The sequence below is a fragment of the Prunus dulcis genome, chromosome 3 (assembly GCF_902201215.1).
Source record: "Prunus dulcis chromosome 3, ALMONDv2, whole genome shotgun sequence".
NCBI classification, from domain to species: Eukaryota; Viridiplantae; Streptophyta; class Magnoliopsida; order Rosales; family Rosaceae; genus Prunus; species Prunus dulcis.
The window spans coordinates 17,226,143-17,293,433 of record NC_047652.1 but is presented as its reverse complement, the minus strand read 5'-3'; the positions used below and the strand labels follow the sequence as shown (position 1 = coordinate 17,293,433).

At 36.2% G+C, this 67,291-nt stretch overlaps 10 protein-coding genes and 1 pseudogene across 16 annotated transcripts in view; 7 read left to right on the top strand and 4 right to left on the bottom strand.

Moving 5' to 3' along the window:
* LOC117620607 (coiled-coil domain-containing protein 18) overlaps nucleotides 1-5,258 on the bottom strand; it is a 7,965-nt gene extending 2,707 nt beyond the window's left edge. The window contains exons 1-3 of one of the 2 annotated variants that reach the window (XM_034350726.1): nucleotides 5,128-5,258; nucleotides 2,550-2,665; nucleotides 1-2,385 (exon numbers count right to left, since the gene is read on the bottom strand). The exon at nucleotides 1-2,385 is cut by the window's left edge and continues 867 nt beyond it. In XM_034350726.1, coding sequence (XP_034206617.1) covers nucleotides 1-2,385; nucleotides 2,550-2,630 — 2,466 coding nt within the window. In that variant the 5' untranslated portion in view covers nucleotides 2,631-2,665; nucleotides 5,128-5,258. Of the gene's footprint in view, nucleotides 2,386-2,549; nucleotides 2,666-4,447; nucleotides 4,520-5,127 lie in introns of those variants that run through there. The other variant, XM_034350728.1, reaches the window with a different exon arrangement.
* A 6,816-nt stretch (nucleotides 5,259-12,074) lies between these two features.
* Nucleotides 12,075-13,130, top strand: LOC117620793 (annotated as a pseudogene).
* A 578-nt stretch (nucleotides 13,131-13,708) lies between these two features.
* On the top strand, nucleotides 13,709-14,357 carry LOC117620794. The gene is made up of 2 exons (XM_034351018.1): nucleotides 13,709-13,883; nucleotides 14,056-14,357. Exons 1-2 carry the CDS (start codon nucleotides 13,788-13,790, stop codon nucleotides 14,167-14,169), a joined length of 210 nt encoding a protein of 69 aa, XP_034206909.1. The 5' UTR covers nucleotides 13,709-13,787; the 3' UTR covers nucleotides 14,170-14,357.
* A 151-nt stretch (nucleotides 14,358-14,508) lies between these two features.
* On the bottom strand, nucleotides 14,509-20,773 carry LOC117620792 (gamma aminobutyrate transaminase 3, chloroplastic). Its single transcript, XM_034351017.1, has 19 exons — nucleotides 20,591-20,773; nucleotides 19,374-19,513; nucleotides 19,068-19,152; nucleotides 18,847-18,919; nucleotides 18,321-18,418; nucleotides 17,965-18,057; nucleotides 17,502-17,575; nucleotides 17,370-17,408; nucleotides 17,206-17,294; nucleotides 17,053-17,129; nucleotides 16,890-16,964; nucleotides 16,378-16,425; nucleotides 16,199-16,282; nucleotides 16,020-16,107; nucleotides 15,871-15,949; nucleotides 15,466-15,556; nucleotides 15,290-15,368; nucleotides 14,861-14,976; nucleotides 14,509-14,712 (listed from the first exon to the last, which is right to left on the bottom strand). Exons 1-19 carry the CDS (start codon nucleotides 20,630-20,632, stop codon nucleotides 14,638-14,640), a joined length of 1,545 nt encoding a protein of 514 aa, XP_034206908.1. The 5' UTR covers nucleotides 20,633-20,773; the 3' UTR covers nucleotides 14,509-14,637.
* A 2,932-nt stretch (nucleotides 20,774-23,705) lies between these two features.
* LOC117621569 (probable protein S-acyltransferase 19) lies at nucleotides 23,706-29,332 on the bottom strand. 2 transcript variants are annotated; one of them, XM_034352124.1, is made up of 9 exons: nucleotides 28,808-29,331; nucleotides 28,160-28,273; nucleotides 27,500-27,901; nucleotides 27,082-27,150; nucleotides 26,909-26,980; nucleotides 26,696-26,824; nucleotides 26,516-26,596; nucleotides 26,182-26,391; nucleotides 23,706-25,238 (listed from the first exon to the last, which is right to left on the bottom strand). In XM_034352124.1, the coding sequence occupies exons 1-9, from the start codon at nucleotides 28,850-28,852 to the stop codon at nucleotides 24,186-24,188; spliced, it is 2,175 nt and encodes a 724-aa protein (XP_034208015.1). In that variant the 5' UTR covers nucleotides 28,853-29,331; the 3' UTR covers nucleotides 23,706-24,185. The 2 variants fall into 2 exon arrangements, with proteins under 2 accessions (XP_034208015.1, XP_034208016.1); XM_034352125.1 differs by lacking the exon at nucleotides 28,160-28,273 and having other exon boundaries at nucleotides 28,808-29,332.
* Nucleotides 29,333-31,704: 2,372 nt separating this feature from the next.
* LOC117621475 (protein FAR-RED ELONGATED HYPOCOTYL 3) lies at nucleotides 31,705-37,826 on the top strand. The gene is made up of 10 exons (XM_034351976.1): nucleotides 31,705-31,896; nucleotides 33,883-34,033; nucleotides 34,172-36,388; nucleotides 36,470-36,526; nucleotides 36,735-36,803; nucleotides 36,893-36,961; nucleotides 37,054-37,122; nucleotides 37,214-37,264; nucleotides 37,353-37,449; nucleotides 37,529-37,826. The coding sequence occupies exons 2-9, from the start codon at nucleotides 34,031-34,033 to the stop codon at nucleotides 37,407-37,409; spliced, it is 2,592 nt and encodes an 863-aa protein (XP_034207867.1). The 5' UTR covers nucleotides 31,705-31,896; nucleotides 33,883-34,030; the 3' UTR covers nucleotides 37,410-37,449; nucleotides 37,529-37,826.
* Nucleotides 37,827-38,460: 634 nt separating this feature from the next.
* Nucleotides 38,461-43,690, top strand: LOC117622466 (protein FAR-RED IMPAIRED RESPONSE 1). The gene is made up of 8 exons (XM_034353138.1): nucleotides 38,461-38,704; nucleotides 39,781-42,009; nucleotides 42,091-42,147; nucleotides 42,413-42,481; nucleotides 42,576-42,644; nucleotides 42,748-42,816; nucleotides 42,919-42,966; nucleotides 43,071-43,690. Exons 2-8 carry the CDS (start codon nucleotides 39,859-39,861, stop codon nucleotides 43,125-43,127), a joined length of 2,520 nt encoding a protein of 839 aa, XP_034209029.1. The 5' UTR covers nucleotides 38,461-38,704; nucleotides 39,781-39,858; the 3' UTR covers nucleotides 43,128-43,690.
* Nucleotides 43,691-45,163: 1,473 nt separating this feature from the next.
* On the top strand, nucleotides 45,164-49,309 carry LOC117623322 (protein FAR1-RELATED SEQUENCE 2-like). 5 transcript variants are annotated; one of them, XM_034354252.1, is made up of 10 exons: nucleotides 45,220-45,260; nucleotides 45,358-45,437; nucleotides 45,774-47,934; nucleotides 48,024-48,080; nucleotides 48,186-48,254; nucleotides 48,382-48,447; nucleotides 48,532-48,594; nucleotides 48,678-48,743; nucleotides 48,850-48,918; nucleotides 49,007-49,309. In XM_034354252.1, the coding sequence occupies exons 3-10, from the start codon at nucleotides 45,823-45,825 to the stop codon at nucleotides 49,079-49,081; spliced, it is 2,577 nt and encodes an 858-aa protein (XP_034210143.1). In that variant the 5' UTR covers nucleotides 45,220-45,260; nucleotides 45,358-45,437; nucleotides 45,774-45,822; the 3' UTR covers nucleotides 49,082-49,309. The 5 variants fall into 5 exon arrangements, with proteins under 5 accessions (XP_034210148.1, XP_034210146.1, XP_034210144.1 ...); XM_034354257.1 differs by having other exon boundaries at nucleotides 45,164-45,437; nucleotides 45,911-47,934; XM_034354255.1 differs by having other exon boundaries at nucleotides 45,164-45,437; nucleotides 48,195-48,254.
* A 310-nt stretch (nucleotides 49,310-49,619) lies between these two features.
* LOC117622696 (cytochrome P450 97B2, chloroplastic) lies at nucleotides 49,620-55,532 on the bottom strand. The gene is made up of 14 exons (XM_034353458.1): nucleotides 55,153-55,532; nucleotides 54,424-54,604; nucleotides 53,967-54,074; nucleotides 53,301-53,385; nucleotides 52,897-53,135; nucleotides 52,312-52,485; nucleotides 52,102-52,149; nucleotides 51,923-51,982; nucleotides 51,532-51,618; nucleotides 51,305-51,393; nucleotides 50,756-50,847; nucleotides 50,544-50,605; nucleotides 50,186-50,332; nucleotides 49,620-50,091 (listed from the first exon to the last, which is right to left on the bottom strand). The coding sequence occupies exons 1-14, from the start codon at nucleotides 55,419-55,421 to the stop codon at nucleotides 49,867-49,869; spliced, it is 1,866 nt and encodes a 621-aa protein (XP_034209349.1). The 5' UTR covers nucleotides 55,422-55,532; the 3' UTR covers nucleotides 49,620-49,866.
* Nucleotides 55,533-59,089: 3,557 nt separating this feature from the next.
* Nucleotides 59,090-60,143, top strand: LOC117622261 (VQ motif-containing protein 22). Its single transcript, XM_034352869.1, has one exon. It carries the CDS (start codon nucleotides 59,158-59,160, stop codon nucleotides 59,917-59,919), a length of 762 nt encoding a protein of 253 aa, XP_034208760.1. The 5' UTR covers nucleotides 59,090-59,157; the 3' UTR covers nucleotides 59,920-60,143.
* A 4,169-nt stretch (nucleotides 60,144-64,312) lies between these two features.
* Nucleotides 64,313-66,352, top strand: LOC117622921 (probable pectinesterase 8). Its single transcript, XM_034353739.1, has 5 exons — nucleotides 64,313-64,705; nucleotides 64,824-64,995; nucleotides 65,081-65,287; nucleotides 65,650-65,909; nucleotides 66,036-66,352. Exons 1-5 carry the CDS (start codon nucleotides 64,314-64,316, stop codon nucleotides 66,190-66,192), a joined length of 1,188 nt encoding a protein of 395 aa, XP_034209630.1. The 5' UTR covers nucleotide 64,313; the 3' UTR covers nucleotides 66,193-66,352.
* Nucleotides 66,353-67,291: the final 939 nt, after the last annotated feature.

Here is a 67,291-nt window from a genome sequence, read left to right as displayed (position 1 = left end):
AGTGAAGCTTCCTATTGCTTCCTGGAGTTTGATCTCTGAATCCCTCACTAGGGATTCATGTAGTGCTTCAAGTTCTGAGTTTCTGGATGTTGTTTGCTCTATTACTTTGCCTTGCTGCTCCAGTTGCTCCTCGGCAGACTTGAGTTTCACTATGACCTCGCCTTCTCTGATTCCAGCCTCCTTAAGATCATTTTCAATGTTTTCTAATTTCCCTTGAGTTAGATTCAATTCATTCCTCAAGACTTCCAATATATTTTCTGCTTCAGAAAGCTTCTCACTGGAATTGTTTGATGCATCCTCTAACCTTATCTTCTCTTCTGTAGCAACATTCAAGGCTTCTGTTAACTCCCTTTCCTTTTCATTGGCCGCTTGCAGTGCAACTTCAAGGCTAGATGTTCTTGCTTGGAATGCGTCGAGTTCAGAAGAAAGTTCAGATATCTTGTTGGAGTAATTCTTTGAATCTGCTTCTGCATCCAGACATTTCTTTTCCAATGCACTAATTTGTTCCTCAAGTTCTTGGATTCTGAACTTCTCTGTTTCAAGTAACAACTCCAGCTCACTTACCTTTTTACCAGTATCCTCCGCTTTGGTATGAGATTGTTGGAATAAATCTTCAAGTTCCAAGCTTCGCTGATGGTGTGTACTGGCCCGGCCCTCATGTTCAGCACATTTCTCTGTGGCAATCTTCAATTCCTCCTGAAGCTCTGAATTCTGCAAAGATGACTGGTCTAAGGAAGATTCCAGCTGGCTTATCTTCTCCTGGTACTCTTGCACCTGACCATTCAGCTGTTTCTTTTCTTCCTCAACCTCGGCCAGTGTAGTCCTGAGTGCAGATAATTTTTCGGAGAGTTCTTCCAGACCACCTTCAGCAATTCCTCTGTTCAGCTCTACCACATTTACCTGTTGCTCAAGCTCTGCATTCTTTTGTTCTGCTGCTATAAAGCGCGTCTCAAGCTCTCTCAGTTGCAATTTTGCCTCTTCTGCTGCTGCATTTGAAGATTGAATAATACCCCCAAGCTCAAGATTCTTTTGAGTGGCAGTTGCAAAAGAAGCTCCTGCTTCATTATGGAGCTCTTCCAGCGACTTCAACTTCTGTTCAAGCTCTGCATTGTTTGACAAAGCTTGAGACAAAAGAGCATCTGTTTTGCCAAAATTCTCTTCTGAAAGCTTCAATTTTTCTTCAAGATCACTGCACAAATCCTTCGTCAGCTGTACATTACCAGTGAGATCTGCCACAGCTGCTTCCAGAGCTTCTTTTTCTTTGGTTACTATTGCCAATTTCTCCTGTACAACTAAGGACTCTTCCTCCTGAGTTTTTTGTGCAGCTTCAACCAATTCCTTGGCGCTCAATTCCTCCTGCAGCTTCAACTTGATTTCTTCCAATTCAGAAACCTTTGCATCAAGATCTTCTTTAGTCGACGCAAACAGATTTTCAAGAGCGGAAATATCTTCCTTGACTTGAGATTCTGAGGCCTTTTTCAGGCCCAATTCTTCAGTCAGTTCATTTATAAGAGCTTCCTTGGCAGAGAGTTTCTGCTCCAAATCCACACCTTGGGACTTTGATAGAGCAAGCTCTTCTTGGACAGCAGAAAGCTCAGCAGCAGTAGAGTTGAGTGCTTCTTTGACTTTTTCATCCTCAGCAATCTTTTCATACAAGCCCTTGAGTTCTTCTTGTATGCAAGCCATCTGATCTTCCATCTCCTTTGCACTCAATTTTGCCACTTCAAGCAGTTTCTCAAACTCCAAGGCCCTCTTTGTCTCGGTTTCAGCATGCGAACCACTTTGCTTGTGCAGCTCCTCAAACTTTTGTGCCTCACCGGCAGAACTCTGCAGCTCTTGCTCCAGTTCCTGCAACCTCTTTCTTGAGCTTTCAAGCTCAAGGCTGAGACCATCAAATGCTTCCTTCACCCCAACCAGATCCTTGTGCTTTTCTTCCTGAGTTTGCAACGTCTCTTGCAAAACATTGAGCTGTGAACTGTATTTCTCCTCAGCTTCAACAATTTGCTCTTGCAATTTCTTATGACTGAGTTCAAGCTCTTCATACTTCTTTCCACTTTCTTCCAGCTTCTCTTTTCTAAGCAAGACCTCATTCTTCAGCTCAGAATTCTCCGATTCCGAATGTTTCAACACACCAGCCAACCTTTCAATTTCAAGCTCAAGGTCACTCACCTTCTCCCGGGCTTCCAGCAATTCTCTGGTTGAATTGCTTGAGCTTCTCTCAATAACCGATGGCTTGTCCTCCACCAATGCTGGTTCAGCAGCATGAGAACCATCCTTCACATCTAGTGATTCCCTCTCAACTTTTATGAACTCTCCATCAAAAGTTGCTTCCTCTTCTTCTTTCTTTCCTTCGTGTTCTACCGGTGGCAAGTCCCCATTCGATACCTGCATTACGACCACCATAATCAACATTCAACATCTATTTAAAAAACTTTACAAAATCAAATGATCCCATGAAGGACTTAACGTGAATGATTGCAGATTAATCAATGTCTGAAAAAATTAGCCAAGAAAAGGGTTTAAATTACAGAACAAAATATTGCAGCTACCTTGATTGCTTCGGCATTTGTTGTTTCGGCATCCTCAAATGCCTTCACTGGGATTTCTGAGCTCACTTGTGTTTCTTCCATATTGCACCTAATTTTGACCTACTCCACTTGCGTCTCTGTGATTTACAAAAAACTTCATCATCCACTTTATTATGTTATCAACTTATTGCAATAATGCAGACTTCTCAAAAAAGGAAAAAAATAAAAAAGAATCATCTTAATAACTAGACTTCCTTTTTCTTGGAAAAGTCTTTTACGTGAAGCCTTTGCAACAACAAAATGTGAATAGAAAAATACACATGAGATGAGATGACAAAGACATTTCTTAACAAGGAAGGTAAGCTACGAGGGTAATTCTGTCATTCCATTCCGGATTAGCTGTGGTAGTAAATTGTGTGCCGGACAAAGACAACCCACCTGACGTGGCACCCAAAGTGGGTACCCACCATAAATCATTGTGGTGGCCCATCAGTATCATGGCACATATTTTATTCTTTCATTTATGTTAATGCAATTATTTCTAGATTTCTACTGGCCAAGAAAAAATAAATTATTAGATAATAAAAACATTTTTTTTTCTTTTCAAATCAATTGGAGATTAGATTATTAAATCACAGGGAAAAATCTTAATTTAATTGTAAATTAGGGTTGATCACATTCTTTGAAGAATTAGAATTTGGTGGATTTAAAATCACCTGCTGACTGCCTGTCATATTTGTCACTTAACTAGTGAGGAGGATGATCAATCATGTGGAACCATACAGTCTGTAGGCCCCATAATTCCTCACTCAAGCTAGGTTGTTACACACAAAGACAAGGTCTTTCAACTCCATCTTCTAAGAATTTCATTTTCAATACAGAGGTGGCATCATTTTCATGGCTTAAAAATTGAAAAAAAAAAAAAAAGAGAGAGAAAAAAAGCTACATCTTTGAATCTCTAGTGACATCTGGACCATTGGATTAGCATACACAAAAAGTGAAGCATTGTGGGTGGAGCCCACAACTAAGATGGGCAGTCCATCCTTCAATTTTTATTTGATTGTACAAATCACAAGTCCCCATCTTTCTTAAGTTCCCGTCTAAGTTTTTTATTTTTATTTTAATACAAGTGATAGTCTAAGCTACCAGGAGAATGAGGTTTTTCACCCAGACACACTATCAATCTGTCATGGGGTTCGAACCCGAGACCAATGGTCTGCAAATAAAGAGCAATTTTCCACTAGCCTAGACCATATTGGCAATTCATTTCTAAGTTTATGACCAAAAAGAAAGAAAAAAATAGGATAATTATAAATAATAATTATAAAAAAAGATTCTTTCAAAGTTAAAGGTGCTTGGACAGGTAGCTTTGCCATCATTTTCTTCCTTAAGTTTCTTTTCCCTATTTTAGATTTTTGACAGAGCCTTCATCGCCATCTTTGGCTCCATAATTAGACACAAAGACAAACATAAAAGAGCCACATCAATTATCATTCAACTGACAAATGCATAAAAATAAGGCCACTAATTAAGGTTAATCATCAACATCAACTTTGATATAAACAATATGCATTGCATCTTTTTTTTTTTTGCAGTTACTAATTCATTAACATTTCATATATTTAAAAATAAATAAATAAACTTTTACTAAAATAAAATAAAAAAGCAAAATCAATTTAAGAGCTGGAATCCAAGTAAACAAAACATCAAATATATTAAATTACCAATAAATTCATGCTTTATTAATCTTAAATAGCGATCTAAAGAGCTTTTGACGAATAAAATCTCTTCCACCTAACACGCCCGAGCAAATAAACAAATACATAAATAAATAAAACGGAAATATTTTATCTAGGGATTGAATTCTGGTTCTACAAAGATCTCAAAGCCATATAGACTGGTCAAACCAAAAGACTAACCCAACTGGGTTTGTTGCCTCTGACTCTCTAGTTCAAGATTTGCATCACAGATGAACTTCCTTCAGCTTTCATTTCACTGATCATCAAGTGAAAACAGAAAGAAGATGAAACAGAAAAAGAAAAAAAAATGATCAAAGACCAAAGGATCAGCAAATGGAATGAAGGTGAAACAATTGTGATCAAAGTGATGGGATGAGATTGTTTCAAAGCCATCAAAAACAGTAAATTATAAGGAATGAAGACGAAGCAGAAAATGACCAAAGATCAGCAAACCAGCAAACAGAAGCTGAAAGAATTATGATCATTGAGATGGGTTTTGTCCAAAGAGTTCAAAGACTCAAACTTGGATATCAGAAACACATGAATTTCTCATATGAATTGTTCATCCAAAATCACAAATTCTCAATTTTCAACTACATTTAAATAAAACCCAGATGGCAGATAACATTATCACAGAAAGATCACAGCTTGATGCTTGATCACATCACCATGTATACAAAAAAAATAAAAATAATAATAATAATAAAGCAGAAACAGAACACTAGGCCATTCAGTAAAGCATGAAACACAGAGGAACAGAAAACAGTTCAAATTCAAAGAATGAAAACCAAGTTAGAAAAACAGAGCATGCATACATACAAATAGAAAAGACAGAGCATAAGGAAAGATTGATCGCTTGCCTGATAAAAGCTGATTGGTTTTTCCCTCAGATTTCTGTGAAGCGTTTTTATTGTTTTTTCGAAACGCGAAAACGAAAAATGGGAGTGATTAGGAGCTGAGCTGGTGACGAAAAGGCAGAGGAGGAGCTATAGAGAGAGAGAGAGAGATTCCAAGTATATAAATATGAGTGAGGAGGTAGTGGGGTCCACCGTAGTGCCATGGGACAGCAAGGTGGGGCCGCCTATTGGCAATCGGACAGTAGCAACTTTGCTGTATTCGCAACTCTTGCCTTCCGATTTCATTTTAATTACAATGCCAACCAAAGACATAATATTATGGTGAAAAAAATCTATATGGATTTTCATTTTATTTTCTTCTTGTTTTTTTGGCATATTCTGGATTTTAAAGATAATTAAATATATATTTTGGATTTTCAAATCTGCTGGAATTTTTTTTCTTCATCTATTTCAAATCTGTAGATTTGAAACCTATTGATTTGAAAATCCATGTTGTCGATACAGAATATTAGGCTTAGGAATTTGAAATTGAGATTTAAATAGAGAAATATATTGTGATAATTTCAATATAATAGGCACTGACGGACCTATTAGGGTGCAAGAAGGTACACTGCACCTCCTTTTGTCGGAAAAATTATTGTAGGTGCTTCAAATTGCCCCTTTGCTCAGCTGGTAGTGGTGCAGATTACTTTATTTCCATTTTCAGCATTTAAGTAAATGTCTTTGTTCTTTTACTTTCATTTATTTTATTTTACTTGATTAATTTAAGTTTACAATGTAAATAAGGAAGTACCCCCCATTTGGATTCAAATAAAAATACAAGAAAATCAATTTCCCACCAAATCAAAATATGAAAAATCGGTTTTAGTGCAAAATAAAATTTATGCTAAAAATGATGGCTCATTAGGTCAATATATATTTCATATTAAAATCCCATAAAATCAAGTTTTCTTATTTGATGTGTAAGGAATAAAAGCCGCTAAAAATTATCTTGAGAAAATGATTATTCTGAAAAATATTTTTTTCATAATTAGTCAATATTTTTACATAAAATAATTTTTCATTATGATATGAATGCATGAAAGGACCTAAGGTCAATTTAGGTAAAAAGCCTTAGATGTTCAATCCACAAAGAGTTTTTAGCATTTCAAAATTGCACCTCGGCAAAAAAATTCCCGGATCCGCCAATGACAATAGGGTCTTATGACAGGACCTGACCCAATTTCTGCTTTGAAAACCTAGCCGAATCCTGTATGTGTCCGACACCTGGAGAATGCCGGGCACAATGACCTTTTTACCCTTTCCTTTTACAATTCTTTTAAAAATTTTCCTCATACTTCTGCCGAAAATTCGGCAGAGCCTCCCCTGTATTTTGACCAAACCCAAATCTTCCACCTGTCAAACAGTCTCCAAAATCCTACCAACGGCCAGACTAATTCAACAAATAGATTTTAACTCTAGTTTCTCAAGTTCAACCAGATAACAGAGCATGTTTATACAAATTTACAAGGTTTAAGAAAAAGTTACAATGAGTTCCTACACTTTGGTGGTGGGTCTGGGAGCTAGGATGATGGCCCGAGTGGTTTCCTTCCTTCTTCTACAGCCTGGGGGCGAAAAACAAGTTAAAATTGTGAGTGGACAAAAATCATGTTCGTAAAGACATTTGAGAAAATAATAACCCCCGTTTGAAAAACATAGGGATATATAAAAAAACTATGACTTAATCATAATCAAGCTCGAGATATTTAATTAATTACAAATAAATCTAATCATATAAATGCTCACATAACTGAATACAAATGTAACAGTGCAACACATGTTGAACATCGAAGATACTAATAAAAATAAATGAAACAGTAACTGCACTGAAAAGTTTTTAAAAGAAATCTCTAAAACTGCCACCTAATTGCACCCCTGTAATAACCGTCAATTCCCAGGCAGGTCTCAGGCGTCACACAGGCTACCCGAGCCGCAAACTGGCGAAATCAGGGGACTATGATCAGCCTGATCCGCCGGCAGGTCCTCGGTGACACCAAGTCAACTCGAGTCGTTCAGGCAGTATATAGGGGACTGTAGTCAGCCTGATCCGCTATTCTGGCAGGTCTCGGGGACACAGAGTCAGCTGAGCAGCAAATCCTGGCAGGTCTCGGGACACCAAGTTTGCCGAGCCGCAAATCCTGGCACTCACTGTTCGAGCGTCCCCGAAACTCGTGAGGCAAGTCAAGTGCACTGACTAACTGAAATTGGACTGGATGTCCGTCGACATCGGTCCAACTATGGGTAATCACCAAATAGAAAGTGGGTACATGGTGGTCTAAATTAACTATCACTGATAAAAATCTGATATTCTCTGAACTCTGGTAAATCTGAGCTAAACTACTATTTTGGCTCAAAACCTCAAATCTGTTGCTTGGCTAATTTTTTTTATAACAATAAAGGTATTTTCACAATAAAATTCATACTATACCACTTATTCAAGATCAAATATAAAATATAATTATAAAATCTTTTTATGAAAGAAAAGTCCACTCACTGCTGGTCCGAGCTAGCTGGACCCTTTGAAGGTCCCTCCTGTGGATTAGCTGGACTCCTGGTGCCTCACTCGAAAGATTTGGTGAAGAAACGAGAGAGATATTCAAACTGGAAGTTTGAACACGTCCGACAGCAAGAATGGCCGATTCCGGCCAGAATCCGGCTTGCCCGTGGCTGGGGTTGGTCGGGAAAGGTCGGCGGGCGAACGGCTGTCCGATTGGCACCGGTGCCGGAGATCGAGCTGGCCGGTGGTGGCGACGGGAGCTGCTGGAAGGAGGGAAGGTCGTGCGGGGCTGTGCAGTCGGGAGAGAAGAGAGAGAAATGACGGGGGAGAGGAGAGAGAAGGGATAAAAAATCTGACTTTTGATCAAATTATCGTTTTGCCCTTCGCGGTATTTTGCTCGTAATTTCTTCGTTAGAACTCCGATTCTGGTCTACTCCGTGTCTACGGACTCGTTTCGCCGTGCTCTAGGCAACGGCACAAGCGGAATTCTCAAATTCTTTTCCGATCAAAAGGTCAAATTTTTCCCCATTAAAATAAGCGAGGGCAAAATCGTCTTTTGGCTAAAATAAAGAAATCTTAATTTTTAGATATTTTGGTTTTGGTTCTTACATCTTATGTATATTAGGCTTCTAGATTTTAGTTAGAGCAAGGGAATCTATATATCTGGTACATTAGTAGGAATCGACCCAACTTTCTATATCTTTCATCATCTTAGTTAGTCTCGCTTTTCAATTTTTCTGGTTTTGTCTTATGCATATTAGGCTCCTCAATGGAGTTTGGTATATTATTTGATGCATAAGTGAATGTTGTTAACTACTTTAAACTACAAACTCTTTACTCGAGACTTATCAACTCTTTTAGGAGGTGGATATGAAGAATGGTTGGAGTTGTATTTTTACAATTCCTCCCTAAAATTTATTTAAGGAGGTGGCTTAGGGAGCCCATTTTGAATGCTCTGTATATTAGGCTCCTAAGTTTTAGTTAGAGTAGGGTAATCTATATATCTGGTACATTAGTTGGAATCGACCCAATTTTCTATATCTTTCATCATCTCAGTTAGTTTCGATTTTCGAATTTTCTGTATATGTCTTATGCGTATTAGGCTTCTAGATTGAATTTGGTACATTATTTGATGCATAAGTGAATGATCTTAACTACTATAAACTACGAACTCTTTACTCAAGAGTTAGAAGTAAATTCAATTGTTTTCTCTTTCACTTATCAACTACATTCTCAACTGATGCTGTAAATGCGTAACATGAAATTGCTACAACAATTTCTCATTGTCTCTCCTTTTCTTTTGATCAAGTGAATTTCTGAATCCCAAGAATGCTAGTTGTGAGAAATAAGACATAAATGAGGTTTAATTCGTCATTGCCATGCAAGAAAAAAAAATGGTGGCTTTTTGGTCTGAGAGTGGCGGCCATAGGCGACCGACCAAACCGCCCATCTAGGCGTGCCAACACAACTCTGTCTTTCTTTAGTCGATTAAGACATTTTGCTCTCTCTCCTCCCCTTTGGCATCATTGTTTATTAGCTTTAATAAATAAAATTTCCAATTTGGCTTATGGGTTTGCTTGGTCTGTTCAGCCACCTTTTCCACTTTCTTCAACGGGTCCTATACAAATTTTAGGTGCTTGGTCTACCATATATGTTTCTCTTTTTAGACACCTTCAATGAATCCAAATTATGATATGAATATGAGACTTATAGTTTGATAACATAAAATATGTTTATTTTTGTTCATTTAATGTAAAGAGAAATTCTTATATTCGACAGTTCGAATCATATAGTTGTGTGAACGTCTTTATAAAAAACGGACTTTTTGTATTTTGATCCAACCTAATCTCACATGTGATCCATCTATGTAAGTGTGTTGCCGTATACAATAGCCAAACAGAAAAATCGCTCCTAACATGAATATACGTGGAATTTTTATTTTATGAACATATGTTGAAGAAGGTATAGCTAGTGGAATCGTGTTATTTGGATTTCTTGCCTAGCTGTTTGGTTTGACAGACGTTATGTGCATATGGAAATGTTTGGTTTAGGTATAGTCTATCAGAAACAAACAAAGATGTGCAGAAAATAAGTACTTTGAAAATGACAAATGCATCTTAAAGCTTTAACCTTTCGGTTTCAACTTTCTAAGACAATAACATGTTAGCTTTGGAAGAATATGAATATGAAATGGGTTACAGGAGTCCAAGAAATTGTAGTCACCCACCGTTGGATATTAATCCAATGGTTCAAAAAAAATTTTTAAAATGAGTGCAAGAATGAGTAAACCGTTGAATTTACATTCAACGGTGAGTGACCACAAATCTCTTGGACCCCTGTAGTCCAAGAGATCAGGACTATTATTATGCATATGAAAACTAATTGCAATATGATTTTCTGATTACATTTTGGAAGAACAAATCAAGAGCAATAAAAGCACACATTGTTATTTATTTACTTGTTTATTTTTTTGAGGACATTTCCTATTGAAAGGGGCGATAGCATATTAAACTCACACACACAACACAGATGCTAGGATTCGAACCCAGGACCTTGCCTGAGGGAATAAATATTCCAAACCACTACACTAGTGGGTCCTTTGCAACACACAGTGTTAATTAGGGACATTACCATGTGCTAGGATTCTAAGGAACGATCATCTTCTGATCTAAACTCCACCTACTTCAAAGTAAATGGTTGTTTTAAAGAAGGCTTAAATGTAGAAATGATCTTTGTGTTTTACCTGTTTAGTCAGTTTAATCTCTGTGTTTTCAATTTAATTAATTTAGTTCTTATGTTTTATTCCGTTAGCTAATTTTGTCTAATCCATTACACTGCCGTTAAAACAATTTCATTAAAGTTTTAAAAATTAATAAATAAAATTTATAATTGTTCTAAAAATTTAAGTTCAGTTTACAATAGCGAATTAATAAAAATAACTATTCTTCTCTCAAGCCACTGCCACCACCCAAACCACCATGAGCAATCCAAGCCACTGGCCAATTCTCTCTCATCAATCCCTCCTTCCCAGTGTACATCTTCCATTCCCTACCTCATAGCTGGGTTGTTTTTTGGTTTTTTTTTTTATTTTTTATTTTTTATTTTTATTTTTTTACATTATCGATTTAATCAGTCAACTGTTTTGTTGTTAAAAATGTTTTTCATTTTTAAATTGAGATTTTCTGGGTTTTTTAGTTATAAATAATTAGAGAGTTTTAATAGTTTAAATAATATTTATGAATTTTTTTAAATATTAATTTAACAGAATTGACAAAATTGATCCCATGAGTAAACCATAATGACTAAATCGGCCAAATTAAAAACACTAGGATTAAATTGACCAAATAAGTAAAACACCATTTTTGCATTTAAGTCTTTGAAAAAAGTTTGCCAGTAATAATAATAAAAACGATTAGGCAAAATTAAGTTAGAAAAATATAGGATCGTATTTTGAATTTATATAAAGTTTCAAATTGTTGGAGTAGAAAGTTGACATCATAGCCGGCCATGCATGCACCTTTGACTAGTTGTTTTGACTTCTAAGTTGGATTGGAACCAGGTAAACCAACTACACAAATTCTTAATTTGGCCGATTTATAAGAAGAAAGACGGCATTTCTTATTGGTCATTCATCAGAAACGAACATGTATATAATGAATGTTTGACTAATTGAATATTAATTTCTGCGTTTTATCAAATTTTAGCTGTTGTTAATTTGAAAAACTTTTAATGAAGTTTACTTATTCTTAATATTAATGATGATAAACTCTACATCATTTAATTTTTATAAATAAACAAAACAAAAAACTCAAAAAATAATAGCTAGTCCTATTTAATTTAATTTTGATTATTAAATTACTTTGATGCTCTATCGAGTGTTTCGGATTTTTTATGAGGTTTTGGGGTTGAGTTTGTTTTAATAAATCGATGGTAGTTTTGTAATTTATAAGAAGTTAGAAGCCTCTTTATTATGTAGTAAATGAGTTTTAGATGTGTTTCTAAAATCCGTTTCATATATGATATTTTTATAATTAGGCTCCTATATTATATATAATAGTAAATTTTCCTATAAGGAATGTTTGACTAATTAAATATTAATTTCTGAAATTTATTGAATTTTAGCTGTTGTTAATTTTAAAAAAATTTCAATGAACACATTCTCCAATTTCAAAGATTTCTTCTTGTTCTTCTTCCTCTTCAGAGATTCTCGTTCTTCGCATTCACATTCAAATAAAAGTAAGACTATGGCAAAGACGAGATTTGTTGCTGAAGTGAATAAAATAATTTATTCTTTTATCTTAAGTCGTAAGTTCGATTCTCTCTCTCCCAATCGCTTTGTACCATGAATATGGAATACCCACAAAGTCAAAATTGTTTCATTTTTACCACTTAAATCATGGCAGTGGATGGAGCCATTAGTGATCCCATCACCAATAGTTGACACGTCAGCCTCCACACAAGATTTCCTGCACAGGTGTCCTCTTGGTCTGGGAAGCATAGAACTCAAAACTGACAGCACTCAGCCACATTCCAAATTACCATAAAACCACCTGTGATCACTGAGAAGTGAGGGCTGCAAGTACCAGGTTGAAGTAACACGCCCCGACAAAGAGAGACATGGCATTGACTAGGGTTTGGTCAACAAGTGCTGCTTTGTCTTTGAGGGTGTCTGTTCCCTGTAGAGGCTTTTCTTCTGGTAATTCTGAAAACCCTAGTCTCAAAATTCATGATTTATCTTTGCAGAGTCTCATAATTTTCAAATGAATTCTAAGATTTATGTCCTGTGTCTAATGTAGCTGTGGTGGGTTTGAAGTTTACAAAGTCCCATGAGTGGGCTAAGGTTGAAGATGAAGGGAAATTGGCTAGTGTGGGAATAACAGAACATGCTCAGGAACATTTGGGTGATGTTATATATGTGGAGCTGCCTGATGTTGGTGTTGCTGTTGCACAAGGCACCATTGTTGGGAGTGTTGAGAGTGTCAAGGCCTCCTCAGACATTAACTCTCCTGTCTCTGGCAACATAGTTGAAGTGAACAAAGAGCTTCTTAGCTCTCCTGGTTTGGTAAGAATTAATTAACATTATGCTAATCTCATTGATTATAAGTGTTATTAATCTTGCTTTGTTAATTTCTGTCTGGTAATTGGGATGTTTTAGGTCAATGGGAGCCCGTATGAAAAAGGATGGATCATGAAGGTGGACATGAGCAGTAGGGATGAGCTCAATAATCTGATGGATCCTGATGAGTACTCTGAGTATGCGAAGAAGAAGATCCCAAACATTACAGAACATAAAGACACTTAGGAAAGGGTTTTTCTTTCTTCTTCTTTTTGGGTACAAGGATGCTGTCTTTTTTTTTTATCCTCTTCTTATTGATCAGGGAAAACATTGATTGGAACTTTTCTGCGTATCAAACCTGAAAGTACTCTGAAGTTGCATCTTGATCATCAAATAGGATAACTTTTTTACCTTCATTTTGCAGTTTCAAACAGATTTTGCCAATTTTGACATTACAACCTTAAATTTTAGCAAAGTGCTACTTGAATTGCCTAATTAGGTCTGTTGTGGTTGTTTGGTTCATATTAAATTGGTACTTTCTAGAGTGTATAGGTATAGGCGTTGTAAGTAAATGTGTATATAGCTCTGCTTCATTTTAAAAAAAATTACTAAGCATATGGTCATTTCCGATGGTAAATGGCAAAGGATTGCTGATGTTCGAGTTACAGTGTTTTAGAGTTTCATAGGGTTAGGGTAGTTCTTAGATAGTGTGTCAGCCGCTTTGCACCTAAGTTCGAATCTCTCTCCGATCCGTAGTTATGATTCCGTAGTTTAAATCATAAAGTGAACAAAGTTTGGCAGTATGAAACAATCTTAGTCCAATGTTTTGAAGAACATGGATACATATGGCCCAGTGGCAGCAGCTCAACAAGTGGGCTGTGCGAAGAGAATGCTTAACAAAATGAATGGTTGGGCTAAACTTGACTGTAGTTGCTTGAGTGGTCCACTGAGTTGTTCTTATATCCACCGTTGAAAACACACCTGGAAATGATGCACCTTATCCACCAAGAAGATATTCTTTAAAATTTAGAAAGAAGCAACGAAGGAGAGATTTGTGAGGTAAAGAGAAATATGAATGGGATACAGCAGATAGCTCTTCCAGTTTTGGGGATTGTAGCTGCTGCAGCTGTTACCTTCTATGCTGTGAGCTTTGCTGAGCTCAGCGAGGTACCCTTTTATCCAATAAATCTTTAATATTATGTTCTTTCTTTTCTTCTTCTTCTTTTTTTTTTAAAATCTTTTTTGGGTCAAATATATATATATATATATATATCTTAATATGTTGTTTGTTCATTACTTTCTGAGATTTTCGGTTTTTTTATTATAAAATTATGTGTAGAAATCTTTTAGGGACTTGGACGAGAAAGATAACGAGATTGTTGGATATAAGCCATCTCCAAGCTCTAGGGAAAAACGGTCCAGAAGAAAAGCTGAAAAACAAGCCAAAGGTTGACGACAAAGCTTCTTGGACGTTTTTAAAGGTGCTGCTGCACTTCTACTTCCAATCCCAGCAATTTGCAAATTATTATAAGATTGCATTTTGATTACAAAGGCCCTTTTGGTTTGAGGATATGTCGATGAACGCGTTGTAAAATGGAAATTATAATTTAGAAATTATGCTCAGAAATTGTTGTTCATGTTGATTTCAGTTTATGTACCAAATTTGAATTTGGGTCACCTCTGTTTCATGTAATTTGCAGCTTATAAATCATTAGTTTCAATTTTAAAGAAACAAATAGGTAAAATAATAGTTCATTAAAATGTAAATAATTAAAATAAGAGACAGAAATCCTACACCAACATAATGTCAAAAGATGCTTTATTCAGATACCATTCATCTCACAAGACACAAGAAGGAACCGTCTTTGCTTTACATGAAGTGTACATATTTTTCACCATCATCGGCTAATGCATTTACAAATTATTTCTGCTTAGACTTGAGCTCCTTCACCCAGTTTTCAGTATCCTTCAATGCTTTCCCATATTTGCTTATTAACTGGAAATATAAAAAAACAGGTTCTAGTTAGCATGTTCTTCAAGCTTCTTCAACCTTGGATGTGATTTAAGCAAGCATTTCATATAAAAATGAGACAAGTGTTGCCCCATTTTAAGGGAGATTGGAACAGATTGAGGAATGTGCCTACCTCGTCAACCTCATTAGGAGTCATGATAAATGGTGGAGACATCATTATATTATCGCCGGAAACGCGTACTAACATTCCATGTTTCTCACATTGGGCTCCAAAATATGCACCTACACCTGATGGATTTCATCAAGGAGTATCAACAAGAAAAACAAGGAAGAATTTGTTTGGCCATAAACAGAACCTATAATATAACAGAAACAATGCCTTCTGGCCACCACACCAATGAATGACCAGGCAGATATCACAAAATAAAATGCCAGTTAGCACACAATTAGACCATTATACGCATCCTCTCTCCACACCAGCCCCATGAGGTTTAGACCTGCTTGACTGGTTCCTTGATAGGTTTCCCAGAAAAGCCAAACATATTCATACTAGATGAAGTCTACTTCATTTTCCTTCGATAGAAAGAAAGATGGGACTTACCCCATTCCGGAGGGAATAGATCATTAGGTGACTTGTTGTCTGTAAATTCTGTACCAAGGATCAATCCAGTTCCCCGTATCTGCATAACGACATAAGGAATACCATGTAAGTATCTTAGTGATTGTTATTTCTCTTGCTGACCTATAAGTGTAAAAACTCTCTGTAACAAGACTTACCTCCCCTATAATGGGACTATCAGAGAAGGCTTTTATGCCATCTTGAAACCTTGGCGAAATGCTGTTTACTTGATTGGCAATATTTCGTTCCCTACAAACACGTGAAATGGTTATTGTTCAGTGGTAAAAAAATAAAAACAAAAGCAGGTTGAAGTAAGCTGGACTGCAGTGGACCACCGAGCTCTATAAGCAGAGATCTAAATTTCTAACACAAGTCATGCCACCACAGGCAGGCCAATCAAAGATTATTTATATCAATCAAAGTGCAACTTAGCTAATTGAAATTGGTCCATTTTTCAATCCTGTTTCCTCCGGATTCTGAAACTGATTGGTTTGAATCCTTGGAAGTTGGAACCAAGACACCTTTGCTTTCAAATATTTTGGGTTGAGAAAATAAGAACATACTTGTAGATCTTGAGTGCTTCAATTGCAACCGCACAGGATACAGGGTGTCCAGAATATGTAAACCCATGAGAAAAAGAACCTGGCACAAAAGAAATCGTGTCACTCAAGAATAATAACTTTTCATGGAATATGATTAGTTACCAACATACCAAGCTTGCTGCTTTGAGAGTGTATGACATCTGAAACTTCTGGACTCACAAGAACAGCACCTATTGGCATATAAGCAGAAGAAAGTGCCTGGGACATCCAACACCACAGTGATGAGAAAATGAATATTGTCATGGGATGTGAGCGAGTAGCTCTGTATTCGTAGAGAATCTCATTTTACCTTTGCTACTGATACAAGGTCCGGTTTGATGTTGTATTTGTCACACCCATACATTGTCCCAAGCCTTCCAAATGCACAGATTACCTTAAAAAGTAAACAAATAAAACATAAGCTTAACAAGCAACATATAAAGCTTACTCAAAACATCAGGTTACATTAAAGAAAAGTATAACATATACCTCATCAGCAATAAATAGAATGTCATATTTCTTCACAACAGCTTGAACCTGCATCAAACAGGAAATGCTTGTCCATTACAAAGATCTTTTTAAGTTTCCTTTTTTTCTTATTAGCACCAACCGCCACGCTGAAATGAAGCAACACCAAAGCAGAACATGCGAGCCTTTTATCCTTAACATACAGATTTCATATATATGAAGTCTGGATCTTGTACTTCAAAACCATATCAATGCATATATACATTGACAACTTTTTTTTTTCGTCTTTTTTTTTTTTTTTTTTGGGTTGAAAAGGAACGATTTGTATTAACAGAGAAACAACAGATGTACAAAAACCAGAAAAAGAGAACCACTAAGACATATATTGACAACTTATAGAAACAATGTCTGAGAGGAGCCCGTAGCAGGAGCTGTGTTATCAAACTGGTCTTTCATGCTTACAAGGTGAGAATCTGAGCATGAAAATTTGGATTTATTTCATGGCTTTTTTTTTTTTTATCGCTAAAGCTCACCTTCTCAAAATAAGTTGCAGGGGGAAGTATCACACCTCCTGCTCCCATGACAGGTTCGGCGATGAACGCAGCAATCTGAAAGTAACAAACATACCATGTCACAAACACAAAGTATCCTCTGCATTTCTAGAAGGATTCCAGAAATGATATTTGAATAACTCACTGTGTCTGGTCCCTCTTTGAGGATAAGATTCTCCAAGTTATTGGCCAATCTGGTAGAGAACTCCTCCTCTGTCTCACCTGGCATATCCATTATCAAGCTATCAATAAATTGGTCAAAATAAATCTCTAAGATTAGACCAGTGTAAAAATAGACCTGGAAGGTGATAGCGCCAATAATGTGGGCAGTCGGTGTGCAATACAAATGGAGCTGGAAGATCAAATTTTGTATGCAAAGCTGGAAGGCTGTGAAAAGAAATTTAGAGTCAATGCACTGAAGGGTGATCTTTCCTTAGAAATTCACTAGAATATTTATCCTACCCAGAAAGGCTTGCGGCTATTAAAGTTGAACCATGGTACCTGTCAGGATGCAAAGATAACATCAAAGGACTTGGGTACAATGACTAGAGGAAATAAAGAGAAAACAAAATGAGTTGAGTAAGTTGAAAATACGATTTGTGTCGAGCTATGAATTTCTTTTTATCTGGGCGCCCAAGTGCATTATTATAATACCAAACTAGCTTCACCTACAAAGCAAATATTTCAAGTAAATATAAAGACATTATGTATAGAGTTTTAACATATAGACAAACTGGTCATTGATTGCTATAATATCATCCTGGAACTCCTGACCAAACAATGCAATTCCACTTGTTAAATTCACAGGACTTGGTATTCAGGCAACTGAAGCATCTTCAAAACTTGGGGTGTTCATAAGATTTTCAAGTTTTGAATTATCCTTCAGTTTGGTTATTTTATCCCCATACATTGTATTAATTGATAAATGCTATTCTCTCAGCAATCATGACAGAAATGCAACATCATTGTTATCATGTAATGGGATAAATTCACTTTTCTATCTTATATAAATTGGAAACTGTGTTTAAATAAATATTCTCATAGAAACTAATCAAACCTGAGTATCATTGGCTTCGGATCCACTGTTAGTAAAGAAGGCTTTTGCCATTTTTGTAGCTGTAAAAGTTTCTAGAAGTTCTTTTGCCAAGTCCTGTAAAATAAAGTTTGTTACTGAATATCACAGGAAAGTATCTTAAGAAGGTATCCATTCAACTATCTGGCACGTACAACATATATAGCAACAGTGTAATAGGGAGCAAAGATATGAAGCAAGGTTTTTCTAAATAATACAACAAAATTCCTTACATTTCTAGCTTAAACTTAGAAATGACATGACATGCATGTACAGCAGTAGTAATCGAAATTTGCAAATTTACATATAAAAACAAGGAAGTTATGAAAAAATATGAATACCAAAGATGGTTTAGTAGTACGATTCCAAAATGAGTGGTAAAATGGCAAGGTATTCAACTGTTGAGTTGCAGCAGCAACTAGGCGAGGTTCATTTCCACCTGCAAATTTCAACATTAAAAAATATGAATTCAAGTGCTTTCACATATACACATGAACGTAGATGACTTCGAAATTTCTTCAACACGCCTATTTTTTGACAAATAAACATAACTAACTTACAATAGTGAGACCAGGCAAAGCTATAAGTGAGATAGTAGGGGTAGCTTAGGATCTATACTTGGTGAGATAAAGGAGGTCAAAGGTGACCAGTGCAAATAGTCTTATTCAAAAGCAGGGTGTGCAAGAAACATAATGATGAGAAATGCAGTTGGAGAGATATTCAGTACTTTTTGTGAGGTAATTGTGGCTGTTTCAAGTGACCCAGTAATATAAAAATCTAAGAAACAGTCTTAAGAAGCAGGATAGTAAGGACAAAGCAACACATTCAAGCTGAGAAAGAAATAGTAATGGGAAGCAAATCTTTTACCCAATGCTGTGCACCATAGACCAGCAAGAGCATCAAGATACTTCTTCCCATTGATGTCATAAACATAGCTACCCTGAAATCAAAAATCAACTCTGTTACTTGACTTCAAAAAAATCAGCTTTGAAAATAAGGAAGCACATACAATGATTGTGCACCTGAGCTACTTCTATTTTCACAGAGACAATGTTAGGCCAATTCAAGGACACAACTAAGAAGTTTACCTCAGACTTTTCTATAATCAGAGGATGCAAATCAGCACTCTGCCACCCAGCTGTGAAGGGCGCAAGCATCTCATGCCCCTTGAACCTGAGTTAGTATGTGTCAACAATTAAGTACATATTAGATTGGAATCTCTTGTGCACACATGCAAATGTCTAGGCTATTACAAAAGTACACTACTAGTACAGTGCAGATGCAAAATCACAAATAAGTTACACATGCATGAAAAAATGCATTATCATATACAAATAAGTGTGCACACAGAGGGAGGTTGAAGTGTGGATAATTAAGTGTAAAAGACCACCTACCCTAGAACTTTCTCATCAGTTATTGGTTCTTCCTTTTGCAAAGGTGACCCTGTACTGTAGGACCTGGACAGAAAGGGAACCAGAAAGAGATGCTCCTGTGGACTTCTAGAAGCAGCAACATATTTTGTACATGAACGAAGCTGTAAACAAGAAAGACGGATATATTAATTACAAAATTTCTCCAATAAGTTGTGTGTGTGTGTGTGTGTGTGTGTGTGTGTGTGATATGTACAAAACTCATCATCGCGAATGGGGCCATTATTTTATTAGGAAAATAAATCTTTAAGGTGAAGGCCATCTCTCAGCATCAACAAGGAAGTAGTATATTAAGTTTTTTACTTTGACCATATTAACGAACACTTTATGAGACAGAGGTCATATCAGCTGGTACAATTAGTTCTACTATGCTTCCTACTATTTTCCTGGTTTCCGTATACTTAAAACTGAAAATTTGATCCCTTTTTGTTTACAACATTTAGCAACAAAATGGCTTTCAGAACTGAACATGCAAAACCAAAATGGAGGAAATATATTCATATAACATAATAAATACAAAAATAAAAGACATAGCCAGTGATAAAACTGTAACAAAGTCACCAAGAAAACAAGGGGAGTAGTTTGTTGCAATCTTCTACGGTAGAAAACCTTGTGTATAATAGCAATTGGAAAATTAAAACTCGTTGGAGATACTGAACTAAAGTCCTTACCTTTCCCAACATTTTCTCAGCAACCAAACAGAACGTCAAAAAGTTTAAATGCAATTTGTGAACTGGAAAGTCATAGGGTGCATCTCACCTTCGCCTTTTTTTATTTATGGTTTTGATAAGGAAAGAAAGATGATTAAAGAACAATTTAAACAAACGTTGATCCACAAACCGAGCAAGAAATACAAAGTTTCAAGGATTCGGATAAGACATGAAAGTCATACAAATTAGAAGAAAAGTCCAAAGGGCAATTGAAGTTTTATCTTTTCCAACATTTCCGCAAAGGAGCGAAGACTTTAGGAAGGAAAATATCAACAAACTGATCAAAGCCAAAATATTGAAAATTTATCAAAACTCTAAGATGATGAACTGAATGAAATGATCCAAAACCAAATGCACAAAGTATTCATACTCTGGTAACTTCTGTTTCAAAGTGTAGTTTTCCATAACAAATACTGAATAAAGCAATCAGAAAACAAACACAAACCCAAATGTGTATTTGAGATTTGATACCTGGGTTCTGAGATTGGATCCAAGAAGACGATTAAAACCCATCTTTTTGCTCTCTTTATCTACAACAAAACAAGCAAGTAGAGAGCTCTTATAGTGGACAGAGACTAAGACTCTCAGTGAAAGAACCTGCCTTGGTTTTTTCTATACTTGATTTATTTGATTAAAACTGTTGAGTGTGACGACAATGATGAAAATGACCGGCCAAATATGTCTAAATACGCTTCATTTACCACATTGCCCGTTCTTTTCTCATTAGTTACTTATTTCTAATTTTGGCTGCGTCCGAAATTAAAAATATAATATTTATTAAAGAATCTCTCTTCATTTACATGCAAGTGGAGCAAGAAAGTGGAATATTCTAATTTTCTCTAACTCCCCAAATGTGGGATTGCTTTCCCACCAAAGTAAATAAAAAGGAAAAAAAGAATCATTTGCTACTATTAAACATAGCTTAAAATCAAAGTCTTCTACGTTCACATCTAAATGACATGTCATTCTCATCTTCATATCAAAAACTCGTCATTTTCATCTTTCAAAAGAAGAAAAGTGAGAATTGAATTCTACCATGTGTGTCGGGGGTGAAAAGGTCTATTATTGGAGAAGTTCCCACAATATCTTTCTGTATATTAAACTACATCAAATGTTGCAACATCCACCAATTGAAACTTGTACATTTATAATTATTAAAAATTAGAATGATACTTTTTTTTAGGAGATACTACTTTATGCAAATAACAGTTTGTCACATATATAAAAATAATTCATCAAAAATGCGAAAAAATAAAAATTATGCATACATGTCACACTATTACTGTTATTAACAGGAATATAAAAACTCGTACTTACATGGTAAGAAAGAAAGTATTGCAAAACCAACTCATATTGAAATGTGTAATACAAAGTGTAAGAGCTCCTCCTTAATTTGAAATGTGTAATACAAAGTGTAAGAGCTCCTCCTTAATTTTACGGAGTCAAAACCTTGATCTTATTTTAAATTCATATTTTTAATGCGCATGTCCAAATATCACAAAAAATAGTTTATAGATTATTGTGAGTTGTTAATACTCAAAAGTAGGATCTGGCCAACAATTGAGTTTATTAGTTGATAAAAAAAGAAAGCTTTTATGCATTTGATAATGACGAAAGAAACGCATTGCACTAGAATGTGCATTCAATTATTCAACAGATATCATTTTGAATTCTATATCTTGAAGTTGCACAAAGACTGAAACAGCCTTTGCTTACTCTTATCTTCTTGTCGTATACAATATCAAAATTCCCAAGGTTCTTATCCTCTTCGTCCATAGCAAAAGATATATATGACATTTGACGAACAAAATCATTATCTCATGGGTTTTCCCCATTTTCTTCCGGGAAAAAAAAAAAAAAAAAGTAAATCAGGTTTTGATACAGAAAGGTTTGGTATCGAAATTATTATATACCTAAGCTTGTCGGTATGATAAACACAAAATATCACAGCGTATAGTTGAACGAGAACATCGTCATATTCATGGTATCATGCTGTATGATTTTTTCATCTGAATAGATTCAAACAGTTTTGGAATAAGGTTGTTTTTAAGTTGAACTGCTCTTGAATTAGTGGCAAATTAGTTGAATCAGTGGAAAAAAGAAATGCAGATTGTCCTAGGGCAACTTGGCAATTGCAAAACTGTATATTTTCGTGGTACTTTTTATTTATTTTTTACGTGGATAATGATAAGGACATCACTTGCGAAATGCTAAGCTACTGCAAGTTTGACAGGTCATAATAAAAGAAAACTCACCAACTGTGACTCACCTCCTACACACACCCAATCCAATGGAGACAAATATCGTCTAAGAATCTTCTTGACGCATTATTAACATATATTTCCCATTTGGTTCATTTTAGAAAAGCCTTCTGTTCTGCTCCTTTTTTTTTCTTTTCTTTGCATATTTTCATTGAACATTGACTGGTGTGATAGAGCCCCGTCACCTTGTCTGCCAAAATTACATAGACTTGATGTGTACAAAGAATTATGCAACTGAGCATCTTGAAGGGAAGAGAAAAAAGAGTAGGTATATAAGATTTGCCTTGCTATATTAGTATTTTCATGTTCCAAGGGAAGAAGAGAAATTCTCATGTAACGGGGATAACACTTTTTGCTATCTCCGTCCAATAATGCAATGACACGTAAGATAAATTTTTCACCTGTCATTGTGTTATTGGTCGGGAATAGCAAAACAATGTCATTCTCGTTCATGTAAGGTTTTTAGTAAGGGAATAGACAAATGGGTAGGCCAAATATACCTACTCTTCTTAACAAGACAATATTGTCTACTTCAAAGTGAAGAGGTATATTATGCCCATTCGACCAAAAAAAAAAAGGTATATTATGCCCCACTTGCTTTTTATAACAAAATATCATCATATCCACTCTCTCACATACTTTTCATAAAATATAATAGTAAATGAATTTTGACCAAACAAAAAAATGTAAATGTAAATGTAAAATATAAAATTAAATAATATAATAATGATTTGTACACTTGCATTGCCTAGTCACTTGGAGTGATTAATTTTTTTCATGAGACAAATGGGTAGGTAACATGCCACTTAAGTTGTAGCAGTATAATTTTGCCTATTCCATTTGCATACTCTTTGGAGATGCTGTGATTCTATATTTGTAAGAATCTTCTAAGTGTGATAATGGAGTTGGAGGAAATTGCTCATTCACTAGTCACTTTCGTATGTCATAATGTCATATTGCTAGAATATATATTTAAACAAGAATACAAGAATCTATGTCATATTGACAATCCCACAACTTAACTTTTGAATTTACACTAAAAGAATTTATGAAATGACGATTCAGATCGGTAATCTCGCAACGCAACTTTTTGTATGTCATCGGGTCTACAATCGGTGCGGACCGTTAAAACCTCTTGTAAATCATTTTTAGGAGCTGGGTTACTCTAAGCCAGTGGTGATTCCTCCAAATTATTGATCATTTATTTAATGTTGTGCTTTTATAATTCATTATGTTTGGTTAAGAAATCATGAAAGGACGCTGATGTAAACGTTGGTGGGCTGAGACAGGCTTGGAAGTTTGACGACAATGCAATGAAAGACAACTAAAAGCAAAGCAACCAAAACAATGGGCTTTGGAGATTTGATAACATCAACAAAGTTCGATAGCAAATGAGGATGAGGAAGTAAAAATGGGATAAATCTAAAAAGATAGATTTACATGTTCCAGCTCAATAGTGGGAAGATACCTTGCTAATAAAAAAAATATTCGGAGTATAAATGGAGCTCTGTTAGACAAATCCCTTGGCTACAATGTCAAGAAAGCGCAAGAAACACTTCTTAAGATCGCCTCATTTACAAACCTCAGCTAATGCCGGTGAGTTAAATTGGAATTTCATCAAAGAAACTGCTCCAACCCTGTAAGAGAACTCTGTTTTTAACAATTTCAAGCAGTCAGGTCGAAGGGATCAAGCTTAGCTCCCATCATTGGTTTCAGACTTGCATATTCCTCCAATACACAATCCTGGCAAGAGGAGGAAGAAATTTACATGCATTTGTCAGAACTTTCAGCCCATAAATGTAACACTACTTCAAACCGGAACCAAAAGAAGGGTTGTTCTCAAAACCCCCTGGGACAAACACAGGAAGCTGGTTCGAGGCAGAATCTCGTCTGAATCTAGACTCCCTAGGCAAGTTCAGTCCCACCCTCTCTTGGCCCTCTCTTGAACCCAAATCCCTTTCATTTTTCAAATTTTCCCTAACTGGTGCACTCAAAAGCGGGCCGCCAAAGAATATAGAATCCCCTGTGTACATCAGTTTTTCTGTTTGTTGCACTGGAGTCTTCACTGCAGAAGATGAAGGTTCCTGTGGCGGAATAACTGGCCTTCTACTATAACTGCTTGTTTCTGCATTAGGATTTGAAAAACCTGTTTGTGTGGATAACCTGTTTCGAGCTTCAGAAGCTGATACAGGAACTGAGACATACCTCCCTGCTTCTTGGTCCCAAACAACGGATGTCCTTCTGACATCTCTGAAAAGAGAAGAAGCTGGAGCTGACAGCAGCAAAGGATCAGTAGTACCTCCCCTCGGCATAATCTTCTCATCAAATCCCAAGCTGACATTAGGCAATGTTGCTTTGGAAGTTAATGGACGGTCAGGAACTAAGCTGGGGACTGAAGTGGCTGCACTAAAACGTCCCAGACCTCCCTGTGGTAGAGGGCTAAGTGTGACCGCTTCATGAACATGGCTTGGACTACTGAAGCTACTTATGCTTTGAGTTCCAGTTTCATACTCATCTCGGCTACCTTGACTTGGAGCAAAGGAATTTCTTGACAACCTCAACTCGTTCTTAATCTCTTTATTTGCCCCTGTGTCAGTGCTTACACTACTTCTCACACTCATATTGCCACTTGAGCTAAGTTCAAGGTCAGGTTTATCAAGTGGTCGTAGTACAGAGGATGATGCCCTGGCTTTGGCTGCTGCTCTCATGGCCTCACTGGAATCCAACTTTGCAAGCTGCCAAGCACTAATGCGAACAGGCCTTCTAGGACCTTTCTGCTCTCTTTCTGTAATTCCAGTTGCATCCGGATCAATAGTTGATGGGACCATTCCAGGCTCCAAATGTGGTACAACTTCATCCTAATGAAGCAAAGCTTGTGTCAGGTGTAAAATATACAAAGTTTTCTTCTCCCAGAGGAAAAAAAAGATATAAATGTCAAACAGAAGACAGGAAACTAGTTGTGGGTCCACGCTGGCAATTCCTGTACCCATTCTTAAAAGCCACTAATGGAGGAAAGAAAAAAAATTGAGAAAGGAAGAAGATTTGAAGGGCAAGAAAATGGGAAGAAAATTTTGAAAAAATTATTTCTTGTGAGATCAATAGAAAACATTTATTGTACTATTTAAGCCATCATTTGGATCAAGCAAAAAAAACTCAAATATACAGCATCCAGATAATAACTCCTCATACTTGAGCAGATTGAAATATGAACACGAAGAAAAGACGAAGGATTAAACAACAATATGGTTCTTTTAACTACACTTGCATAAGTTCAAAAAAAGGCCATTATACCCAGAAATCCACCAATCCGCTTTGCGGACACAGCTCTGAAACTGGGGCCCCCAGCCGAAACCTACAATCTTTGGGAGGCAGGAAAGACTAGCAAATAGCTAGGTAGGTACCTTTTGGGGGTTTCGAACCTCAGACCACATGGGAGCATCATGGGCCTGACCATTAGAGAAACAGTGGGAAGAAATTGACCCAAAAAAAAAAAAACAGTAGGAAGAAAAGAAAAAAAAAAGATACCAAGTTTCAGCCCCCACATAATTAGATATGGATTTGCTGATTACATCTTGTTAGTTTCACTTATTCTCTGTTCCATAAGTTGTAAAATATCAACTGGGACCAAACTGTTCCACCCAAGAACAGTGCAATTAATCATCTTGTCAATATCTAGTTCTAAAAACATATTAAACCACAGGTCAAAGATAGGTATTTGAAGCCTAAAGTTAGTTTGATTTGAACCACTGTCAATGCCTTTCACTAAGAGTAAATTAAGATATAAACTGAATACTAAAGTACCTGATAATCCACAAATACTCTTGGAGGGGTACACCATGCACCCTTGTATTGCAGACCTAAAGAACTCCCACCACTCAAGCCAGTTGTAGCAGATCCTGTTGGGGAGTTCCGAAAAGAATTCGCAAAATTATTGAAAGCCTCATCTACATATTGTCCACGTTCCTCACTCATGACTCGCATTGCCACAACATATTCATAGGTTGTAATACCCTAATTCAAATTTAAAATTCAGAAGATAAGATTATATCACTTGAAATATAATAAAAGCTCTTCCTTAAGCTCCTTTACTACACTTAGCATCATGGAAATGAGTTCAATAACCAAAGGCACTGACCTTCCTAATTAGTATCATGTGGAAGAAGAATAGTTCACAAAGCGGAACACATGCCAGCACAGAAACTGCTGTACATACAGTCTACACAAAGTGAGACCCAAAGTTAGCACATAAATTTTTCTATTGATACCGGCAAAAGATTAGGATGCTAACTTTAGTTTAGAGCATTTAAAGATGTACCACAACTGTTGCAAACGGGGGACGAGTGAAACCATTTCCAAGTCTATCAATAATTTCTGCCTCCATGCTTCTCTTATTAACAAAGCAGCGCACAAGGACAGCAATACCAACTCCAGCTTCAATGACAAGCTGAACCAAAATGGGCAGAGAGCGAGCATCTTTAGTACCAAAGATTATTACTGCACATGATAATTATCAGACTGCAATACCTACCCAAACAAGACTGGTGGCCATCAAACAGATAAAAGTCACATAATTTTTGTGTCCCACGCAATTGTTAAGCCACTGCAGCCATGTAATATATTGAGGTTACTTTTGTAGAGAGAATATTAAGATAGGTCAACCCAAAACAAGTTGCACAATACATCAAACAACATGAAAAATACCCGACAGTGGTGATCAAAGCCATCCACACACTTATCACAACTTCTACAGTGCTTGCTGAACTTGCGGACCTGCAGGATGAAAAGTATTCATTGTAGTAAAGAAACAAGATTTTATAAACCCTAATTGCTCAAGCTATTATCAGAGTATGGTAACTTCTATAGATCATATGATTCATTTTACACCAAATAATGTAACCAACTCAACTGCCAAGAATCTATTGAGAGAGAGTATACTGAGATCATAACTTAAAGCATTTCTATAGCTTCTTCCTGGGAAATGAAGCAGCTTCACAACTTACAATACAAAATACTAGGAGCATTTAGCTTGATAAAGAAGCACATGAGAAACTAAAATGACTAGAAGTGAGGAATGTTTAAACTGATAAATTATGATACTATGCTTGTCATAATGCAATACCTCAGCATTGCACAATGTGCAGAACAAAGCATCTTCACCACCTTGACTCTCAGCTGCACCTTCCTGTTGTTTGCGACAGTCTTCGTGTACAAACAATGCACAGAAGATTCCACCTATGCAACATTTCCTGGTTGTGGGTTCTGCTACAATATTTACACCCCCTAGTTCTCCTACTGAGCCTTTCCTACTAGAGTTAGCTCCTGCTAAAGAACTTCTGGAAACTGATGATGGAGAAGAATGCCCAGTGGTGGTTTCATCAAATTTTCTAGGCAAGTCTTTTGCTGATAACCTATGATTTGGATTGATACTATTTGTTGCTCCATTGTCAAACTTGGACATAATGCCAGGATCTGCAGGATTTATTGCAGTGCATCGAACGTAAAGAATGAAGACAAGCAGTGCCTGAAATGCCATGACAAGATTATGGGAATACCATCAGACATAAAAAGCTAAATCTATCTAGAAGAAATGAAATTAGTTATGATTCTGATGAATTGTGCTAAAGGCTAAAGCATTATAAGAAGAGACTGGCATAGAGAATCAATTTTGAACTCTAGAAAATCTAGTCTAGTTTGGCCCCATTAAATTTTTTATCTTCGAAAAAAATATAAATCAAATTTGGACCTATATGAAAACCTTAAATTAAATCATTTCATATACCACTGGAGAGTAACTTCCAATCAAAATATATTCCCAGATACGGCCTCCAAGGAAAGGCGCAAAGAAAGCATAGAACGCAACCACTAACAAGCAGAATACGGTAATAGCGACAACCTGCCAAGTAAAAAACACAGTTTAGGTGATAACTCGATTAACAAATAATTTTTTTTTTTTTAAATCACAATAAATTAACAAGAAATAGATAATCCGGTGTCCAGAAAATGGGTAGATATATAGGCAAAAGGAAAATGAACAAATGCTGCCTTGCTAGGTTCAAGTTTAAACAGCCTAAACAAGCATAAACTCAAGCATTCGAGCTTTTCCTACTTTTTTCTCTTAGTTGGGAAGCCAATACTGCATAATCCCATCCCAAAACTCCTCCTAAAAAAAGGTAAAAGCACACCTCAAGGACCTAACTAACAGTTGGAGAAATAATGATGGCCATAAAGATTTGTCCTTTTACACGAATTCACTAACGAAACCCCACACTCAGAACAGGGATCAGACTACAATTAGCCCTTCTGAGAGAAACCCACATCAGCAACTAAAAGGTTTAAGCAGACCCTAATCAATATTCTAACACAAGTAAACAGACATTGATATGAAGAGATGAGATACAAGTCTGGACTAGAGAAGACATGTAAGTACCTGGAAGGTGTGAGCAGGTAGTTGCCATCCATGTTTTCTCACCATAACTTCCCAATTCGGACCAAAGCAAACCAAAAACCCTAGCACTCCCAAACTAGAGACTGGAAGAAGACTAGAAATACAAGAAAAGGAGAGAGCTTTTCAGAGAAGAGTGTTCCCTCTCTGTAACCCAAAAGCCAAAAATAAAAACGGATTTTGAGGAACCCCAAAAAGAAAGTAAGAGTTAACTTTAACGGTACCTGTTGCTCTCAATTTGCCACCACTCACAGATAATACAAATATTAACAAAAAACAAAAGAATAAAATGTTGAAACTGACAAACAGAAAAGGATAAGGAAAAGGAAAAGGAAAAGGAAAAGGAAAACCCAGTTGTGAAATGGAATGGAGTTGTGCAACGGGTCAAAGAGAAAGAAAGAAGTGAGAACAAAGAGTAGAATTTGCTGGCCTTCGGCTGAAGAAGCAAAGAAAAGCCAAAAACAAAAACAAAAGGCGTTAACTTTTGGGCCGTTGACAGACTCAAGACTCACCAGTATGTGAAGATGTAATGTACACAGCGGACGTGTAATGTATTAGGTTTGCTTTTGGTAGAAAAAAATGGGCGTTGGTGCGTTATTAATGTTGGCGTTTTTGTGTGGATCCCACTAAAATATTATTCTCTCTCATCTCTTTCTCCTGTCTCTCTCCTCAACTTTACTCTTATTTCATGTTTTTTAATAGTTCCTTGACATTTTTTTGGCTAATTATTTGTTTTTTTTAATCATATTTTGATCCCTTTAATAAAGCTTCAATAAAATATTTATTTGATTATAAGGAACTTCTTTGATCAGCCTTAGGTGATAATGGCACCTTCTATGTTTCTCCACCCTAACTCCAGTGATCAAAAATATTTTTTACTCTTTTTTTTATAAAGATAGTCGGTAGTCTGAAGAAAGTTTTTCATATACACACTATTATCGTACCATGGATGTTTAAACTTGAGACTACTTGTCTGTAAGTCAAAGCTATTTTTCATTAGGCTAGATCGTGTTAACATGATACCTTTCTTGTTAATAAATAAGTAACACAAATGTGAAATTGGAATGTATAGTTATGGAAAGAAACAAGTGGCAATGATCTCTCTTGCCAAAATAATGTGAGACTATCAAAATCAAGAACATATTCTTGAATCCAAATCCTCCATGTCAGTTGATTAAAAAAAACTAAATATAAAAGTGACATACAAATTGGGAGACTATGGTATAGATAACAGATTCAATAATATGCAAAGTAATTTTCCTATACAAATTAACCATGCATCAAGAAACATCCTAAAATATCATTGCTTCCCCTAAAAAATATTGAGTCGTTTGAGATACAGAGTGATTGCCTTGGATTACAACTCTACAGTCTCTCCTCTCTCTCTTTTTTTCCAAAATCCATAAAGCAAAGACCCTAAAAATAAAAACCAACTTGTCTCCTGTCTCTCTTCTCCTATCCTCTCCCCTCCACTGAAGCTTACAAACTTCTACACAAGTTTCAAGGAAAATTCTATGCTCGAAACATATCTTCTTCATCATCTTCCAGCTTTAGAATTCAATGCAAATGCGCGGGCAACTGCTTTGGTGGAGAAGCTAGCAAATAAGATAGATAGTTATCAGAGCTGAGGGCCTTTTGTATAGGTATGAAAATTATACGCGTTTGCATGTCACAATATTCATAGAATTTTATAGGTGCGGTTATATATCGCATGGCAAGATGCTTCTTTTTCTGAACATATTTTGAAAGAATTTGACGTCCTCTATTTGGAAAAACTGAAAGCTGCATGCATGAGCTTTTCACATCATTTTTGTGTACCCTGTTATCAAAGGGAGTTTGATGAGTGCTTCTGGTTTAACTTGAGAGACTTGGGGATCCAAAAGAAGAAAGTGTTGGGTTTCCACAATGTATTAAGTCAAAGAGAAGACTTGTGGTTAGGAAAGTTCAAAGGCATATATCAGTCACAATGGAATTTGAAAGAATAGGTCTAGAGAATGGGCTTTGCAGGCATTCATTGACATCACCATATACACACCTGAACGAAAAAAATGTTGTGGCTCAAAAAGAAAGAAATCCAACAATCATGGAAATGGCAAGAAATATGCTCGAGTCCCATGTACTTGGTTCACAAGATGAAAGGAGATAGGAATCTCTGTATTTCTGAGTGAAAATATAGAGTTAGGGATTGTTTCTTAATTTGAGGAAATTGGAAAACCGAAAGTAATGTGACATTATGTAATATTTTAAGTAAAGGAAAATAATGTGATGTAATGTAAGGTGTTACAATTTGTACTTGTATGATACATTTAATTTTTTTTAAATGTGTGTAAAAACTGAAAGTACTCTTTTGAAATGTTTGTACGCAAGATTACCAAGTATGCTAGTATGAGCATTGTTTGACTCCTTAAAATTGAGTACTTTAGTAGTGTGTGTGAAAAATCTCCCTCTCTATTTCTATATCGCAAATTTGCAATCATAACGTGTGACAGACATACCAATTTTTTTATAAAAACCTTGAATTCGGACGACTCATTTATTTGATTTAGCAAATAAATCAACAAACAAAAATAAATTTTCTTTAGAGGAGCAAAACAAAAATAAATTTGATACATAGATATGTGAAGAGAGAGGGAGAGAGAGAGAAGGCAGCTAACGTGCGATTTGTTGAGCAGGCAGCCACGCGTACCACGCGCACTCAGCTAATAACGTTTGCAAAAAGGCGGGACCACATCTCTGTGGTTACAGCAACAGCCGGGCTGGCACGCACGACGCGTGCGGCAGCGAGGTTTGGGAAATAAATTAAAATAAAATAAAATAGGAAAAATTTAGACCAAAAATAAAAGAAATAAATCAATAAAAGGGAAAAAAGAGGCAGCGAGTGAGGAAAGGCGAGAGTCAGATTGATCGAGCGTTTTTGAAACCCTAAACAGAAACAAATTGGGGGCAAAATTAAAGGACCTTCGTATTGGCCACTCGCTCAACCCCCTCGCGTGCGCGATCATCTTCCCCAGTCTCAGATCGAAGCTCTCTCCTTCTCCACCTCCTTCGTCCATATGTAATACACAGAGAGAGAGGTAGACCTCTCTTCTCTCTCTATATATCTCTCCCTCTTTCTCTCTCTTTCTCTCTCTCTCTCTCCATGAAAACCAATTCATTGTTTTAAAATTTCTTTTTAGTTTTTCTGTTGTTGAATATATTGCTGTGCTATTTGGGATTTGTATGGATTGTAAAGATTGTATTTTTATTTTTGTTTTGTGTAAAAAGTATGTCTTTTCATGTGGGTGATTTTATTTCTTGCATTTGACACAAAATAATGAAATGGATTTGAAAATGGGGAGTGACTATAAATCACTATAGAGTATGCGTTGAGCCTTGTTGTTATGTGTTACTACAAATTGTATGAAGAAGTTGGCTGTCTAATTTCATTTTTCAGAGTAATTTTCCAACATGATAAATTCAGCTGAGCTCGAATTTCATTACTTGGGAATACCTTATTTATTAAACAGGCTTAGTAGTCCAGTTAGTCTCCCAAGTGGACTTGCAGTTTTGCACATTTTGGAGCTTGTGGAATGTTTATTAGCATATAAAGTATGATTGTCCAGTTCTTTCTGTATGCAGCATATGACATGGTAGTCTATACTTTAGGAATGTAATTGCAAGTTCCTTAGGATTAGAAATTGTATGATGAAACAGGATGTGGGACGTGTGAGTTGGATTGGGTTTTGATTTGTATTGTCTGGTTTGGCTTTGTACTTTCTCCCTCTCTAGGTGGTTCTATCTCTGTGTGTGTGTGGTGTTGCCCTTCAACGTAGACAAACCACCCTAATCCTGCTGCCAAATGTAGCCTTTTTTTTTGTTTTTTTGTTCCTTTCCTAAACAAGACCTCATTTGTGGTAGAAATAAATACTCTATTGCTGTTATTTGGACATTGTAGTGTTTTTTGACCTTTATACTGGTTTTTCAATATTTTGGTATTGGATTAAGATGCTTTCTGCAATGTCATGTTAGCCACTTTTTGATGTTGATATACATGTTTATGGTTTCCTCGATGATAATTTATGGATAGATAATTATCATATATTTTATTAGTATGTATCTGATATATTAAAATTTATTAATAGGTTCAAAAGGAAAAGTTGTACATCTTACTGCAATTTTTGACTGGCTTTTATGTTTTTCCTTTATTCTCCAATTTTAGTTTACTTTTGATGGAAAATTCAATAAAAGGAAAAACAAAAAAGGTAAAGAACTCAAGATGCATTTGTAGTCAAGATTTTGCATCTATGGCAATTCTTTAGTGCAGATGTTCAATAACAAAAAATGTTGAATGAATGAATGAACTCAGAGTGTCTCTTGTTCTCATTGTTTAATATCTTCGGGTTTTGTTAAATTGGCTATAGAATGGAAATGTGCTGTGCTGTGCATAATTTTGCATTCTCCATATCATTTATAAGAAAAGGCCTGAGGGGCTTTTCAGAATTGAATGAAATGTGTTCTAGTACTAAAACACTCTCATATTTAGCTAAAACGGTGAAAGAGTACTCTGAAATTCTTTTAAGAATGTTAAAAGGGTTTTCAAGTTTTGTTCCCTGAAAGGTATTCAGGTGTGTTCAGGACAACACCCTATGCCTCCAAGAAAGTGCCTTACCTCCCTGTTCTGGTATAGTAGTTATAAACACTTTTATTTTTGGTGGTCCTGAATACTTGTGGCAATGTGACATGATATTAACAAGGATATGGCTGCTGGACACTCCAAATACGTGGAATGCCTGTGTTGAACAGAAAATTCTCACACCCATAACTGACTACGTGAATACATAGTTCTGAATATCAAGTAATAGTTCTTTTGGTGGTTGTGAAAAACATCCCCCAACACAATTTGTTCTATCTTTGATAATCACCTAAACCTCTTAAACTATCACAATTTCAACACGTGATAGTGGTTCACTTAGCTATTTCTATGAAAGTTTTCAGTCATGTAGGATTAATGTTTTTGCTCTGTATTTATTTATCTTTCTAATTAAGGAGGAACATTCTCCTTTCTTCTTTTATGTCTCCAGCCAAAGCGTTATATTATCATTTAAATACGATGGGAGGCAATCCTGGTCCCTTATGTTGGAAGAAGAGGATGTCATCATCTTTTTGACATTGACAAGGCTGGACAATCTAGTTGGATCTGTTAGTTACATTGTACTGTAAACGTCCAAAATGGTTTGTAACTCTTTTTCTTGCTTTAGTTAGGAATCTCGATGTTTTATTGTTATTGGCATTATCATCCTCAGAGTTTGTAGTTTTTTCTTCTTTTCATTTTCTGATTTACTGGCAACTGTTGTCCTTTCTTTCTTTCAGATATTCTCCGATAATAACCAGTTGAAATTAAATAATCTCACTATGGACATAGATCTACGGCTACCTTCTGGTGAACATGACAAAGAAGATGAAGAACCACATGGAATTGATAACATGTTAGAACATGAAGAAAAATTGCAGAATGGAGATATTGAGAATGGAAACATTGTGGATGTAAGAGATGAGGTACATGCTGAAGATGGCGGGGATTTGAATTCTCCAACAGCAGATATGGTTGTCTTTAAAGAGGATACAAATCTTGAGCCGCTTTTTGGTATGGAATTTGCATCGCATGGGGAAGCATACTCTTTCTATCAGGAGTATGCTCGGTCTATGGGGTTCAACACTGCAATCCAAAATAGCCGCCGTTCAAAGACATCAAGAGAATTTATTGATGCAAAATTTGCTTGTTCCAGATATGGGACCAAGCGTGAGTATGACAAGTCGTATAATAGACCACGTGCCAGACAGAACAAGCAAGACCCGGAAAATGCGACTGGTCGGCGATCATGCTCAAAGACAGATTGCAAAGCTTCGATGCATGTGAAGAGAAGACCAGATGGTAAATGGGTTATACATAATTTTGTGAAGGAGCATAACCACGAGCTTTTACCAGCCCAAGCAGTCAGTGAACAAACAAGAAAGATGTATGCTGCAATGGCTAGACAATTTGCTGAATACAAAAATGTGGTTGGCCTAAAAAATGATCCCAAAAATCCATTTGATAAAGGTCGGAATTTGGCATTAGAGGCAGGAGATTTGAAGATTTTGCTTGATTTTTTCACACAGATGCAGAATATGAATTCCAACTTTTTCTATGCAATAGATCTGGGAGATGATCAACGTCTGAAAAGTTTGTTTTGGGTTGATGCAAAAAGTAGGCATGACTACATCAATTTCAGTGATGTGGTGTCTTTTGATACCACCTACATTAGGAACAAATATAAAATGCCTCTTGTTTTATTTGTTGGAGTGAATCAGCACTATCAGTTCGTGCTGCTTGGATGTGCTTTGGTATCAGATGAAAGTACAACAACATTTTCTTGGCTAATGCAGACGTGGCTGAAAGCTATGGGTGGGCAAGCTCCAAAAGTAATAATCACTGACCATGACAAATCGATAAAATCAGTTATCTCAGAGGTGTTTCCAAATGCTTATCATTGTTTTTGTTTGTGGCATATTTTGGGGAAGGTTTCTGAAAATCTTGGCCATGTAATTAAACGGCATGAAAATTTTATGGCGAAATTTGAAAAGTGCATCCACAGGTCATCAACAAATGAAGAGTTTGAAAAAAGATGGTGGAAAATTCTTGAAAAATTTGAACTCAAAGATGATGAATGGACTCAGTCATTGTATGAAGACCGAAAACAGTGGGTGCCAACATACATGAGGGATGTTTGTTTGGCTGGGATGTCTGCGGTTCAGCGATCCGAGAGTGTTAACTCCTTTTTCGATAAGTATGTGCATAAGAAGACCACTGTACAAGAGTTCCTGAAACAGTATGAAGCAATTCTACAAGATAGGTATGAAGAAGAAGCCAAAGCAGATTCTGATACATGGAACAAACAGCCAACATTGAGATCTCCTTCACCTTTGGAGAAGAGTGTCTCAGGAGTGTACACACATGCAGTGTTCAAGAAATTTCAAGTCGAGGTTTTAGGTGCAGTTGCCTGCCACCCAAAAAGGGAAAGGCAAGATGAGACAACCATTACTTTCAGAGTGCAAGATTTTGAAAAGAATCAAGATTTCATTGTAACATGGAATGAAATGAAGACAGAAGTTTCTTGTTTATGCTGCTTATTTGAATACAAAGGTTATCTTTGTAGACATGCACTGATTGTTCTCCAAATTTGCGGCCTTTCCGCAATCCCAGCTCAATATATATTAAAACGTTGGACAAAAGATGTAAAGAGCAGGCATTTGGTGGGAGAAGAATCTGACCATGGACTATCCAGGGTGCAAAAATTTAATGATTTATGTCAACGGGCTATGAAAGTGATCGAGGAAGGATCTCTATCTCAGGAGAGTTACAGTGTTGCATGCCGTGCACTAGAAGAAGCTTTTGGAAATTGTGTGAGTGTAAATAATTCTAGTAAGAGTCTGATAGAAGCTGGCACATCATCAGTCACTCATGGTCTGCTTTGTATTGAAGACGATAGTCAAAATAGAAGTATGGGCAAGACAAATAAAAAAAAGAATCCAACCAAGAAAAGAAAGGTTTGTTGTTGGTAGTGACTTAATTATGATATTCTTGTTATAATTATATTTGTTAAAGGTGACCTTCTAATCAAATTGCAGGTGAACTCTGAGCCGGATGTTATGACTGTTGGGGCACAAGATAGCTTGCAACAAATGGTTTGTCTTGTTCTATGAGTTTTTAGCTTTTATGAAAACAAATGTTTGTTTTAGATTATTTGCGTCAAATTGGTATCATAATCTGTACGCATATTGTGTTTTGAAACAATGTTATGATGGCTACACAATATTATGAAACGATATTGTGTTCTGTGATTTGAAAATACAAATTTTTTACAATTGATTTGACTATGGTAATATTTTGTAGGACAAATTGAACCCAAGAGCAGTAACTCTCGATGGCTATTATGGTGCACAACAGAGTGTGCAAGGAATGGTATGACCATGTCTTTATGTATTAATGCAATAAGCAGTTTTTGATTTTTTTCTTCTTCTTATTTTCAATCTGTGCCTCCTTTTTGTCAGGTTCAATTGAACTTAATGGCACCTACACGGGATAATTACTATGGGAATCAACAGACCATTCAGGGGCTTGTAAGTCTTAATTTTTTAAATGAGTATAAAAAGACTAGTGATACTGCAATGTAAATGAATATAACTTTGTGACGTGGGTTTCATATATGTAGGGACAACTGAACTCTATAGCCCCAAGCCATGATGGTTATTACAGTGCTCAGCAAAGCATGCATGGGCTGGTACAGCAAACTTATTATGATAACGAATACATTTAGCCTATGACGATGTTCAAATGGTTTCATTTTATAATTTGCGGCGTTGTGCTTGCAGGGACAGATGGATTTTTTCCGAACAGCAGGTGGTTTCACTTATGGCATGCGGGTTAGTTTGCTAGACCTGGGCCCTAATGGCTTTCCTAAATCATGTATTTGACTTTAATTTATCTTACAATAGTTTTTCCTCATGCCAGGATGACCCGAATGTAAGAACTGCGCCATTGCATGATGATGCATCAAGACATGCTTAAGGAACACGTTTCTCAGTGTTGGCAGCTTGCATTTGAATGGGTATTTATTGAACTTTTTTGCTGTTTGCTAAAGTTTTACTTGAAACACGGTAAAAACTGATTCGAATTTTATTCTGTAGGTGAAGGAGATGTTTTGAAGATAATCTCTCATGTAAAAAGAAAAAGGAAGAAATGTATCATGCCTTGTGGGCAACCTCCTCTTTTGGTACCTGTACAATAAGACATGATAGAGTAGGCTGTTGTTAATTATTTCCTATGCGATCTTATTGGAAGTAGGAAGAAAATTTGATCAGGGTTCATATATTTTGTAAAGGATGTTGTATTATTGTACCCTCTGATTGCTTAGCCTCAGTCAATAGGGTCAGTTGAAATCAGAATAACTTATTACTAGTCAAATTCCATTGACTGATTGCCAAATTGCCAAATGCAATTTTCTTTTGTTTTCTTTTCTTTTTAATGTTTAATTTTTGTTTTGAGAGAATTGTAGTGCGTGGGTGTCAATTTAATTTTTGCAGTAAAAGTATGAAAGTATCCGAGTCTTTGGAGTTGCTTAATACATAATTGATGACTTGGCAAATGTTGATCAGCGTAAACTTCAGTTTGCACTGTAATATAATATCTTATGCGTCTCACGTTGAGAGATACCTTTCTTATTGAGAGGGGCGATAGAATATTAAATTTGTACACACTACATAAATGTTAGGACTCGAACCCAGGACTTTGTTTGAGAGAGTAAATACTCCAAACCACTACATTAGTAGATCATTTGCGAAGTTTGATGGTTAAAAAAGGCAATTAGTTACAACTTACAAGTCACACATGTAACATTTTCACATGAGCAATGCTAGGCTCATATATGAAGTGTTGATGCATGTGATGTATCAACGGCTGATAATCTTCTACTCTCACAATTGGGAGTCTAACATATAGACAGAAAGTTAATTATAGAAATGGTCTCTCAAAAAGACCATACAGAATTCACTATTAAAATTCAAGGACCACAATGTAAAGTGGTATAATTTAATCACCATTTCTATAATTAACCCTGTAAAAACACTAACACATTCGTGTTGAATTAGGAGGGGTTGTTCATAAATTCATATTCATTCAGGCCGATAATTCAAGTAACTACGCGCCACGCCTGTGGCTCTGAAGCAGATATTAACCCAAAATGATAAACCAAAATTACCCAAAAATAGAAGATCAAATCCCTAAGCTTTCCCAAATTCGAAAGCTTTCGCCCACTCGCGGAAATCAGCCACCATTCTTCTCTGATTCTGCTGCCTTCACTTGAGGTTTCTCTCTCTCTCTCTCTCTCTCTCTCTCTCTCTCAATTCGTATTTTACTTCTTTCTTGTGTTTTTCTAAACTTATTCAAACTTGTTGGTTTGGTTGGGAAAATTTGTTTTGTTTTCTGTTTGGTTGCTGAGAAATCTCCGCAAAATGGGAAATTTGAGTTAATAATTGTGATCATATGGTGTTTTGTTAGACCCAAATATGTGTTAAAGCATAAACGTGTCTAGACTTTAGTCTTTTCTGTTCATTTCATCAGCTCTCTCAGCTGCCAAGCAGAGGGTGAAAATGGCCATAACTTCTTTTTTTTTTATTTTTTTATTTTATAATTTCTATCGGGCATTGATTAATCACAATTTGACGGAACAGTTATTACTGTTAATAGATAAAATGGACCTGAAATAGTCAAGCATAGTAAAATCAAACTGCTGTGGGATTGTCGTTACTGTTACTCTAGCCGCACGTTTGTTCATTCTTGATATTTGATCAGAAGCTCCAGTAAATAAACTTGAGTGAAGCAACGAAACTTTTTCTCTAATCATCAAGTGGTTTCCGAAGATTCACAACTATTGCATTAATGCTTTACTTACGGGCTCAGTGTGCTAGATTATGTGAGGTTAGCTGTTTATAATTTGGCACTATTTTATTTGCTTGCTAAGTTCCTATTTGATTTATAAATGCTAGTTTTAGATTATATCTTAATTTCGTATGAAATATATTGGCAATTGTTGCTTGAAGTTTGAACCGGGCAAACTATGTTTGTGTGTATGTGTACTTGGCAAGAGAGGTGCACTTTGGGTACCAACAGTGATAGAGTTGATGTCTTTTGCATTCGGTACGGTTTGCTTGATGCAATCATGCGTGTTCTACATCACCATAAGAGAGTGCCAAGTAGAATGACAGAGACTTCTTGAGTGTCCACGTGGTCCAATAACTTGTTTTTATTAGGTTTGCTGGCCAAGTTGGTTAGTATATTGCTAATAACAGAGATGATCGCTGAGTATTTTTTAACACCCTGAAAAGGACTTGTTTTTCTGATCACCGTATCATTGTTTCTTATTATACCTTTTATCTTTTAGGTATTACTATGAAGGTCTGTTTGGAAGATCAGAGTCTCTTCTCAGAAACAGATAACAAACTACTTTTAACTAAACATCATGGATAGAAATCAAAATTTGGGTGAAACAGTGGTGGATGGTCCAGAAAATATGAATGGTGGTAGAGTAAGTGAAAATATGAATATGGTTGCTGTTGTGGAAGAAATGCAGAATAGAGGTGGCGTAGTGATTAGCTCTCCTAAAAGGGACATTCAAGTGTTTGAGGGAGACACAGATTTTGAACCTTGTAATGGCATTGAATTTGAATCACATGAGGCAGCATACTCATTTTATCAAGAATATGCCAAGTCTATGGGATTCACCACTTCAATAAAAAACAGTCGGCGTTCAAAGAAATCGAAAGAGTTTATTGATGCCAAGTTTGCATGTTCCAGATATGGAGTCACACCAGAGTCAGATAGTGGGACAAGTCGTCGACCAACTGTGAAAAAGACAGACTGCAAAGCCAGCATGCATGTGAAGAGGAGGGCAGATGGAAAGTGGATTATTCATGAATTCATAAAGGAGCATAATCATGAGCTTTTACCTGCTCTAGCATATCATTTTCGGATTCATAGAAATGTAAAGTTAGCTGAAAAGAATAATATTGACATTTTGCATGCAGTTAGTGAACGAACTAGAAAGATGTACGTTGAAATGTCTAGACAATCTGGCGGGTATCAAAATACTGGGTTTGCTACGACTGATTCAAACTATCAGTTTGATAAATGCCGGGACTTGGGTCTAGATGAGGGAGATGCTCAGGTAATGCTTGAATACTTTAAGCGAATCCGGAAGGAGAATCCCAATTTCTTCTATGCAATAGATTTGAATGAAGAGCAGCGTGTGAGAAATTTGTTTTGGGTTGATGCAAAAAGTCGGAGTGATTATAGGAGTTTTAATGATGTTGTCTCTTTTGATACTTCTTATATCAAAATAAATGATAAGTTGCCATTTGCTCCTTTTGTTGGGGTGAACCACCACTTTCAGTCAATGTTGCTTGGTTGTGCGTTGGTTGCTGATGATACTAAATCAACATTTGTATGGTTGTTGAAGACGTGGCTTAGAGCAATGGGTGGGCAATGTCCTAAATTGGTTATCACTGATCAAGACCAAACCTTGAAGGCAGCAATTGATGAAGTCTTTCCACATGCACGCCACTGCTTTACACTTTGGAATATATTGGAAAAGATCCCTGAAACTCTTGCTCATGTAATCAAACGGCACGAAAATTTCTTGCCAAAGTTTAACAAGTGCATCTTTAATTCCTGGACAGACGAACAGTTTGACTTGAGATGGTGGAAGATGGTTACCAGATTTGAACTTCAAGATGACGAATGGATCCGGTTGCTGTATGAAGATCGTAAAAGATGGGTGCCTACTTATATGGGAGATACTTTTTTCGCTGGAATGTGTACAACTCAGCGTTCTGAAAGTATGAACTCTTTCTTCGATAAATACATACACAAGAAAATTACTCTGAGAGAGTTTGTGAAACAATATGGGACAATTCTACAAAACAGGTATGAAGAGGAAGCAATTGCAGATTTTGATACATGGCACAAGCAGCCTGCATTAAAATCTCCTTCTCCTTGGGAAAAACAAATGTCAACAGTTTACACTCATGCAGTATTCAAAAAGTTCCAAGTTGAGGTTTTGGGAGTAGTTGGCTGCCAGCCAAAGAAAGAACATGAAGACGGAACAACTACTACATTCAGAGTTCAAGACTGTGAAAAGGATGAATATTTCATGGTGACCTGGAATGAAACAAAGTCAGAGGTTTCTTGCTCCTGTCGTTTGTTCGAGTACAAAGGTTTTCTTTGTAGACATTCACTGATTGTTCTCCAAATTTGTGGCCTCTCAAGCATCCCATTTCATTATATTTTGAAGAGATGGACAAAAGATGCAAAAAGCAGGCAATCAATGGTTGAAGAAACAGAGCGAGTACAGACTAGGGTGCAACGCTACAATGATTTATGCAAACGAGCCATTGAATTGAGTGAAGAAGGATCAATATCTGAGGAAACTTATAATATTGCTTTCCGCACACTTGTTGAAGCTTTAAAGAATTGTGTGAACGTGAATAACTCTAATAATACTGTCGTAGACTTTAGCGGCACTGTACATAGTATTCGTGAAGCAGAAGAAGAGAATCAAGGAAGCCTTGCATCAAAAACAAGTAGGAAGAAAATTACAAATAGGAAAAGAAAGGTATGTTCTGAACTTGATGTTTGACTTCGCTTGAGTCAAATGTAATAAGAAAGTTCATGGAAGTATGTGTCTATTTTGCAGGTGCAAGCAGAGCAAGATGTTATACTTGTGGAAGCACAAGACAGCTTGCAGCAAATGGTTTGTCCTTTATTCATTTTATTTAAGATCTAATTTCGGTGTTCTGTGTTAAAAGTCCGCTGGATCAGGAAATTATTGATTTTGCAGATATTCCTTGAATGCAATCCACCATTTACTAACAACATCCCTACTTTTGTCTCTTTAACTACTGAATATCATGGGCATTCGAGTTCTTTACATAGTTCAGACTAAGTTTGTGAATTTTTTTTTCCTACAGTGATCTTAATGATAACGCTATCTTTAATTTGGGCATTTATGCTTGTAGGATAACTTAAGCTCAGATGGTATACCCCTTCCTGGATATTATGGTGCCCAACAGAATGTGCATGGACTGGTATTGCATATTATTTTCTTGTATAATTTATTTTCAATTTTTACATGGCATTTTTCTTGTACCATTTATGACGTTTTGTAACTGGTCTTTGCAGGTACAGTTGAACTTAATGGAGCCACCCCATGACAGTTACTATGTTAACCAGCAGAGTATGCAAGGGCTGGTAAGTCAAAATAATGTTGTGACCATTATATCTAAGGATTCCCTTTAGAACCATATAGACACGATATTATATTTCAATTTAATTGGTTTTATCTTGCTTATAGGGACAACTGAATTCAATAGCACCCAATCATGATGGTTTTTTTGGGACTCAACAAAGTATTCATGGGCTGGTATAGTATTTTCATATTAATGCGATTCACTTTTTAGAGAAAATTTTCCAGGTATTGTATATTCAGAGGATAAATTTCTCAAATTTTTCTCTAATCATGTAGGGACAATTGGACTTTAGACCATCAACTAGTTTCAGTTACAGCTTGCAGGTTTGTTTGCAATATAGCATGTATGCGTGTATCTTGAAGAAACTCCAATGATTTTATATGTGGTTTTTTACTAACTATATTGGGTTTTGTGACCCCAATTGCAGGATGACCCTCATTTGAGATCTTCACAGTTGCATGGCGATGCTTCAAGACATTCATGAGGAAGAAACGCCTGCCATCTTGGAGTTGGTTGACGTTGTATTTAGAACTTGTTTGTAATCATAAACTAAACCAGGTAGTGGCTCGAGATCTCTCTTTTGACGTCTTCTCTCTTTCCAGTTCTGAGGTGCGCTGTTTAAGCCAAACGTTAACTTCCATAGAGAAGGTAAATCCTCCATGTGTATTCGTATATGAAGGGGATGACCTTGCCAATTCGTTAACCTTAGCGTAACACTGTATCACAATGGGCAAGCAGTGCAATCTCATGTCAAGTGTATTTTAGATTCATTTAGTGGACTCGAATGTACCAACCAATCAATGCCTAGTTAGTGCAAATATTGTGATTAATGCGCTGAAGATGAGAATTTCATACTGTTTGCTGAGGCGTGCACATTTTCTAGCCTTCTGTAGTTACTTCTTCGTAAAAAAGCTCGTGGCGTTGTTATGGTTGAAATTGGGATACCAACTTCATTTATCTGAGTTAGTTTTCATGTAAAGGTGGACAGCTTATTGCAATTTTCCTTTGGGGCAAATGGATTATGGATGCCTGGAGAGTTTAAAATTATGTTTATTCTTTTATCTGGTGTCGTTGTTTTGTTCTCAGACTATATAACATTGAAAACTAAAATCAGTGGAATTGTTTGTCGGGTTTTTAGGTTCAATGGTCCCGAACTTTGACCCAATTCACATTTTAGTCCCTCAACTTCTAAAATTATTCTCGTGGTCTTTCAACTTCAGTTTCGTTAGGACAAATAGTCTTACCGTTAGTTTTGTTAACTTTTTCAATTAAATATAGGGGTAAAATGTTTTTTTAAATATATTTTTTTTATAATAATAAAAAAAATTCCAGCATATGAATATGCTAACAAAGCCATGAACAACTTCCACCTAACATCGAGCCAATTAACCCACCACCCCGGTAATAACTGATGACGCTCCCACAACCCACACCCGCACCCAAATCATACTCACCCACCTTGTGATGGTGAGAATAGGAAGAAGGTTTTTTTAGTTTTTTTAGTTTGTTTTGGGTGAAATGAATATTTAGATGGTGGAAATTAAAAATAATATTATTTAGAAAATACCATTTTGGCCCTGCATTTAACATAAAATATAACAAAATTGACGATATCACTATTTGTCCTAACGAAAGTGAAGTTGAAGGACCACAGGAACGATTTTGAAAATTAAGATACCAAAATGAGAATCGGGTCAAAATTTAGAGACCATTAGACCTTAAAACCCTTGTTTGTCCAATTCCCTGTGGCTGTGGGTGGCCATGGCCTGCAAGTGCAATGAATCAATTTTATTATTATTATTATTTTTTAAAATAATAGTCAAAGGTGATAGGTTTCTCACACATATTATCAAGGTGTCACCGTGTCATGGAAGATCGAATTTGAGACCATCGATTTGCAAGTTAAGGTCATTTTTCATTAAACTAGACCCGATTGATAGTTCAACAAATCAGTTGTGAGTTGTAAAACCATGGCGTGGCATTGAACATTATCATATCAGACTACAAGTTAGGGATTAATGGGGCTCCCCGAGTGGGATCATGGTTGGATTATGAGTTTTTTCAATAAGAAAGAAGACAAAAATGAATATCCCCAATGCAAGCAACTTTCTCTCTAACCTTCTCTTTTGGACTTTTTTCCTTCTCTTCATGACATGTGTCACTTCTCTCTCACTTAAAAATTAAAATAATGTTTTTAATAACTAAAAAAATATTAAGTGTATTTCCATATTTGCATTATTTTATTGTTTGTTTAAAATATAAAATAAACAAATTCTTCAATTATTTTTATTTTTATTTATTGTTTGTTTTGATAATTAAAAATATTGTTTTAAGTGAGAGAGAAGTGACACATGTTATAAAAAAGATGAAGAAGGTTAGAAAGAAGTTACTAGCATTTCCCGATGAATATTGTGATGTGCATTGTCAAATAATTACATTATTATCACGGATAACAGGAATTGAGAAGTTTTCTTCTTCCTTTTTTCTTTTTTCTTTTTTCTTTTTTTGTGAAATACAAAGCCGACCCAAAACAAATACCCGCGAACTTGAACCCGACCGATTATGATTCGGTCTCGGACTTGAATCTCTCTCTGTCCGTGGTGTGTGACTTGCGCAGGTGCAACCACTGCACTCTGATGATTCCCTCTTTGTTTCATTGACCTTGATTTCTCGCCATTGTATTTGGACTGACTATCTGTTTGGTTTCTGGAAAGTTGAAGAAAAACTGAAGGAAAACTCAAAGTCTTACTATTTCTCATAACTGAGTGGAAATGCTCAGCTCCCTAAAAAAGGGGTAATTACCAATTTCCTTTCTTTTTTTATTCTTCTGTTTTCAGTCTATTTTTTTTAAGATTTTGAATCCCGAGTGCAAAATAGGTAGCAACGAACATTTACTTTGAATTTTATTGTTTTTTATAATTGTCATAATTATTTATTCATTTTAAGCTTTTAGAGTGTTAATAAGCTTAAAATTTCTTATCTTTTAAGTTTTAATATTCTGGAGGGTATAGTATGTGAGAAATATGATACTTGCACAGTTTAAACGACTCTATAAAATTATGCTCATGCTCAATTGTTTGGTATAGCAATAATTAATGCCTGGCTTTTGTAATTCGTTTTTATGTTTCAGGTAATTAAATTAAATGAGCTTTTGTATTGCATAAGCTTTGTTTTCTTCTATGGAGATAGATCTTGAACTGCCTTCATGTGAGCAGGACAAGTTAGAAACTGGTTCAGATAAAGATGTTAATGTTGTAGATGTCACAGATGAGAAGAATGTTGAGGAGCATGTTAATTCACCAACAACGAGTGAACATGTTAAAGAAGCGGATGGATTGGATGCAAACCAAAGTGCTTGTAGTTTGCAGGCTCAAGATGATGCGAAAAATATGGGGTTGAATGCTGTTGATGAGGGGAAGAGAGTAATTCAGGAACCCCAAAATGGTTTGGAATTTGAGTCTAAGGAAGAAGCTTATTCTTACTACAGAGAATATGCTCGGTCTGTGGGATTTGGCATCACAATTAAAGCCAGTCGGCGCTCCAAAAAATCTGGAAAGTTCATTGATATAAAAATTGCATGTTCTAGATTCGGAAGCAAGCGCGAGTCTGGAACAACTGTCAATCCAAGACTTTGTATAACAAAGACAGACTGCAAAGCTAGCGTGCATATAAAGAGGAAAGATGATGGGAAATGGGTTGTACATAGTTTCATAAAGGAGCACAACCATGAAATGTGCCCAGATGATTTTATTTATGCTATCAGCGGAAGAAACAAGAAACCTGCTACTGTTGTCTGCCAAAAGAAAGGTCTACAGTCAGCTTTAGGTGAGGAAGATGTGAGAGTAATGTTCGAACATTTTATGTGTATGCAGGACGAGGATCCCAACTTCTTCTATGCAATAGATTTTGACCATGAAAAACGACTGAGAAGTGTATTTTGGATTGATGCAAAATGCAGGCATGATTGTAGTAGTTTTTGTGATGCAGTCTTCTTTGACACTTACTATGTTAGAAACAATTATAGAATTCCTTTTGTTCCTATTGTTGGAGTCAACCATCACTTCCAGTACATTTTGCTTGGATGTGCATTGATGGGAGAAGAGACCATCCCAGCTTTTGTTTGGTTAATGCGGACATGGCTTAAAGTAGTGGGTGGCCAAGCTCCAAGACTGATTATCACTGATCAAGACAAATACTTGAAAGAAGCTGTAGCAGATGTATTTACTGATGCATACCATTGTTTTTGTTTATGGCATGTATTGACCAGGATTCCTGAAAATGTGGGTTTTTTCATAAAGGAGAATGAAATATTCATGGAAAAATTCAACAAATGCATTTACCGGTCCTGGACAGTTGAACAATTTGAAAAGAAATGGTGGAAATTGGTTGATAGATTTGAACTAAGAGAAAATGCATGGGTTCACTCATTGTTTGAAGATCGTAAAAAGTGGGTTCCAACTTATATGCAGGATTCATTTATGGCTGGAATGTCTACAAAGGAGCGTTCTGGAAGTATAACTTCATTCTTTGATAGGTACATTTCTCAAGAAGCTACAGTTAACGATTTTATTGAGCAGTACAAAGGATTTCAGAAAGATATGTATGACATGGAAGTTAATGCTGCTCTTGAAACACAGGATAAACAACCCGGATTAAGATCTCTCTCACCTTTTGAAAAACAAATGGCAACTATCTATACAGGTTCTGTATTTAAAAAATTTAAGGTCGAGGTTTTGGGACTAGCTTCTTGTCAATTGCAGAAAGACGGTGAAAATGAAGCAACTGCAATTTTCCGGGTTGATGATTTGGAAGAACGCCAAAATTTTACTGTCTCTTGGAATGAAGCAGAATTAAAAGTAAGTTGTTCATGTCATTCATTTGAATACAACGGTTTTCTCTGCAGACATGCAATTCTGGTCCTCCAAGTGTCTGGTGTTTCCAGCATCCCATCCCATTATATTTTGAAGCGTTGGACGAAGGATGCAAAAGTTAGGTGTACTGTTAGTGATGGACCGAAGAGGCTTAACTACAGAGTGCAACGTTTCAACGATCTGTGTAAATTAGCTGTTAAATTGGGTGAAGAGGGGTCTTTATCTCCAGAAACTTACCACATTGCATTTCAGGCATTAGAGGCAGCATTGAAACATTGTGTGGATGCCAATAATTCTGTAAGAACTGTTTCCGAAGCCAACATGTCAGCTAATCATGGTTTTAATGATGCGGAAGAAGTCAATCCCAGCAGCAATATGGCAAAGTCTTCTAAGAAAAAGAAAACATACAAAAAAAGAAAGGTTGGTTAAGGCTTGATCTTTGGCTTGTATAATTTTCTGGGTCATCCTAATTGATATGTGCCCTGAGGTATATTTTATGTATACTGTAGGCGCAGACTGAACAAGATAGCGGAACTATCAGGTTGCAAGACAGCTGCCAGCAGATGGTTTGTCTCACGATCACTTTTGTTCTGAATTTCTCACTCACAGAGAATTTGTTTGTTTTGGACTGTAATATATTATAGTACACTTCATTATGGATTTAAATGTAGGAGGAACAGATGAAATCCAGAGCACATAACCGTGATAATTGTTACGTTCCTCAGCAAGAATTGGAAGGGGTAATATGAAACACCCAAGTTATTCCGAGATATTTGCAATAAGAGATTGTCCATATGCATACACCCTGCAGTATTCAATTTGTTATTATGAATTTTTTTTTAAATGGGATGTTATATGTTTTTGCAGGAACACGGTTCAAGATCTCGTGGTCTTGATAGCTATTACGGTGCTCAACAGAGTATGCAAGGAATGGTATGACATTTTCTTCCTGACTACAGCTCTTAAAGTTCTAATTGAGAAATTTATATCAAGGATTGTTTATTACTTGTATATCAGGGACAGCTGAACTCAATTGCTCCTATCAGTGATGGTTATTATGGCAATCAGCAGGCCACACAGGTACAATCCATGCCTTTGTTCTGACCCTGATGATTTTTCATAAAAAAAACAGAAGGCAAACATTTTCTTTTGATTTTCTACAGGGACAGTTGCATTCATTACCAACACGTGTTGGTCATTATGGGACCCAACAGAGTATGCGAGGAATGGTACGGGTTGTTTGGTTCTTGGCATTCTATGAAGCAGTATGGTTCATCACATAGAATTACTAAATAAGCAGTATTTTTCTTTTGGGGCCTCTTTCTTTAATTGCAGGGTCAACTTAGTTTCAGATCACCAACTGTGCAGAGCTGTTTTGACATTCAGGGCAATCTGCAAGATATGGTGGGCATTTAAGTAGTCCCATTGGACCCTGGTTTTCTATTTGGCATTGGATTTTCATCTCATGAGCTTTATGGCTCTTTGGCTGCAGGAACAGTCTGCAGGCTCCTCGCACTTTCACGGCAATGCATCAAAGCGCCTGCACGGTAAGCACCAAACGCAATAGCCAAGAGACCATGGCCATCCATTGAGATGAAGACCAGTGACCAATTGTAAATTAAGCCTCACGTTTGTAAACGGAGATTAAAAAAGTTTGAACTCTTATAAGCAAGTTTTTGTTGTTGTTGTTGTTGCTGATATAGATGTTTCTTTGTATATATATATTTTTTTAAATTGAACAATTGTACATAAAGATGTTCGATAGACATAAATGGAATTTATGTCACACCGTAAATCCACTACGTTTATCTTTTCTTTTGAACCTGCATGCCAACTTTTAGACTCATATGTATTAGGGTTAGAATATAATAAATATATGCCAACTTAATATCTGTAAACTATTGTATGGATAACTGTGATGTATGTTGGTTCAACAGCTCTTAGCATACAAAGACATCAGAAATGTGATATCATCGACTAGACCGACTTCTGGACTTTGCACGAGAAGGAAGTCATTTGCTTGTCTCGTGCAAATTTTGTTTGAAAACTGAAAAAAGGATCGTGTATTTGCTTTCCTTCTGCTCTCACATAGTGACATGAAATTATGTTCAAGTTCAGTCAAATTATAAAACTATCCCTGCAAAAGTCTGACACAGTTTACGTTTATTACTATTGCGGATTTGTTGGACAATGCAACTCTTCCGTTTTCATTGCTAACAATTATTCTCTAAAAAGAAAATAATTCTGTTAAATTCAAAGCCTGTAGCTGGTAAGTGATAACAAGAAGAATACACTGGACAAATATCATCAGTACCCCTATCAGTGTCCCATCTGTATATCGTATTTGGTAAGTCAGTGTACATCGGACCTCTTCCTTAATTTGCACCACAATCCATTCTTTGTATGGATTGTTGCCCCTGTAACTTGTTCCACGGATTCTGGAGACCCTTTTAGCTCTACAGTGAACTTCTGCAACAGCATAGCCAATGCTACAGTTGACTCCATGAGAGCAAATTGGTCTCCTATGCATTTTCTTGGCCCTCCGCCAAAAGGCAAGAAGGCAAAATCTGCTGTAATCTGATAATTGTAATCATAAAGTCATTACTTGATAGATGTCATCAATGTGCAAACACGAATGTATGATTCGAAAGGGGAAGTGACTGGTAATAACCTCGCTCGGGTACAATGCACCGGGAATTCGAGAAGGGTCGAAACCAGCCCATCCTTCAACCTCACTCTTCTTTGGAACTAAAAACCTCTCTGGTTCAAATTCAATAGGACTATCCCAAAAATATGGAGATCTATGGAGATTGTATACCTGAGTGGAAAGTTTCTGGAATATAAAACTAAAGATTGAAAGTGAAAGTGCTAGGCAAGCTTAGAGCATAGAATCAAGCTTATGGAAGTACCACATTGATAGATAGAGCTGAGGCCTGGCTTAGAATTACCTTAACCAAGGAGCAGTTGCAATTTATACCAATTTTAAAGAAATTCATAAATAAAGGAGGATCTTAAATGCTTCTACTCACAGAAAGGAAGATATCAGTCCCCGCAGGAATCACATAACCATCTTTTTCACCGTTGTACCCTCCTGCACAATGGATATAAAGCCCCTTTCTTATCCTAGATATGACCAGAAATAAATATTTGTTGTATGATTTGTAAAGAAAATAAATCCATAAAGCACAATGTCGTAAAACTTCAAGTTCCATCTGAAGATATAAGACCATTTTAATAATACCTGGTAGTGTATCTGACTTGAGAGAACGTCTAATAAGCAAGGGGGGTTGGGGAAATAAACGAAGAGACTCTACTACAATAAGTCTTACGTACCTGAAAGAAAAAAAGAAAGAAAAAAAACCACATGAATAACATCATTATACTTTGAGATTCCAATAAGGGTGAAAAAGAGGCAAGTTTAAGTAATCATTGTGCCCCAGCTTGGCATTCGTTGGTGGTTTCTGAGTTCAATTAAGCTCAAAATGAGATTGGAAAGCCTTGTTCAAACCTGTTTAAACCTGTTAGAGGCTTAGAGTTCATTCAGATAAAGAAGACAAAGCTCCTAATCTCCTGAGCCACCGGGAAATACATCGAAAGATGATTCACAGACTGGCCCCTCCCATTTGTATCAATGTTCAAAATTCAGTTCATTCTCCTTTCCCCTCTAACCTAACTTTGACCTCAAATCCAGCTACATAACTAAATATTGATGAGTTTCATTGCTTCAATGATAAATGCAGTGCATATACAAATGAATGGAACAAGTTCAGTAAATGTCTTGGGGACGTACTCCAGTTTTTTAATTGATTCAAGATTTGGTCCGTCCTGTCCAAGTACCGAATCAATCTCTGCTTGTGCTTTCTTCATCTTGGATGGGTTCTGCAACAAAGCAAGGGAATTTCATCTATGTCGTCACATATGTGAGGATGAAAGAGCTCATTGGTGCAAAGAAGTCATTGACAAACATTAAGCATAACTTTATTCTGCAGAATTTAAGTTAGAAATGAAGAATCATACTTGTGCAAGGAAGAAAACAGCCCAAGTAAGGACAGCAGCTGTTGTTTCATGGCCAGCAATAAGCATTGTCATCAAGTCATCCCTAAGCTGTCAAAATCCACAGGTAATGTTATAAATGCCCAAAGTGGAACACTGTCTCAAAACGGGTCCAATCCATAATGGTGTACAACTGAGAATTCACCTCAAATGGGAGTGAGGGTCGAGGAGTGAAGAAATAAAGAAAAAGCATTGCATTGATGAAGTGCAAGGGGAAATAAAAGAAAACCCCTATTTGGATCAGTTGGAATAATGTGATCGAACAAGTACTGATACATCAGTTTATCCTATATATGTTCATTATTTTGGTCAGAAATCCTGTATCTAAAAGCATTAAAGTTTTGCAAGTATTTACCTGACGATCATCAACATCAGCTCCACGCATGTCAACTAAGAAACGCAGTAGGCTTGCATCCTGCAAACTTTATAGTTACAATGCCAGAATTTTAACCCTTCTGCAAAGCTCCTAACTGTATCACTTATCATTAGAGTTCAGAAGAATTGGATTATATTTTCAGTTGGAGGTTTTCCCACCTTCAGATTTAAGTAGTCCCTTTGTTGCAGTTTCTCAACATCCGTTTCCTGTCACAGAATGTGATCAAATAAAGTTCTAGGTACTGGAAAATTAGTTTTTTAACATCTGTTTCCAATAATACAATACAACATCAATTTTTGCATGACTGTGTAGATATGATATTAAATATTCTCCCACGTCCACTTAATTCAGCTTAAGTTTCATCTAACCTGTCTGGTGTCTTTTGCATTTCTGATAAGTCCATCAAGACAATCATTTATAACCTTCAAATCGCCATGGAACTTCCGTTGCCTGGGGACTATCCACCTTGCCAGGGGAAATTTCCAATATGGGATATAAAAGGTGGACCTATGTTCAGCTTCACAAAGTGTGCCATAAACTGCCTGTAATGTATTTGCAAAAGAGCTGAATATGAACGCTTAGCAGTAAGCATAATAACATGAATGCTAAATCAATTTATATACAATAATTAAAGGGGAAAAAGTGTGATATCATATACTCAAATAGAGTAACAGTTCACAATAATTAGTCAATTATTTAGAAGCTAGGCAAGAAAAAATCAATTATTTAGAAAGAAAAAAAAAAGAAAAAAGTATATTAGTATTCTATTCAGTGATCTGATTGTACATTTAGTTCACTCCAAAAGTTGGCAGAATAAGAACTTCTATAAGATGTATAGACAACAGAATAAGAAAACCGAATGTTGGTTTGAAAAAAGACATCATGATGGAATGCGCTGACTGCCAGATACAACCATTTCAAAATCATTAGAATAAATGTTCCTTTTGCCAAACCTTGATTACAGGAGATTCTTTGGTAACAGAACCGAAGTCATAGTTGAAGACACCAAGTCCAATAATATCAAGAGCCAAACTCGAAAACTCTGCTTCAAGATCCAACTCAATTGTCTTCTCATCATGCAATTTCTCTCTTTCTAGAAGCTTCTCAAATTTTAATATTGTTCTCTCCGAACAATTTCTAAATGTTTTGACCATTGCTTCCAAGTACAAGGAATGGAACCCAGGAGCAATAACTGCAAAATCAGCTTATGGCTGGTAAGTCTCTGTTAAATGGACCACTATAAGTTTCAAATTTCAAATACAAATACCTTATTCTTTGCCCTAACCTGCGGTGCAAACACTAAAATATTAATCATTTTTTTTCCCTGTAGAAACAAAAATTAATTGTTACTACTCACCTCTTCTCCTCTGCTTCCAAGTGCCAAGATCAGCTGGTATAAGTCCTTTGCCCATTATTGGTTCTAGAATATCAGCCAGAACTCCCTAAGTACAAGTGTGAAACCACAACCAATTTGGGCACAACAGATTAGAATAAGTAAAAATGAGTGGAGTAAAACAGCTTAAAAATTATATATATATATATATATACACACACACACATCTGTATATCTTATTCTTACTTAACTGATTGAGACAACTAAAAGGAAATTAGAAAATAATTCAAAATTAAATAAACCCAACTGAAAAAAGGTTAAACCTGATAGCAAATGTTATGCGATAAACTAATATTGTTTTTCAATGGGTGGGGAGGGAGAGAGAGGAGAGGGAGAGAGGAGAGGAGGAGAGGAGGGGGGCCAGGATGGAGTATAACACTGATTTCCAAAGGTTATCCATATAACCTGTCAGTTCAAACAAATGGTGTGAGCAAAGTAACTTTTGAGTAAGGATACCAAATCAAGACTATGATTTGAAAACGGAAAGCAAATACTAATGATGAGTTTATTTATAAAGGAACATAATCTATTGACAATGAGTACATTATAGACATGGAGAATGAAGATAGAAACAACAAAACAAATTCTTGTTAAACAAGGGGAGTCCAGAAGCATATTATTAGGTAGTACCTTGTCATAACTAAATGCATTCTCTCGAAGAATATGCCTTGCAACAATAGGATCTGATACAACAACAAAAGCTTTTGGTCCAAACGCAAGTTTATACACGGAGCCATGCTGCCAAAACAAACAAAAGTTTGTAAAGAAAAGGAAAATAATTATGAACAGTAGTGCTCAGAAGGCCCAAATAACAAAGTCACAGTCCCCACAGCTGCAAGGGACTCCAGAAAACTGAGGTGTTTTTATCTGTATATGCCATCGAAATTTTAATCTCAAACAAGAAAATGAACAATTGATTGAACCTCACTACCCAACCATCTGTCTCCATGTCTACCCTACTACAACCCACATCCAAGGGAGCTAAACCCAATCAACCAGCAGAGCAGCCGTCAAACATGAATTCATGACAGGAAAGTACACTTTAAATTGAAGGATCCAAAGACCAAAATTTGTGAAGGATGCATACCTCTAAGAACAAATCATACAATGCAAAGAAGAGAGGCCGAGCAAACAAATCCGAGACTGCACCTTCAGCTATGGGCATAGATCCAAGGCTTCCCCCACTCAAAAAATTGGTAAGGAGGTTGCTTGCATTGTCCAGTAACTTTCTTCTTGTTTTTGGTTCATCAGTACTAGTTGATTGGCACCTACATTCAGAAAATTCACATCATATTCCATAATTCTACAATAAACATATGGCGTAAAACGGAAAAGAAATAGGAAATCCAATATATTCTGCTCAAGCTACATGGTACTCATTACTCACTCTTTTTATATTGTACAAAACATACTTCAAGGAGTTTTCTTTTCCTATGGGAAACAAACTGAAATACAAGTTTCAATTTTTCTTGTCTTTTCTTTTTCTTCTATTGAATTCAGAGAAAACATACAGAGAAAGCATGCCAAACCGATTGCAGGAAGAAAAGGAAAACACAGGTTATAAGCTAGGCATAAAAAAAACGGAGAATCGCTGGGTTCCCAGAAATTGTGGAATAGGAAGCAGAAACGCAAGTTAGAAACTCTCGCTCTCATGTAAAGAAACTAAAACATTTAAATTGTAATTGAAATATCAACTTCTCCAAGAAACCCAGAAGCTAGAAAATGTTTTAAATGCTTAAATGAGTATATGGCTATCATGTTATTACTGCAGAAAACACTATCAGCCTATCAGCAACAGTTGAAGAAAGAAAAACACCTGATAAGATGAGTGGTGGACTTGGAATTGAGAAGATGAGTGGTGGTTGAAGAGTGGAAATGACCAAATTCACTTCTCTGAAAGTTGACATTAATAAGAGCTGGGGGAGAGGGATGCAACAGAGAATAACCAGCCATAGCCATTAGTAGGCAATAAGCAGCAGACAGTTCTTGAGTTTTGAGCGGTGTGGGTTCAGCTGGGAATATTTTAGTAATTGGGATATTTGCAACACAGCCATACACAACACTAAAATGTAGTAAGAATGACATAACCAAACATGGAAGAAAAAGGAATTTGTGGGTGGTTACTTTTTTGTCAAACTCACTTGCCTGCCTGCCCCACTAAAAATCAGGAAAGCCAAGTTATCCAGAGGAGAGCCTGACCTAACAAAGTGCACTAATTCATCAATGAATTAGTAAATGGCTGTCTGCTTCTTGTTCACTTTCTTCATGCTTAGTTGAGTGAGTCTACTCCCGTTTGGTAAACAGTGCTCCTAAGATTCCTTTCTGCTGCATGTAGTTAGTGGCCCAGACTTATTTTATATATGGGCCTAATCATAACTCATAAGCCCAAGACTTTTGGGGCTTTGGTTTCTAAATGCAACTATCAATTCAACAAAAGAAATTCTAACTGCAATGCTCATGCGCGCTTGGACTATTCTCAACTGTTTATGCGTTGTATTTGTCTGAGAAGGTGTCTAATTACAAACATCAATTCTTTAAAAGAAATGGTAAAGGGACTATGCACCCAAGAGTGAGCAACCTTATGAGCAATTGAGTGTGAATTACTGATCCTAGCACGTCACGTTTCGTGGCTCATTCAAGGATGGCTAGATGCACGAGATAGTTCATTCATATATGCATGTTTTTTGTTGACTATTCCCAACCAATAAAGTTGTTGACAAATTTGAAAGCGGGGAAATCCAGATTCCCGGGTTGTGTGTAAGGATGGCCCACATTGACTATTTTTCACCGACTACAGAGTGCAGACAATATAAACAGCTGAGAGTAGAGACAAACGTGGAGAAGAAGATCGGTTAGTAAAATTATTGAATTGTCTGAGGGATCAGAACCCATTTTCACACACACATTGGAGAAGCCATTCCCATGTTTCAGAGACTGAGATACTTTTAAGATCAGTAGGGAAGGAAGGCTGACGGAATTTAACAGACAGTAAGAGAAGAAACCAGTTAGTCAATGTTGCCGCAGATTGAGTTGTAGTCTAACCTAGCCTTATGGAGACATTTTAAGACAACTAAGTACTGGTCAGTGGTCAAAAAGGAACGTGTGCTAAATATATAGGCCGTCATCTGTTTGAATTTTGATATCACTGTCTTGTATTTATATTCTTCAATCTTAATCATATATCCCTGCCTAACACATGTTCTCTTCTTTGACTCTCCTTCTGCTGGTTGAGAGGTCAGACTTCAGTTTATCATTTTGTGAGGCGAACTGAAGAACAATTAGCATGTGAGTTCAAAGGAAAACAAAACAAAAAAATAATTAAGTATATATACAAAGTTCCATTAAAAATATATAAAAAAAATTTGTTTAGATATGTTACAAAATTTTCAAAATAAATGCACGAAGTTTTGTGTACCCTTAATTAAAGACATGTAATTGCGTGTGGATTAAGGCTTTGAAAGACGAGGTGTTTTATGTCTTGTAAGACGAGGCATCGACTTGAGACGTTAGGATTAAGACTCTTGATTCAACGTTAAATTTTCAAAGCTAATTTGATATCTTGTTATGAACAACCACACCGGCATGCTTGCTTGATGAATGGTCATTGGTAAGGTGAAGCAAATTGACGTAACAATAACCTAAAGAAGATTCAAAGTAGAAAAGTCCACATCCATCAACACAGAGAAGAAATGGAAAACGAATCAGCAATGACTTCGATTTGACTTCTTTTATTTATCTTTCTGGTTCATATGTTTTCTGGTTTAAAAATGCTTTGTTTCGGGAAATGAGACACAAGCCAATGCAGAGGCACATCTTAAAAGGTTTGGTCTTAATCTTCTGGAGAATTCAGAGTTGTAAATCCCTATAAAGTTGACAATGGAGAGCTAATTTAGGCTATGCCTGCATCAGCTGGGCTCCAGCCAGCACTACAAGTATGTGTAAAAGAGAAATGCTTGGCCTACAAAGTATTTTCATCTTTGAAGAAAACCTCAATCACCTTTTTTTTATTATTAATTAGAAGATTAGGCCCTATGTTGCTGGGTTCTTTTTCGGCCTATTGGCCTAAACCTTGTAGGTTTAGGTGCTTAGGGGTTGAATTACTGACAATATTCAGGCTGCACCTGGCCTCAATTCAAATGATGTTGCAAACCAAAAAGAGATTCCAAACTTTTTCTTTTAAATTTTAAATAATACAGAAGAGATAGGGACAATTAAATTCTTATTTTTATTTATTACAATAACGTTATAGGTATCAATTTATTTATCAATTTTTTAGTATCAACGTATGTGGCACATGATATGACAACTCATGTCATTTGCCATATCATCTGTTTTAATTACATAATTTGTTATAAAAAAAAATAAATAAAAGAATTTCACACATATAAAATAAAAACATAAAAAAATAAAAAAATAAAGAAAAGAAACCCAACGATTTTAGATTTAGGGATAAACCCTTCTTCCTCTCTGAAAAACTCTAGAAATTCAATCGTCCTTCCATTTAATATGAATTGTATTCTATTATTGTGATTAACTTACTGTAAAACCCTAATCAGAACTTGTAATTGTGATTAGCCATAAATAAATATAACATGCAACCAAAAAGAAACTAATAATTCATTTAATTGTGACCTATGCCTTCGTTCCTATGTGCTCGGCTTGACTTTTAAACCAAAGAAAGGACAAACGACTTCCAAGTGGCCCTCAGTTATCCCCTAAATGAGTCTTATCTTTTTATAATTTGGTAAAATTAACAAGGAAAAAAAATTGCTATTAATGGATCTGAAACTATCAGAGTACTTACTTTAAAAAGGGCAAAAAATTTTATTAAATATACTAGGTTTTTATTTATTTTATTTTATTTTATGTGGAGTCTGGGCCAGTTGTGCCAAAAACGACCGAACATCAAGTAAAACGACAAAACAAGGCTTATAAGGAAGGCGCTCGGTTGTTTCTCTGTGGCCCAAAATCCAACGTCTCTTAAGTGCCACGAGTCACCTACCTCCACCACCACCACGGTCCGCCATCACCAATCACATGCTGAGGTGGCCACCTTCGACCATGACGTCATCACTATAAAGCTGACCTGGCGTTTGGCCTTTATGTTGCTTCCGGGAAACCATGCAACAACACGCACACTTTCTATACAAAGACTTTACCTTCCAGAAGCCCTTATTTTTACATTATTCCAAGGAGTTACACCCCTTGAGGTTTTTTTTGGTGTTTTCACAAAATTCATTGAGATTTTAAAAATTATATAAATATTCTCTGAAGTTTTCATTTGTTTTTAGAAAATCCTCTTACATTAATTCTTTATAAAAAATTTGATGATTTCATACATAAAATCTTCTGCAAATAACAAAATTAATTTCAATGAATATATGTGCAATCTAATCTCAAGGCTAATTTTATCATTTCAAGAATTTTTTTTATATAAAATCATCAATTTTTAAACAAAAAATAAATAAATAATGGGTTTTTTGAAAACAATTTAAGAATCAAGGGGGCATTCATGTAAGTTTCAAAATGTCAGGGGTTTTTGTAAAAACACTGAAAACCTCAAGGGGGTGTTAGTGTAAATTATTCAACCACAGCCCACCACCATCACCCCACGTGCTATGTCACGTGACCCCAGACCTATCTTCCTGAAATCAACGGTCAAGATCATCCCGAAAAGTCTTCCTTTGACCCCATTCAAGCCTCCATAAATAGCTTACCCCTACTATCTTATTCCTTCCCTCTAACCTAAAACAAAGAAAACCCAAAACCCTCTCTCTCTCTCTCTCTCTCTCTCTCTGAAACACAAGAATCACATTGTTGTATGGCCATGAGTGGTACTGGAACCATGTCCAATAACCCTAATGAATGGCTCCAATTCTACAACCAACTGTCTTCTTCTCAAGCTCAGGTGTCCCATGGCCACATTTCTTCAGGTATTAATACTTCAACTTTTTTTGGTCATGACCAAGTCTCTGAAGCCACTGTGGTCACCACAACTCCATCCGCTGTCGCCACAACAAGTGCTGTTGGCTCCGCCAATCCGGGCTCCAGCACCAACAGTTTGAGCCCGGATCAAGGGCGGGTTTCAAAACCCGCCCGAAAGAGATCTAGAGCCTCGAGACGGACCCCCACCACGCTGCTCAACACGGACACTACGAATTTCCGTGCCATGGTGCAGCAGTTCACCGGGGGCCCTAACACGGCGTCGTTTCCCTCCGGTGGGTCCAGTTTTAGTTTCGGGCTGGCCCCGCCTAGGCCACAGGGCTTTATGGTGTCTCCGGGGTATCATCCTCTACAGCCTCAGCAGCACCAGCAACATCATCAGTACCAGCAACAACAACAACGTCAGAACCAGCAATACTTGGTTGGTGCAGGAGTTGGGGATGGGTTTCTCCAGCGATTGAGCTCATCATCATCAAGAGGAGGACCCACAACAAACATGGGATTTGGGGGTCCGTCTGATCATGTTGTTGATCATCATGAGTTTTTGAGGGAGGGTATGTCGTCGTCCCAAGTGCCGTCTGCAGCTAGGCCCGGCGCTAACGCTGCCAATGAGAACAGGAGTGGCAGTTTCATGTTTTGAGAGGGACGTAAAGCAGAAAAGTTAGGTAGACTGACTTATCATAGGGACACAATTCTTGACCAATGTATATATACGGAAACAATATTTCTATATATATAATATAATGTATGCTTTTTCAACACATTCAGATACCAAATGTCTTCTTCTTTTTTATGTATACGTTGTGGTCCTTTTTCTCATTTTGTTTTTTAATTTCCTTTTAATTTTCTAATTTAGAGATGCTTTATACCAAATGCTCTATTTTGTCAAGTTATTATTAATAAACGAGTCCTCTCAAATGAGCCACAAAAACAAAATGTGATTGATTATTGTTTCGATTGTGGGATTCAGTTCATAGATAGTTCTAAGTATTTAGATCTCTTTTAAGTAACTGGTGTTAAGCAATTAGTTATTAGTTTGTTAATATTTTCTGTGGAATATGTGTGTCCCAAGCTTTTAAATTGTTTACTAGAACAATATATATAATATGAATCATACTATGTATGAAGGTAGAATTCATCGTGATTTTGACTCAAATATTCTGTATTTTTTCACGAATACTTTAAAAAAGTCATAGTGCACTCCTTTTCATAAAAATACAAGAGATTGCTCATATAAATTGCTCTTGGAGGTGGGGATAGTAACGGGACTGGGATGGCCCCGCTCTTCATCTTTGGCCTCGTCTCCAACCCCATCCTCATTTAAGAGGTTTCGGAGAATCCCGTCCCCATCCCCATCAAGTGACTATCCCCCAAACCTGTCCTCGAACTCCTGATTTTTTTTTTGTATAACTTGATCTCTCTCACTTTGAACGTCCATGTGCAAGAACTTGAAACTGAACATAAGCCAAATCAAAATCAAATTTAGGAACTTGCAATCTAATAGGCATAATTTTTATCCTTCAACAGAATGTTGTGATCTAATAAATAAATAAAAAACTAAACACTGGCACTGTTGGTTTATTCATTTATTCTAATTTTCTTTGAACTAAAATTCCCAGTTATATATACAAAGGTGGAATCTAAGCTACTACCAACATCAATCATAAATCACTATTACTAACAGCAACTTTTGAGCTTTAAGTAAATTACCCAAGCTGGCAAGTTAATTTTTAACACTTCTCTTCTCGAAAGCAAAAACTTCAGCTCACTTAACAATGAAATTTTTTGCAGAACTTAACTCGGATTTGGATTTGGATGTGGATTTGAATGACTTGGGTTTGTAAGGTGCTAAGAAGATGCTAGGGTAACAAAATATTATATTATATATTTATTATTTAAAAATAAACATATAAGTATCATGTCGGGTTCGGGGACGAGGATGTCAATATCATCCTCGCCCCATACCCGATGAGGATTTTTTAAATTCTAGGATTCTCATACTTGATCCTGATTTTGCTATGAAATCTCCCCTCATTAGGTCAGGGTCTCTGTCGGATCCCACCCCGATAGGAATTTCTGCCATCCCTACTTGGAGGAGTGCATAACTTTTTTGGAGTACTAATTAACAACCCCCTTTCTTTTTTGTTCATGTTTGTTTTGAATATCCTTTTAAATTTCTAAGTTATAGATTTATTTAGTCTCTTGTTTCTTGATCTATAACTTTTATGTGTACATTTACATACAATCAATAAATGAGTCCTCTCAAATGAGCTTGTAACGATCTAGATCATGTAAATAAATACTGCTAGTCAACTAGATATTATAGTTTAGTAGGCAGAGGTACAAGTTTGAATTCTCTACAGCCACTTTTTTTGTATGGTTGTTATTAGTTTAGTGGTATTTTGTATATATGTTATGAAGGCAGAATTTGTCATGACTTTACTTGAACATTTTGTATTTTCCTTGCTTGTCAGGTGCCCCATTTTACACTTCTTTCTCTCGGTTTGGGTTGTGGCTTGCAGGTTTTTGTTTTGGCGTGGCGGGGGGAGTACACTGCCAAATATTCTGATCACGTCTTGCAATTTAATCTAGCACTAAAAGAGTCAATGGGGATAAAAGGACTCTTAATTGCAGAACACTGCTTTAGATTCGACTTTTCATGATACATTAGTAGTGTATGTGTCAAAAACTCTCATTCCACTTGTAGTTTAAATTATCACTTGTATTATCAATTCAAAATAAAAAGGCGATGGGGCGGCGGTTGATGCCAGATTTTCATTTATTTTTTTCCTTCCTAGAATATATGACAATTAATATATTCTTTGTTTATTTTCATATTCTAGAAAAAGTCCACATGGCTGCTAGTGTATCAATTAATAAAAATGGTCTTTAGTTAAGCATAGCGCTGCTTAATGGATGGGACTACATACATCGTCTATAAAGCTTCAAAAGAACAGGAAAAACAAGGTTAAAATCAAATAAATAGGATTTTAGGAAGATGAGTTTAAAATGAGTTTTTGTTTTTTTTCCGCTAGAGCAGAGAAGAAAATGAGAATAAAAATGAAATTGGGGATGAGATTGAGAGAGAGGATGAAAGGGAAGAGTAACAAAAGTGAAAATAATTTCAAATAGATTTCAGTTTTCAGTTTTGGTTTTCAATTTTGTTACTCTTTCATCTCATCATCTCCTCTCATCTTCCCTCTCAATCCCTTCTCCACTCTCATTCTCACTTCCATTCTTCTTCTTTTTTCTCTTTACTCTAACACGAAGAGTGAAAACTAAAAATTAAAATTGAAATTGTTATCCAACGGGCCCTTAATATTTGAAGTTTATGCTATTTACAAAACTTGAGAAGGGTGAGAAAAGTAAATGAAGATGACAATAACACGCTATGGTAATATTATATAAAACCAAATCGATTCAAGCATTTGGTGATCTACATGTTGAAATCAACATTGGTGTGACAATATCACTTCTTTTTTCTGTTATTTTTTCCAAACTTATATATGCTCACCTTGGATTTTACAATTTTTTCAATAATATAAAAAATAGAACGTGTTAAGAATAAAAGAAAAGAGAAAACAAAAAAAACAAAGAGTAGTGCAAAATCTTTTTTTATTTTCCTTTCCTTTAAAAAAGCGGCAACGGGAGTGGCGCGTCCGGCGCTGCTAATCGTTTGATTGGGAGAGATTTTTGATTGAGTGAGAAAAGAAGAGGGAAGAGGGGGTGAATGCGAGGTCATCATGGGACCCAAATTTTGGCGTGAAAAAGCAGAAATTGCAGTACTTTTTACAAAGTCAAAAATATATATGCCCTAATCTTTGCTTATTTGAATTTCAAATGGGTGCCTTTTGATTCCCCAAGATTACATCAGTCTCTGATTGGTTTTCTAGTTTCATTCGTCCGGGGAACATCATTAGCAAGCCTCAACTTTCAAACTTATGTCAAACACGTGGATTTTTTATTGATAATCCGACCATGATTAAGAATAAAACTTATTTATTTATTTATGCATTGTGATATATTACGTTTTCAAAGATCCGTGTTAATTTAACATTAGAAAAAACTCATCTACATTCTACTATTTATCGACGTCACGTCATTTAGAGTCAAAAACTTACCTGTAACGTATGTATACACTTCTCTTTTTATAACAATTTATTATCTGATGTGTGACCACTTATTATGAGATAAACTGCAAGTGTATACAACTATTACATACTTTCTTTTGGATGTAAATTTCCATTTCATTTGGATGTAATATATCCACCGTAATCGAGGGAAAAAGGAACAAAATGAAGCTTTATTTGGAAAGACTTCCAAACATTCTCATAATGAATTGCATTTAGCAGATGGGTTTAAGATTAGGTGAGCTCCCTTTTATGGTCATCGTAGAGCGCATAAACCCCTCCACTACTTGTATGTTACTTAAAATGGAAGGTTTACATTGTTTGTGTTGTGTTTGCCTTTGCTTACAACCAAACCACAGTTGGAAGTTATATTGGAAGAAAAACAATTGATCCAAAAGAAAGTGACAAGTAAACTTCTTTTCCTTCTCCTTTTTCACTTCTGAAATTGGTCTAAGATAATGGGTTGAAAATGGGCTGTGTTGGTCTACTGGGCTTTGCCCAACGAATCCACAGCCGGACACGCCAATGCTTCTCCCAATTGCACTGCATGGAAGGGTTGGGCTCCCGATCATAGAAGAATTGACCTCAAGTATGACCCAGTTACTAAACCAGACCCAGACTCAGACCCCGAATTAGACTCTTAACTTATGAACCTTCCGTCAGTGTTGAGAATTTTTTTTTTCCAGTAAAGAATGCAATTTTAAATAGTAATTGTATTTGTTGAGAAAAAAAAAAGTTTGGTAGCTAGGTTGGAAATGAATACTCTTAAGATATACAGGGACAGGGTGATTTGCAAGACATTCCATCAATTCTTTCACTTCAAGTGCATGCCTATTTAACCTTCCATTTAAAATATCTCATCCTCTCCAGCCTAACATGAGCCACAATTCAACCCAAAAAAAAAATGAGCCTCAAAACCACATGCCTTACATATTTTGTTGCCATCTTTGCAGTCTTATTGGCATCTAGACATGTCATGGATCCAAACTCATCACCCCTCAAACACATTGTGGATCTTAGTCTGGCCACAACTTCATCAGTGCCTAGTAATATTATTTCTTATCTCATCCCAAACCACATTGGCAGACATCACAAAAAGAAAGACAATGGAACCATAGGAACCATCTGTGATGACTTCCCACGTGGCTTTCCTCCTCCAGACACCAACAAAACCTCCTACCTTTGTGTCGATCGAAATGGCTGTTGTAATTTCACACTGGTTCAAGCAGCTGTTGATGCAGCTCCAGCTCTTAGCCAGAAAAGAACAATAATTTGGATTAATAATGGGATTTACTAGTAAGTTCATTTGGCTTTCTTTTCCAACTCTTTCATTCAAAAGATCATTTCTTTCTTTCTTTCTTTGATCTCTTGATTTTTTTTTAATTTTTGTTCTTGTTGTAAATTTTTAATATAGTGAGAAAATCTTGATTCCGAAAAACAAACCCAATATAACATTTCAAGGACAAGGGTATGAATCGACTGCAATTGGGTGGAATGACACAGCAAATTCATCTCATGGCACATTTTATAGCGGTTCTGTTCAAGTTTTTGCTGACAACTTTGTTGCTAAGAACATAAGCTTCATGGTAAGAAAGTTGCATTAATATTAATTTTATGGTATGATTAATGTACACTAACTAACACATGTCCAAATGGGAATTGTATAAAAAGAATTTGGCTCCAATTCCGAAGCCTGGTGATTTTGGAGCTCAAGCTGTAGCGATTAGAATATCAGGAGACCAAGCTGCGTTTTTGGGTTGTGGATTCTTTGGAGCCCAAGACACCCTTCATGATGATAAGGGCCGCCATTACTTTAAGGATTGCTATGTACAGGGTTCCATTGATTTCATCTTTGGCAATGGAAGGTCACTCTATGAGGTATAATAATTCCTCTCAGCTCTCTGCACAATTTTGTATTCGAGTGCATAACTTCTATCAACGATATACATTAATTTATAGGTCATATTGTTGATCACGTCTCTAATGAATGTAATATTCATATGTTACGCATGTACCTTTATGAAAGAGTAGAATCCATACATCTCTATTAAAAGATGAGTTAACAATGTAATCATTCAATATATCTCATCACGCAACTGTAACGCGGTTTGAGAGAGATATATATACATATATACAATATAGAAGGTTTTTCTCAAAAAGCAATGTGGGATATTATTGTCAATGTCATGATGTGCCTAAAATGCTTATGATGAAATTGTTGCATGAACTGTTTGACACAGAATTGCCAGTTGATCTCCATTGCAAATCCACTCCCTCCAGGATCAAGGAACGTAAACGGCGCCATCACAGCGCACGGCAGAACTTCCAAGGACGACAACACTGGGTTTGCATTTGTCAACTGCTTTATCGGAGGGACTGGAAGAGTGTGGTTGGGTCGAGCATGGAGGCCTTTTTCACGAGTGGTTTTCGTCAACACAATAATGGCTGACATTATAGCTCCTGAAGGCTGGAACGATTTCAACGACCCAACAAGAGACCAGTACGTTAAAAAAAAAGAAAAGAAAAAAAAAGCAGCAACAAACAAACAATAATTAAACATTCATTTACATAATTAATTTCCCAGAATTAATCAAATCCAGATAATTATATATATGCATGCATGCAGGACCATATTCTATGGAGAATACAATTGTTCTGGTGCAGGAGCTAATATGACCATGCGAGCGCCTTTTGTACAGAAATTGAATGACACACAAGCTTCAACTTTTCTGAACGTTTCTTGGATTGATGGAGGGGATTGGTTGCAGCGCAATATCAATTAGTCTCTCTCAGTCTCTCTAACTTCAATGTGATCACGTGCGATTGTTCATTCTCGTTCATAGGCGACCACAATGTGTATCAAACAAGCACATTTGCAACAGTTAACAAATGAAGATCGCATCACATGCATGTGTTTATATCTCTCAAGAAATAATAATAAAAACTTGCTTTAAGCGACTGCAATAGTATTGCTCAATTTGGGAAGATATATGATTAGAAAGAAAGAAAGCATATAGATGAAAAGTAAGGGTTTTCCTTGCATTGCCTGTGAAATCAATCATCAATCACCCTTCTACAAATTAATATAAAAACCTTTTCATGACAGCAATGTCATTCATGATCGAGTAACTCTTAATCCCATGATATTTCTCTTTTTCATATAAAAAAAAAACGTTTTTATTATAATTTAGAATCACGCCAAGATATTCTTATTCAAAATAAAAATATTTCCTGAAAAAACACTTTAAGCTGCTTTCTCTTCATAAATGACTTGTTGTATGACCCATAAATATTTTCAAGTTTTTTTTGCCAAATGCTTTGAAAAAACTCTTTGTATTGTCAAAAAAAAGCTTTTTTTAAAAAAAAAAAAATCATTTAAACCATTTTGGAAGGGGTCTCAAAACCTATTTTACGTCAAAAATTTCAATCCCCTTCTCCCATTAAAGAAAAAAACGATTCTTATCTTATGCATCAATTATTTTATTGATATATATTTTTTTAAGTGAACAATTATTATATTGCCTTAAATATAAGGGTATATGTTGATCTTAAAATCTTTTTGGTGTAACACGTGGATTATTTGGGATAAAATTATTTTGGAGCCGAGCGGATACAGGACACAAAGTCATCCTTTGGTACGAGTGTTGTGCTCGGCGTGCCAACTACCACGGTCACTGCTAGCCTTGATAGCAAGAATAAGATTGGTGGTGTAGGTAATAGATATCACCTTGGATTCTGACTTTATCAAGCGACTAGGCCCAAGAAAGGAATGTGTTCTCGGCCGTTGCATTCTCAGCTTTGGTAACAAAGTTGTTGGTGTCATTTTGTGCTGGTCGAGTACTTGTATGACTACAACATTCGGCGAAAGGCTTTCTGCTGTCA

Coding starts and splice junctions, on each gene's coding strand:
- LOC117620794 (XM_034351018.1), top strand. CDS start 13,788: ATGAATGGGATACAGCAGATAGCTCTTCCAGTTTTGGGGATTGTAGCT. Junction 13,884..14,055: donor GCTTTGCTGAGCTCAGCGAG/GTACCCTTTTAT, acceptor AATTATGTGTAG/AAATCTTTTAGGGACTTGGA.
- LOC117620792 (XM_034351017.1), bottom strand. CDS start 20,632: ATGGGTTTTAATCGTCTTCTTGGATCCAATCTCAGAACCCAG. Junction 18,058..18,320: donor GTACTACTAAACCATCTTTG/GTATTCATATTT, acceptor TTTATTTTACAG/GACTTGGCAAAAGAACTTCT. Junction 14,713..14,860: donor CTCCTAATGAGGTTGACGAG/GTAGGCACATTC, acceptor TTATATTTCCAG/TTAATAAGCAAATATGGGAA.
- LOC117621569 (XM_034352124.1), bottom strand. CDS start 28,852: ATGGTGAGAAAACATGGATGGCAACTACCTGCTCACACCTTCCAG. Junction 26,825..26,908: donor TGGCCACCAGTCTTGTTTGG/GTAGGTATTGCA, acceptor ATTTTGGTTCAG/CTTGTCATTGAAGCTGGAGT. Junction 26,392..26,515: donor ACATGATACTAATTAGGAAG/GTCAGTGCCTTT, acceptor AATTTGAATTAG/GGTATTACAACCTATGAATA.
- LOC117621475 (XM_034351976.1), top strand. Junction 36,962..37,053: donor AACAGACCATTCAGGGGCTT/GTAAGTCTTAAT, acceptor TCATATATGTAG/GGACAACTGAACTCTATAGC. Junction 37,265..37,352: donor GTTTCACTTATGGCATGCGG/GTTAGTTTGCTA, acceptor TCCTCATGCCAG/GATGACCCGAATGTAAGAAC.
- LOC117622466 (XM_034353138.1), top strand. CDS start 39,859: ATGGATAGAAATCAAAATTTGGGTGAAACAGTGGTGGATGGTCCAGAA. Junction 42,482..42,575: donor AACAGAATGTGCATGGACTG/GTATTGCATATT, acceptor TGGTCTTTGCAG/GTACAGTTGAACTTAATGGA. Junction 42,967..43,070: donor GTTTCAGTTACAGCTTGCAG/GTTTGTTTGCAA, acceptor CCCCAATTGCAG/GATGACCCTCATTTGAGATC.
- LOC117623322 (XM_034354252.1), top strand. CDS start 45,823: ATGGAGATAGATCTTGAACTGCCTTCATGTGAGCAGGACAAGTTAGAA. Junction 48,448..48,531: donor AACAGAGTATGCAAGGAATG/GTATGACATTTT, acceptor CTTGTATATCAG/GGACAGCTGAACTCAATTGC. Junction 48,744..48,849: donor AACAGAGTATGCGAGGAATG/GTACGGGTTGTT, acceptor CTTTAATTGCAG/GGTCAACTTAGTTTCAGATC.
- LOC117622696 (XM_034353458.1), bottom strand. CDS start 55,421: ATGTCATTCTTACTACATTTTAGTGTTGTGTATGGCTGTGTTGCAAAT. Junction 54,605..55,152: donor TCCACCACTCATCTTATCAG/GTGTTTTTCTTT, acceptor TTCTGAATGTAG/GTGCCAATCAACTAGTACTG. Junction 53,386..53,966: donor ATGCATTTAGTTATGACAAG/GTACTACCTAAT, acceptor ACTTGTACTTAG/GGAGTTCTGGCTGATATTCT.
- LOC117622261 (XM_034352869.1), top strand. CDS start 59,158: ATGGCCATGAGTGGTACTGGAACCATGTCCAATAACCCTAATGAATGG.
- LOC117622921 (XM_034353739.1), top strand. CDS start 64,314: ATGAGCCTCAAAACCACATGCCTTACATATTTTGTTGCCATCTTTGCA. Junction 65,288..65,649: donor ATGGAAGGTCACTCTATGAG/GTATAATAATTC, acceptor TGTTTGACACAG/AATTGCCAGTTGATCTCCAT. Junction 65,910..66,035: donor AACGACCCAACAAGAGACCA/GTACGTTAAAAA, acceptor GCATGCATGCAG/GACCATATTCTATGGAGAAT.